The 72,089-nt window shown below is 43.5% G+C and overlaps 1 protein-coding gene across 1 annotated transcript; it reads right to left on the bottom strand.

The window, feature by feature from the left end:
* Positions 1-21,963: 21,963 nt before the first annotated feature.
* On the bottom strand, positions 21,964-35,858 carry LOC120024503 (dual specificity protein phosphatase 10-like). The gene is made up of 4 exons (XM_038968768.1): positions 35,765-35,858; positions 33,467-34,358; positions 23,671-24,057; positions 21,964-23,146 (listed from the first exon to the last, which is right to left on the bottom strand). The coding sequence occupies exons 2-4, from the start codon at positions 34,308-34,310 to the stop codon at positions 22,881-22,883; spliced, it is 1,497 nt and encodes a 498-aa protein (XP_038824696.1). The 5' UTR covers positions 34,311-34,358; positions 35,765-35,858; the 3' UTR covers positions 21,964-22,880.
* Between the last annotated feature and the right edge of the window lie 36,231 nt (positions 35,859-72,089).

Here is a 72,089-nt window from a genome sequence, read left to right as displayed (position 1 = left end):
CTCCATCCTGACCTATCCCACCACTGTGATTTGTGACTCCTGACACTTTAATTCATTGGGAAACATAAGTCAGGACCCCGGAGCTTAAGTAAGTCCATTAACACTATGCAGGAGTAATGCTCTGTAATGTGGTGCCAGGACAGCCACCCAGCTTGATCAAGAGTGGGGCTTCTAGTCAATTTTTTCATGGAGAGTTATCCACTGTGAAATAGAGGAGAGTGAATCACCATCAATATCATGGCTGATTTGATGAGAATGAACACACATTGATATTTCATGTAATGCTCATTACTGTCATTGTCTAAGTAATTTGTCTGGTCACTTCAAATGTACAAACGTATCTGTAAGGATAAGGATCGCTAATAGATTCTGATTCTTAAGCCTGAAATATACAGTGCCAGTCAAAAGTTTGGACACACCTATTCATTCAAGGGTTTTTCTTTATTTTTACTATTTTCTACATTGTAAAATAATAGTAAAGACATCAAAACTATGAAATAACACATATGGAATCATGTAGTAACCTAAAAAGTGTTTTATATTTTATATTAAGTGTTCAAATATTTAATATTTGAGATTCTTCAAAGTAGCCACCCTTTGCCTTGATGGCAGCCTTGCACACTCTTGGCATTCTCTCAACCAGCTTCATGAAGTAGTCACCTGAAATGCATTTCAATTAACAGGTGTGACTTGCTGAAAGTTAATTTGTGGAATTTCTTTCCTTCTTAGTGTGTTTAGGCCAATCAGTTGTGTTGTGACAAGGAAGATAGCCCTATTTGGTAAAAGACCAAGTCCATATTATTGCAAAAACAGCTCAAATAAGCAAAGAAAAATGACAGTCCATCATTACTTTAAGACATGTAGGTCAGTCAATGTGGACAATTTCAAGAACTTTGAAAGTTTCTTCAAGTGCAGTCACAAAAACAGTCAATCGCCATGATGACACTGACTCTCATAAGGACCACCACAGGAAAGCAGTTACCTCTGCTGCAGAGGATAAGTTCATTAGAGTTGCCAGCCTCAGAAATTGCAGCCCAAATAAATGCTTCACAGAGTTCAAGTAACAGACACATCTCAACATCAACTGTTCAGAGGAGACTAAGAAAAAACGAAAGATAGACTTGATTGGGCCAAGAAACATGACCAATGGACATTAGACCGGTGGAAATCTGCCCTTTGGTCTGATGAATCCAAATTTGAGATTTTTGGTTCCAACCACCGTATCTTTGTGAGACGCAAAGTAGGTGAACAGATGATCTCTGCATGTGTGGTTCCCACCGTGAAGCATGGAGGAGGAGGTGTGAGGGTGCTTTGCTGGTGACACTGTCTATGATTTATTTAGAATTCAAGGCGCACTTAACCAGCATGGCTACCACAGCATTCTGCAGCGATATGCCATCCCATCTGGTTTGCTCTTAGTGGGACTACCATTTGTTTTTCAACAGGACAATGATCCAAAACACACCTCCAGGCTGTGTAAGGGCTATTTGACCAAGGTGAGGGATGGAGTGCTGCCTCAGATGACCTGGCTTCCACAATCACCCGAACTCAACCCAATTGAGATGGTTTGGGATGAGTTAGACTGCAGAGTGAAGGAAAAGCAGCCAACAAGTGCTCAGCATATGTGGGAACTCCTTCAAGACTGTTGGAAAAGCATTCCTCATGAAGCTGGTTGAGAGAGTGCCAAGAGTGTGCAAAGCTGTCATCAAGGCAAAGGGTGGCTACTTTGAAGAATCTAAAATCTCAAATATATTTAGATTTGTTTAACACATTTTTGGTTACTACATGATTCCATATGTGTTATTTCATAGTTTTGATGTCTTCACTACTATTCAACAATGTATAAAATAGTAAAAAATTAAGAAAAACCCTCAGGAGACTGAAAAGATTTGGCATGGGTCCTCAGATCCTCAAAAAGTTCTATAGCTGCAGCATCGAGAGCATCCTGACTGGTTGTATCACTGCCTAGTATGGCAACTGCTCGGCCTCCAACCGCAAGGCACTACAGAGGGTAGTGCGTACGGCCCAGTACATCACAGGGGCCAAGCGTCCTGCCATCCAGGACCTCTATACCAGGCAGTGTCAGAGGAAAGCCCTAAAAATTGTCAAAGACTCCAGCCACCCTAGTCATAGACTGTTCTCTCTGCTACCGCACGGCAAGCGGTACCGAAGCGCCAAGTCTAGGTCCAAAAGTCTTCTTAATAGCTTCTACCCCCAAGTCATGACTCCTGAACAGCCACCCCCTCTTTTGCGCTGCTGCTACTTCTCTCTGTTATTATCTACGCATAGTCACATTAACTCTACCTACATGTACATATTACCTCAATTACCTCGACTAACCGGTGCCCCCGCACATTGACTCTGTACCTGTACCGCCTGTATATAGCCTCTCTACTGTTATTTTACTGCTCCTCTTTAATTATTGGTTATTTTTATTTTTTGCTTATCTATTTTTTACTTAACACTTGTTTTTCTTTAAACTGCATTGTTGGTGAAGGGCTTGTAAGTAAGCATTTCACAGTAAGGTCTACTACACCTGTTGCATTCTGCGCATGTGACAAATACCATTTGATTTGAATGAGTGTGTGTAGAAACTTTTGAGTGGTACTGTATATAGTATCTTATTTGTTTCAGATGAAATAGGAGATTCATCACGTTTCTTTTGAGCTTGTAAATGTATTGTACATTTGATATAGGCCTATTCTTGTTACAGCCTCTATCGATAGAGATTTGTTCTCCAATCAATTTCATTTTTACCCTACAACGTGTCCATTGGAACAACTGTAAATGAATCATAACGCAGCTGCCGAGGTATGGAAAATAGGGAACCGACTTCAACACGTTCGAAATGGAAAAAATATGGGGAGGGAAAGCTGCTAAAACCATTTCTCCAATGTGATACGCCGGGGTATGTCGGACAGAATTATTAATTTGGGAAGTGGGTCTGCTAAATCTATCATTCCGTTATTCTAAGAGGAATTGAAAGAACATTTGCAGCCTGCAAATCGGGAGTGAGGCCAACCTGTTGTTTTAACGGTTAAACGTAAGTTTATCATCCATTTCGAGAAGGGGAAGTGTTACTGTGTGTGTGTGTGTATAGTAGAGTGTATCTCAACTGGAACCTTTACACTGCCACCGCATGGACACTCAAATAACAACAAGCACTGTGGATTTGGGGAAAAATATTATGAGTGATTGCGTGTATTGCAATAGATCAAAACGTCATAATATCCAACTGTCCTCAGAGGAATTTGTTAAATCGTCATTTTAGATTGGAAATAATTCTGCAATAATTCTACAATATTGGCATGATGGGAGTCATAACTTGTTTCATATTTTTGTAATAACAGTTCTTAAGATGGTTTAATGTGGAAGCTATGATGAGTGTAATCCGTTCCATGTGCCCAGAGCCACACCTCAGAGTTGTGGATAATTTCAGACAGACTTTCCCAAATGGCTCTTCAATCTTCACCATGGCTCCACACAGAGTGGGCCCATTGTAGACGCTCAGTTGTAGAACTTGTCTGGAAAAGACAGTGGCAGATGCCCTTCTAGAGTCAAGAGAATAGCTCCTCTTACGGTGTCTTCCCCCTCTCTCATGCACATTGCCCCTTAGGCTTAGTGTTGCCAAACTCATGGGTGTATGTATCACACAGTGTCTGTGCTAAGAGATACCAGGCTGACTTTTTGGGAGGCAGTTTGAGTCAGGGGCTTTTTTAGATTGTCACGTCACAGATCCACAACCACCCGTTCCATTTGGCTTTGTAGAGACTGTTCAAATAAAGCTTTGGTGCGGTTCCATTCCAGACAGACTGTGAGGTCTAGTGGTCTACTCTGTGAGGTCTAGTGGTCTACTCTGTGAGGTCTAGTGGTCTACTCTGTGAGGTCTAGTGGTCTAATCTATTGGGACTAGCCAGTGGGCAGTGCCAGCAGGAGAGCGTCACAGGAGATCCAGAAGCCTTGGAGGTCCTGCTTTTTACTGCCCAGCGGTGCAGCGTGTGCTTTTTGGCCCCCGCGGCGGCGCTCCCTGCTACGACTGGAGTTTGTCACTCGCAGATTTATATTCATTTCTATTAAACCTCCTTTACAAGCCCGCCAAGGAGCGCCGAGAGGGCGAGAGAGAGAAAGAAAGAAAGAAAGACAGACTAAAGTAAGGCTTTGGCATGACTGGGCTAAAAGGTAGAAGTGTGCCCAATACCCATGCCAAACCACACAAAGCCTGCTGGTTCATAGGGTCTGGAGAGTCTGTAGCGTAAAAGCCAGTGGAGGTTATAGGATAAGAACCAGTGGTGGGACCACAACACATAAAGAAACTGTATATCTCAGGACCCTAACTCTGTCCCCATCATGTACTGCTGCATTTATACACTAGAGGGCCTCCTGCCCCCTACGCTGAGACGACATGAGGCCTGGTATTCAGTCCCTCGCCTCCCACCTACTCTCGCACTCTCTAACCTTTGCTCTCTCTTTCTCTCTCTATATATATATCTCTCTCGCTTCATCTCTCTCGCTCTCTCTCTCTCTGTCTTTCTCTCTCTTCCTCTCTCTCTTTTCCTCTTTCTCTCTCTCTCTCTGTCTCTCTCTCTCTCTGTCTGTCTGTCTGTCTCTCTCTCTTCCTCCCTTCTTCTCTCTCTCTCTCCCACTCCCTCTCTCGCTCTCTCTCTCTCTCCTCTCTCTCTGCGTGTTTAATGAATGGTGTATGGATTCAGGACACGTTGCCATCGTCCATTCCCCCGGGCCGCCTCCTTAACGGGTCGAACAGAAACAAGGTGGCCATGAGGCGCAGGCATATGGAGGAGAGGCGTCTTTTCTGTACCCTCCTCCTCCTCATTTGTCTGTCTCTTTCCCTCCCTTTTTCCTCCTGGCCACCTGCATTATGATAAAAAAATTTGCAAGGCTCTCATTTGTGAGACCTGTGTGTGTGTGCTCCCTATGAGTCACCTCGGTTTAATCGACAGGACCAGGGAGATAGTTTCTGGCTTTTACCAGCCCGTAAAACAGCATTAGAAACGTCTGGGATGTGTAGGAGCAGCATGGGGGGACACATTTCACTGGCGCACACCACAGAAATACAGTCATGTGAATCATATCAGACACCTTACACAGGCATCCTGCAGCCTGTGTCTCTGGGTCCCCGCAGTGACCGCTCCATGAATCATCTGACAGTGTTATAAATATTAATTTGGAGTGTCAGCGGGTGTGCCAACACCAGACAACATCCAGTAAAGGAGGATCTAAAGTCACAAGGAGGAGTAGAGGTAAAGGCTTCACTTTCCATTGGCCGTTTGTAGAGAGCCTAACAGGGGGGCATAGCTTAACATTGGAGCATATGGTTGTCTTGTCTCTTGTTCGCCCTTGATAAACGGTATTATACACAGTCATAAAACTGTCCCATAACCCTTGGGATATTCATGGTTCCGTCCTTGGCCTGAGTGTAAAGTTTGGGTCTCACCAGACAGCGAGATAAGTGAGAAGTCTGGTCCCAGGCCTCAACCATAACAATCACATTGTCTATCCTACACTAACACTGTGTGTTACCATGGAACGAGTTAGTCCAGACCCCCAACAGCTTCATGACACTGCTCTGTTGAAACAACACCCTGGATTGGCCAGGAAGCAATCTTAGAGCTTTATTTCTCTATTTACTGATGTCATGCTACAGAGGGGAGTCTATAATAGGCAATAGCTTATCTCAACGATATGACGTGTTTAAAACATAATGACGTTTTTAGAACATAATGACGTGTTTAAAACAGTATGACGTGTTTAGAACATAATGACGTGTTTAAAACAGTATGACGTGTTTAAAACACAATGACGTGTTTAGAACAATATGACGTGTTTAAAACACAATGACGTGTTTAGAACATTATGACGTGTTTAGAACATTATGACGTGTTTAGAACATTATGACGTGTTTGAAACACTATGACGTATTTAGAACGTTATGACGTGTTTAGAATACTATGACGTGTTTAGAACACTATGACGTGTTTAGAACACTATGACGTGTTTAGAACACTATGACGTGTTTAGAACACTATGACGTGTTTAGAACACTATGACGTGTTTAAAACACAATGACGTGTTTAGAACACTATGACGTATTTAGAACGTTATGACGTGTTTAGAATACTATGACGTGTTTAAAACACAATTACGTGTTTAGAACACTATGACGTATTTAGAACGTTATGACGTGTTTAGAATACTATGACGTGTTTAAAACACAATTACGTGTTTAGAACACTATGACGTATTTAGAACGTTATGACGTGTTTAGAATACTATGACGTGTTTAAAACACAATTACGTGTTTAGAACACTATGACGTATTTAGAACGTTATGACGTGTTTAGAATACTATGACGTGTTTAGAACACTATGACGTGTTTAGAACGGTATGACGTGTTTAGAACGGTATGACGTGTTTAGAACACTATGACGTGTTTAGAACGTTATGACGTGTTTAAAACACAATGACGTGTTTAGAACACAATGACGTGTTTAGAACATAATGACGTGTTTAGAACATAATGACGTGTTTAGAACATAATGACGTGTTTAGAACATAATGACGTGTTTAGAACATAATGACGTGTTTAGAACATAATGCCGTGTTTAGAACATAATGACGTGTTTAGAACATTATGACGTGTTTAAAACACAATGACGTGTTTAAAACACAATGACGTGTTTAGAACACAATGACGTGTTTAAAACACAATGACGTGTTTAGAACACAATGACGTGTTTAAAACACAATGACGTGTTTAAAACACAATGACGTGTTTAGAACATTATGACGTGTTTGAAACACAATTACGTGTTTAGAACACTATGACGTATTTAGAACGTTATGACGTGTTTAGAATACTATGACGTGTTTAGAACACTATGACGTGTTTAGAACGGTATGACGTGTTTAGAACGGTATGACGTGTTTAGAACACTATGACGTGTTTAGAACACTATGACGTGTTTAGAACGGTATGACGTGTTTAGAACATTATGACGTGTTTGAAACACAATTACGTGTTTAGAACACTATGACGTATTTAGAACGTTATGACGTGTTTAGAACATAATGACGTGTTTAAAACACAATGACGTGTTTAGAACAATATGACGTGTTTAAAACACAATGACGTGTTTAGAACACAATGACGTGTTTAAAACACAATGACGTGTTTAGAACACAATGACGTGTTTAGAACACAATGACGTGTTTAAAACACAATGACGTGTTTAGAACATTATGACGTGTTTGAAACACAATGACGTGTTTAGAACATTATGACGTATTTAGAACGTTATGACGTGTTTAGAACATAATGACGTGCTTAGAACGTTATGACGTGCTTAGAACGTTATGACGTGCTTAGAACGTTATGACGTGCTTAGAACACTATGACGTGTTTAGAACGTTATGACGTGTTTAGAACATAATGACGTGTTTAAAACACAATGACGTGTTTAGAACACTATGACGTATTTAGAACGTTATGACGTGTTTAGAACATAATGACGTGTTTAAAACACAATGACGTGTTTAGAACAATATGACGTGTTTAGAACGTTATGACGTGTTTAGAACGTTATGACGTGTTTAGAACGGTATGACGTGCTTAGAACGTTATGACGTGCTTAGAACACTATGACGTGTTTAGAACGTTATGACGTGTTTAGAACACTATGACGTGTTTAGAACACTATGACGTGTTTAGAACACTATGACGTGTTTAGAACACTATGACGTGTTTAGAACACTATGACGTGTTTAGAACACTATGACGTGTTTAGAACACTATGACGTGTTTAGAACACTATGACGTGTTTAGAACGTTATGATGTTTTTAGAACACTATGACGTGTTTAGAACACTATGACGTGTTTAGAACATTATGACGTGTTTAGAACACTATGACGTGTTTAGAACACTATGACGTGTTTAGAACACTATGACGTGTTTAGAACACTATGACGTGTTTAGAACGTTATGATGTTTTTAGAACACTATGACGTGTTTAGAACATTATGACGTGTTTAGAACACTATGACGTGTTTAGAACACTATGACGTGTTTAGAACACTATGACGTGTTTAGAACACTATGACGTGTTTAGAACGTTATGATGTTTTTAGAACGTTATGACGTGTTTAGAACGTTATGTCGTGTCAAAACTATGGCGTGTTTAGAACGTTATGACATGTTTAGAACACAATGACGTGTTTAGAACACTGAATTGTTTAGAACAATATGACGTCTTTAGAACTTCATGAAATGTTTACACCTTTGACGTGTTTAGAACATTTTGACGGTTTAGAACACTATGACATGTTTAGAACGTTATGACGTGTTAAGACCATTATGACGTGTTTAGAACGGTATGACATTTTTAGAACGTTATGATGTGTTTAGAACATAATGACGTGTTAAGAATACTATGACGTGTTTAGAACGTTATGACGTGTTTAGAACGTTATGACGTGTTTAGAACACAATGACGTGTTTAGAACACTATGACGTTTTAGAACCGAGGTGAAAAATGACACTTTTATTGCCCCTCGCATTGTCTCTCTCTTCGTCCTGTCCTGCCCTTCCCTGGTCTGCCCTATCCTGTCCTAACAATGTCCTTCCCAGTCTGGAGTTCACTAATGGAGAGAGAGAAAGAGAGAGACAGAGAGAGAATGGTAAGAGGTAGAACGAGAGACAACGAGAGAGAGAAAGAAGAGAGAGAAACGATAGAGGGAAAGAAGAGAGTGAGAGAGAAAGAAAGAAAGAAAGGGGAGAGAATATGTTAACAAGGGTATTTGGGATTGTTGCGGGGGCTCAGAGTTGTATTGAAATGGGTGGGTGGGGGGCTTAATCTTGACAGTTTAAATGCAGCGGGGCAGCTGTGCCTGGTAAACACACATTCATCATTTGGGGTTGGGGAGTGGGGGGGTGGGGGGCACTGACATTACCGCAGTGACAATCAAGGAGGGATGGAGGGAGGGACAAGGGGAGGGAGGGGGAGCAGAGAGGGGTGTTAAAGAACAAGATCCTTCTTGTTCTTTATTAGATATAAATGGGTGTGTATTTACAGTGGCCATGAGAGTCAGACAGAAAGACATCACAGACTAGAGTTACATATAGACCGGGTGTTAGAATTACATACAGACAGGCTGTTAGAGGTACATACAGACAGGCTGTTAGAGTTACATACAGACAGGCTGTTAGAGGTACATACAGACAGGCTGTTAGAGTTACATACAGACAGGCTGTTAGAGGTACATGAAGACAGGCTGTTAGAGGTACATACAGACAGGCTGTTAGAGTTACATACAGACAGGCTGTTAGAGTTACATACAGACAGGCTGTTAGAGTTACATACAGACAGGCTGTTAGAGTTACATACAGACAGGCTGTTAGAGGTACATACAGACAGGCTGTTAGAGTTACATACAGACAGGCTGTTAGAGGTACATACAGACAGGCTGTTAGAGTAACTTACCCTTTAGAAGACATCAGGGGCTGTATGTATCAAGTGTCTCAGAGTGGGAGTGCTGATCTAGGATCATGTCCCCCTGTCTATGTAATATTATTCATTGTGATCTAAAAAGGCAAAACAGATCCTGTCTCCTACTCTGAGAAGCTTGAAACATACGGCACCAGGTCATGTAGCATAGGCTACTTGTGCCTTTCTGACGACAGAAGGGATATGGAGTGAACAGGAGGGATATAGAATGAGCAGGAGAGATATGGAGTGACGAGAAGGGATTTGGAGTGAACAGGAGGGATATGGAATGAACAGGAGGTATATTGAATGAACATGAAGGATATGGAATGAAAAGGAGAGATATGGAGTGAACAGGAGGGATATGGAATGAACAGGAGGGATATGGAGTGAACAGGAGGGATATGGAATGAACAGGAGGTATATTGAATGAACATGAAGGATATGGAATGAAAAGGAGAGATATGGAGTGAACAGGAGGGATATGGAATGAACAGGAGGGATATGGAGTGAACAGGAGGGATATGGAATGAACAGGAGGTATATTGAATGAACATGAAGGATATGGAATGAAAAGGAGAGATATGGAGTGAACAGAAGGGATTTGGAGTGAACAGGAGGGATATGGAATGAGCAGGAGAGATATGGAGTGAACAGAAGGGATTTGGAGTGAACAGGAGGGATATGGAGTGAACAGGAGGGATATGGAGTGAACAGGAGGGATATGGAGTGAACAGGAGGGATATGGAGTAAACATGAGGGATATGGAGTGAAATTGAAGGATATGGAACAAACACATTGGAGTAGGTCAGAGGTGTAAGAGATGTAAGAGAAGGGATGAAGTATGTATGAGGGAGAGAGATTACATAGGCGACAAGCTGAGAAAATTGAAGAACGTAGCTTACTGTAGAAGACTTGCATGTGGTTGTTTTGTATCTTTCAGCAAGCCTTGTGAAATCCCCCACAAATCCCCAATCTCAAACTCAGCTCAGTGATTCAGATCTCACGCCTGAAGCCTAGACAGCGAAAATACAGCAGGTCTCGGTGTGCTGCTACTGTATGTCATACCAAGAACGCCTATGTACGTTTGAGTAGCCATTAAGACTTCTAAAAGTGAAAAACCTAGTCATGCTGTAAGGTTATGCTGTGTTGTCATTGTACCATAGACCATGGTCATGTACTATAGACCGTTGGCACATTTACTACACATAGAGGTGTGAGCGATGCAAGCCTTAAAGCAGTGTGTGACTCAACATGAATCACTCATAACAACCATATGACATTGACTGTAAGCTTATGAGATTATATAGTTGTGTATTCTTGCACTCACCCTTGAATTCACTCCCTGATGTTTCAAACACTTACTTCGTTCAGAAAACAAGGCCCTCCTTACTAAATAGTTTTATGGGCATGGTTTTGAATATTTGTATGTAATTCGTTTGCTAGTACATAATCTGTCCACCAGAGGGGAGCAACGGACTCCTTTATTTCTCTGTGGGACTGACTGTATAGCCATGCTGTAGACCAAAGCCAGGTTCCCCCAGCTACAGTAGGCTATCACCCACACTGAGAGTCACTGTATTGTTGTCACAGCCAGTGCTATTTATAAAAGCCCTGATTCAGCTCCAGCAATGTTTCCATTCTGGAAGAAAAAAAAGTGTGTAGTGCGCCAGGTAATGTGGACCTGAGGAAAAGAGGAATGTCAGGGAGAGTGTTCCATTTTTTAGGTACTAGGACTACTGGACCAGAAAAATGTTACCGTCATACAGGCCAATATACAGCAGGCTTCTATGGGGATGTAGTGATCAAATCATAATAATGTTGATGATGACGTTATGCATTATCATTATGATGATGGGATCTGTTTTCTAAAATAATAATATATGCCATTTAGCATACACTTCTATCTAAAGCAACTTAGAGTAGTGGGGCCACCCACAACCTTTTTGTGTGGGTGGCCCCAGCGAGAATCCAACCCACGATCCTTGGCGTTGCAAGTGCCATGCTATACCAACTGAGCCAAACAGGAGAGTTATGGCCATCTGAAGGTTATGTTTCACGCACTATATAGGAATAGCTGCTTTATTGTGATTGTTTCAAATGACACCCTAAAAATATGAGTTGCGTTGGGCACATGGTTACTGAGCTAAAGATGCTTGGTCCATGTATTCAAATTACATCCAGTAGCGATTTTAGCATGTAAATCTTGGTGGGGCAAACTCAAAAACATTTTTGGGGATGCATGCCAGCAAAGCTACTACACAACACTAAACAATACATTAATTGCACTATAATGGTGACAAACTGCTCACAAACTGTGCTCACAAACTGTTAGGACCCACAGAAAGCTGTCCCAACAGCAGAGCTTTCTTTTCAGCACCATGGAGTGAATCCTTACCATTGCTACACCTGGCTAACAGCAGAGCCTTGTCTGGCAGCAAAACAGTTAATTCAGCCTCATTTACTGACTTTAAAAAAAACATAGCTGATATGGCTGACCTGCTTAAACAAATGTGGTTTCTACTGACAATTGAGATGTACAAACTATGGCATAAGGGGACGACAAGCGGATAAGAGGCAATCCGTAATTTAGATAAAGACAGTGAGCGAGCTAGGACGGACGTAGTCAATATAATTATTTGTTCAGCACTTTTGAAATGTACAGCGTCAGAATTCAGAACATGGGCCGTACTAGAGTATTCTCTATAGTATTCTCCCTGTACACCAAGTCAAAACCGTAGGATAAATAAAGTGGGCATATAAGCAGACAATGAAAGCTCTTAAAATATTAGATGATTACATTTCTCAAAAACAGGCTATAGACTACATGTGCACCACCAAGTCAGAACAGCAGGCTAAGTTATCAGAGCAAAAGGGACCACATTATCAGGGTGAGGCACATGGGCTTATCAGTGGCGCGGCAGTCCTTGTGGGCAAATTTTGTCATCAAACTTTGTTATCAAAGTCTGGCATTCTCTGGATTTATGGTTCTTTCAATACAACTGGGAACTCTGAAAAAAACAAGGCTGAATCATGGAAGTCTGCGATCTTCAGGTCGGAGCTCTAGAAAGAGGCCAGAATTCCCAACTTGGAATTCCGAGTTCGATGACCATTTAAAACGTATTTTCCCAGTCGGAGCTAGTGTTTTTCTGAGTTCCCCGTTGTCTTAAACTCACTGAAGTCTGAGATTTCCCAGTTCCGAGTTTACAGTTGTTTTGAACGCGGCAGAAGTCATACTGGATTGATAGCATGGTGAATGTATTCAACCTTTTCTGGTCCATGGCATGTGAGTGTTTATCCTTTTAAGCTTGGAAAATAGACCCTTAAACACAGACTTGGACCACACACCCACTCCAATGAATAGCAGGCTAGTGATTGCTTTGCAATGCTTGCAGTTAGCCACTGATTCCTTCCAAACCACTCATTGTTAAATTTGTGATGTCCAACTTGTTGTGTAATGTTTATGTCCAATGTCCGATAAGCACTGATACGTGTTATCTATAATTTCTCTTCATATGACAAGCATTGCAAATAATTTGCCAGTTGATTGTCAATGCGATTCACGATGATGACTGCTTGTCTAGCTAGCTAAGATTTTAAAAGTCTGATGTTGATATGATCAGTCCAATCAAAGCTATGGTAGCTATAACGTGATTTTACGTTATTTTATCTGTGGCCAATGACCTTGAGGCTTCTTGGATGGACACTTCTAATGTAACTCTATGGCAGCACTCAAGGGCCTTGAATTTTTGAGCTCTCCCCGTAGATTTTACAGTAACGTAGTGTCCCCATGAGTGACAGAATGCTCGTTGTGGCGCACACCTGTCACCATCGTTACTCGCACCTGCGCATCATTAGACTCACCTGGACTCCATCACCTCCTTGATTACCTGCCCTATATATGTCACTCTCTTTGGTTCCTTTCCCAGGCGCCATTGTTTCTGTTTCATGTCTGTGCGTTGTTCGTGTTTCTTGTTTTGTATTATGTTTTCATTTATTTATTAAATGATTCACTCCCTGAACTTGCTTCCCGACTCCCAGCGCACACGTTACAGAATGACGCCTCACCAATGGAAGCATCAGGGAGTTCTTTATGTTTTCGTGTTGATGTCAGTTCCGGGTGTCAGAACCGGAGCTACCGGGAGGCCTCAGCCGGTTTGTCGGATTCCCATGCCTCGGCGGTTTCGACTGGTTCCCCTGCCTTAGCTGGCTCGACGGGTTTCCATACCTCAGCGGGCTCGATAGGCTCCCATGCCTCAGCTGGGTGAACAGGTTCCCGTGTCTCGACCGAGATAACCGGGGAGGTCTCTCGCCTCAGCCGGTTAGTCTGGTTCCCACGCATCAGCAGGGGTGACCAGTCCGTTCCTGATCCCCGGGATCGTCCCTTTGGTTGGCGTCCTGCGGCTGGAGCCAACGCGCCGGGGAGGGGTACCGTCACGTATGCTCTCTACGGCGCCCTAGGTCGCCATGCTCCCGCGTCTCAGCCGGACTGACAGGTTTCCTGCTCCTGATCCCCGGGATCTTAATTTTGGTCGGCGTACTGCGGCTGGAGTCGCGCGCCGGGGAAGTGGTACTGTCCCGTGTGATCCGTCTCTGGCTTGTAGGTCACCAGCCTGCTCATTATGGCGCACACCTGCCACCATCGTTACGCGCACCTGCGCATCATTAGACTCACCTGGACTCCATCACCTCCTTGATTACCTGCCCTATATATGTCACTCCCTTTGGTTCCTACTGTTTCTGTTTCATGGCTGTGCTTTGTTCGTGTTTCTTGTTTTGTATTATTTTTTCATTTATTTATTAAATGATTCACTCCCTGAACTTGCTTCCCGACTCCCAACATTATAAGAACATTATGCCCCACCACCACAGAAAGCACTGAGCTGGGCTGAAACACCTGCATTTTGGAGCTGCGTTACTCAAGAAAGCAAAATAAATACTGTTTGTATGCGGCTTTATTAATTCAATGACTCTTTTTTTTTTTTACATTGTTTGCAAACTAATATGTGACGCGTATTAATGCCAAAGTAACATGCAAAACAGGTGGGGCCCCCTGAATGATGTGTCACAATTTATTACATCTAAAATAATGTGAATTGTTTTCAAAGCTATGCAAGGACAGAGTTTGAATGTGGGTCCAGTTACTATGGAAAAAATATACCTTTGTCCAACAACTAAACTGGAACGTTACAACAACCTAATTCATCAACTACATCAATCCTCTCTTAAGTTATTTCAAAACCTGGGCATGAGATTTGCAGAGTTGACACTTTGCCAACCACAGCTAAGGTCAATGGCTGTAATTTCAGACACCAAAATCCAGTGTGCAGTAATAAGTAGTCTTTCGGTGGCCTATGACTCTCACCGTAGGATTATTTACTTGTGATTTTGTCCCATGATATGATTAGCTTCTTAGATTCCCCATCACAAAAATACTTGTGTCTATTTTCATCATCAAGGCATTTTTCAGGGGTGATATGTTGGCCAGTGTGATTGGGTTGCATGGGCCTAGCTTGTTAAACTCTGCAGCTGTTGTTGGTGGAAGTATCCAAGGAAACAGAAGTAATTGATAGACCTATTGGTTTACCCTGTATATGACACTGATAGGGAGGCCATTTGACTGCTTATCTCACTGTTTACATTCACAACTTTCAATTCAACTGTGTGTGTGTGTGCGTGGTTAGGTTAAGGGTCTGGTTTAAGATTAAGGTTAGGGTTAGGTTAAGGGTTAGGTTTAGGGTTTAGTGTTAGGGGTTAGGGGTTAAGAAAAATTTGATTTTGAATGGGAATACATTTTTGGTCTCCACAAGGATAATAATATAAACGTGGATGTGTGTGGGTGTTTGAGAGAGAGAGAGAGAATATATATTTTAATGACCCATTTGTGCAGACACTGAGTGGGTTAGGTTGATATAAAGGCTGGGTGGAGGATTTCCCAGGGTTGAGGTGAGCTGTAAAGGGAGGGAGGGAGGAGGGCTTTGGTCTGATAGTGGGATTAGGTGTGTGTGTGTGTGTGTGTGTGTGTGTGTGTGTGTGTGTGTGTGTGTGTGTGTGTGTGTGTGTGTGTGTGTGTGTGTGTGTGTGTGTGTGTGTGTGTGTGGCCGGGAGGGGGCCATCAGGATCAAATATGAATCGGTTCAGGACAACATCATTTTCCCCTGGCACTCTGCACCAAGATTACTTTTCCATTTGTAAAACACCATGTCACTTCACAGTCTCATCAATAAAGTTATGATTAGATAAATGTAGTTTGGACCATTGGACAGTTGTAAACACGACAGATAATCAATGAACCCATATGTTTTGAAAACTTGTCTCTTCCTCAGGTGTATGGCTCCCTGTCCTTCCCTGTCCTCCTCACTTCCACAGTGACACATTTGTGATTGACATAGACACTGTAATTTCCTTGGTTAACATGAACCTGCTCTCCTTTAATCCTTTACTCTCTCTCCTTCTCGTTCTCTCTCTTTCTCTCTCTCCTTCTCTTTCTTTCTTTCTCTCTCTCCCTCTCTCAATCCATCAATACTTTTATTACATCGACAGTTGTCACTAAGTGCTTATACAGAAACCCAGCCTAAAACCCAAAAGAGCAAGCAATGCAGATGTAGAAGCACGATGGCTAGGAAAAACTCGCTAGAAAGGAAGAAACCTGGAGAGGAACCAGGCTCTGAGGGGGGGGGCAGTCTTCTTCTGTCTGTGCTGAGTGGAGATTATAAGAGTACATAGCCAAAGGCCAGATCGTTCTTCAAGATATTAAAACGTTCATAGATGACCAGTAGGGTCAAATAATAATCACAGTGGTTGTAGAGGGTGCAACAGATCAGCACCTCAGGAATAAATGTCAGCTGGCTTTTCATAGCCGAGCATTCAGGGATCGAGACAGCAGGTGCGGTAGAGAGAGAGAGAGAGAGAGAGAGAGAGAGAGAGAGAGAGAGAGAGAGAGAGACACAATGTTTCCCTTTCCTCTCCACACACTGTCATGCTCTTTCCCCATTTCCCAGATCCTCAAAAAGTTCTACAGCTACTCATATTTGTGAAGTTTCTTGTGATTAGCCTTTTCAAGTTATTGAGTGTTTCAGTATTTGGGTAATTCATAATTCAGGGCCAAGGCTAGCCAGGCTAATACAGTAGCGTCCTAAAAAACTATACACTACATTAGACAGTACGAAATGAACAATGGTGTAGCTATTTAGTGCCTAAAATCAACCGGCTCGCATCTTATCTCATCAGGCTGTAATAGAAACATCTGGAAGCCTTCTAGTTTTTAGAGAGCATAAAGTTTAGCAAGCAACACCTTTAAAAGAGCAGTTACAGTATTTATGTTACTGTATTTTAACTAGACTTGAAGGGATAGCGTGCGAGCAGGTCGATTTCATCCCTGCTATGACACAGGAAACTGTTTTGACTGTTGCCAGTGCAGCAGGACTCAGGCTGAAACATCCTCCCTGGTTTATTTCTGTCTGGGAGGCAGCGGAGTGTACACAACCGTGTGTGTATGTGTATGCAGCTATGGTGTGTGTGTGTGTGTGTGTGTACGTGAGTGTGTGTCTGTGTGTATATGCCTGTAAGATTACAGTACACAAGTTTCCAGCATGTATATACTGTATATGTGTTTCCAAGAGATAGGACCTCATCTCGGGCCCAGAGACTTTCCTGATACCGCCGTGAAGCATAGCTGGGGCAGGGGTGGGGGCGGGGGGGGGGGGGGGGGGGGGGGCAGCATGCAGCGGCTCTAGGATCAGGGTTATTCTGGTGCCGCCGGCCTGCCCAGTGCTGATAGGAAAGGATTAATGAGGCAGGGACGCTCATCACTCGTAATTACAAACAACACTAAAAACTATTTCTGGGCCTGTTCCTATGGAGAGAACTTGACCTGCTCGGTGCTAGTCAAACCCCCCCATACCCCCTAGCCATGCGGCAGTGGATTCCTGCAGGGTCGGAGTAAATACAGGCCCCATAAGTCTTGCTGCTATGTGACAAAGGGTTCAATGGACGAGTGAAAATAATTCACAACTCTGTTTCGGTGTAGCGGCGACGTGGCTATTCACATTTCAGGAGACTGGGATAACTTGGAGAAGGGCCACTCTTTATGGACGGCGTGGCGGCGTTACACTGTGGTGAAACTGTTGTTGTTGTTGTTATTGTTGATGTTTGATCATGTACATAAAAATAAAATAGAGAGAAAATTGTGTGTGCTTACAGTCAATGCGACCAGGCAATTGAATCAAACGGAAGAAGATACAGACACATTTTTCCATACACAAAAACACACGTAACCCCAGAGTCAACTTTTAGCCTCTCTGTTTATTTCAAACATCACAAGTAGGGTAAGGGATTACAAAATGACAGTGCTTAAACCGAAACGATTTAAGAATAGAAGAGGAGAGGGTCATAGATCCTTCATAAGGGGGAATATTGAGCAGGTCATGCAAAAAGCTGTTGTCAGGGAGAAGGCCTCCGTTATAATAGCACCCTTTGTGTGAAAAAATAAAATCCAGCTGTCCATCCATAGGTCAGTGCAAAAATAGTAATAGATATATGCATAGAAAGAAAGTTGTGAATATAGTGTATGTACTTTAACTGCGGAACTATAGACAGACACAATGACTGACTGTACAGTACATACACTTGTATAGTGACCCCCTGCTCTCCCCAGAGTCTCCGAGCCCAAAGCAGAAACTCTTAAACAGGTCTAGCCATAAACAGTCCCACATCAAATATGACAGGTTTATATGATCCCCTTTCAGGGGGCTGTCACTCAAAACCGCCTTGACAAAACACAAATGTGCATTCCAAATGGCACCCTATTCCCTATTTAGTGCACTACTTTTGACAAGTCCTATCAAAATAAGTTTACAATGTAGGGAATAGGATGTCATTCGGGGCGCAACCAAAAGCATGAAATCTTGACCTCCACAGTGAGAGAGAATCATTGGACAGAGAATGGACTGGGGACACACAACAGACATGCTTTGTTTCCCAACCAGAGAAGAAGAATAATGTACAACGTTTACATTTATCAATCCAATACCATGTACTGTAATTACAAATGAAAAGCCAATATGTGCCATTAAGGACATAGGATTAAGAACCAGTGGATATAAATGGCAGTTCTATATTTTTTAGGATGTGTACTTTATTGTAGATGGTTATAATTTCATATAAATGTACAAGCTACAAATGTGTGGTAAACTGTTATAGACCTTTATCATACCCAAATAAAGTGTTTGTAGAGCACCAATATACACCAATGTACTGTACATGATCATAGCAACCATATCATAGCCAATGTACATGATCATAGCAACCATATCATAGCCAATGTACATGATCATAGCAACCATATCATAGCCAATGTACATGATCATAGCAACCATATCATAGCCAATGTACCTGATCATAGCAACCAAAGACAGGAAGTATAGGTGAGAATTCTGAAAATATAATTTCTCAACCTTATAATAGAGATCTTTTGTGGTTAAATAAATGCTTTGTATTCTCTTTACCTTTGCAAACGCTTACTTTGTAGTCTCCCTCGACGATCTCGTTCTTTCTTGAGAGGACTATATGTTTTGGGTGCAGCAGTAGCAACGGTATACAAACTATGCAAAGTAACTACGGTTCAAACCCCAAGGACACTACGAAACAAATATTATGATTGCGCGTGCAAAGGCATAACAAACAAAAAAGTACATTTTCCTAATTGATTCAGACATTACTGTACGATTCCATGTTATGTCTTTGTTTCTGGGTGGTATTCATTAGGTACTAAATGGAAGAAAATTGACCCAAACAGGGAGGGATCACTTGGACTGAGAAACGCCCTAATGAATACGACTCTGTTTTATTTTTCGTTGTCTAATATGCCAGTTGTCCCGCTAACGCTAACACTACCGCTAATGCTAGCTAGGTCCAAAACTAAGCATCAACATAATTAGCAGCTAAGTGGTTGCAAGTTGTCTTGTTTAAAACAGCATGCCTTATGCAAGGGAACATTTCAATGACTCATCTTTTGTTGATATTCAAAAGTTCCGCGTGGGATCATGCACACTCCCACAGCCACCGTAACAGAGAGTTCTGTGCGGAATAGGCCTAGCCTACACTTCACGTAGGTTCTCACTTCTCCTTTCTAATGATTCAGCACCAGATCAAAGTCACATTAGTACCCCTTTCCTGCAGTCAAATGACCAAATCATTTCTTTTTTTTCACGCTGAAAATCTGGTGTTTCTATGTCAAACAATTTTGTTATATTTCAGTCTTCTGTGCTGATTATAAAGTGTGAAATTGGGATGCAAATACATTTCTACTTCTTTTTTTAAGCCCATAACCATGTGTGAGGTGTATACCTTTGTTTTAAAGAGGATTTGTTTAAGACTACCAAGAAACAAACTGTGTTAATATCGCTTTGAACGTATCACAGAGTTGACTACTGATGCTGAAGGGTTGGTTTGTATCCGCAGGCCGCGAAGTCGACCCCAGCCTGCTCGGCTGCTTCTGTCTGCATGCGATGATGGCCTGCACTGTACAGTGGAGCAAACAGGCCCCGTGGTGAAAAGACAGGAGTTAGTTAAGGCATCAATAGAGGCACTAGTACTGCACGTGACAGCCGCGCTTGGCGTTACGCGAGGCAGCAGAACAAGAGCTGCTCGTTAGCTTAGCGGCAGAGCTGGGAGGTTTCAAAATATTAGAAAGGGGTTACAGTACCTTGCTTCTACCACAGTCTCTGGATACAATGTCCATTTGATGCCAGAGGCCCAATTCACGGACAGCTGTTACCTTGTGATGTAGTAAATCATACTAGGCAATACTCAGAGAGCAAATGTAGTAACGTACACTACAAGGGCAACTACACCAAAATATATCTAGAGAGGTTAGACACTACATTCAAATGGGACAAGTTAGAAGCGGGAAAACTATTTAAAAAGGAACAGGAGAGACTATAGCAGGCAGTGAATAGTCCTCAAATCTACTTTACAACTGAAGTAATACTTAAAACAGGATAACCACCATTTTGTTTGAGGAGCAATCTGCGTTCAGTAAACTTGTGGTACAAAGCTCTTTATGGCAGTAAATGTATTACTAAAAACAAATGGTATGGTTGATGTTGATGGGAGATGGGAGATGGAAAAACACAGTGACAAAATAAAAAACACAGACAATGTGAATGGTTTCATGTATTTTTGAAGAGTTAACATAATTAAACAAATATACACAGACAACTAAGACACACCAGTGCCAAGAATTTTACATAAAAAACATATATTTTATCAATCTAACTTGTGCCAAACGTACACTACATGACCAAAAGTATGTGGACACCTGCTCGTCGAACATCTCATTCCAAAATCATGGGCATTAATATGGAGTTGGTCCCTCCTTTGCTGCTATAACAGTCTCCACTCTTCTGAGAAGGCTTTCCACTAGATGTTGGAACATTGCTGCGGGGACTTTTTTCCATTTGGCCACAAGAGTATTAGTGAGGTCGGGCACTGATGTTTGGCGATTAAGCCTGGCTCGCAGTCTGCATTCCAATTCATCCAAAAGGTTTTCGATGGGGCTGAGGTCAGGGCTCTGTTCATGCCAGTCAAGTTCTTCCACACCGTTCTCGACAAGCCATTTCTGTATGGACCTCGCTTTGTGCACGGGGGCATAATCATGCTGAAACAGGAAAGCGCCTTCCCCAAACTGTAACCACAAAGTTGGAAGCACAGAATCGTCTAGAATGACATTGTATACTGCAGCCTTAAGATTTCCATTCACTAGAACTAAGGAGCCTAGCCCAAACCATGAAAAACAGTCCCAGATCATTATTCCTCCTCCACCAAACTTTATAGTTGGCACTATGCATTGGGGCATGTAGCGTTCTCCTGGCATCCGCCAAACGCAGATTAGTCCGTCGGACTGCCAGATGGTAAAGCATGATTCATCATACCAGAGAACGCATTTCTACTGATCCAGAGTCCAAAGGCGGCGAGCTTTACACCACTCCAGCCGACGCTAGGTATTGCGCATGGTGATCGTAGGCTTGCGTGCAGCTTCTCAGCCATGGAAACTCATTTCATGAAGTTCCCGATGAACAGTTATTGTGCGGACATTGCTTCCAGTGGCATTTTGGAACTCAAGTGTTGCATCCGAGGACAGTCTATTTCTTCGCACTACGTGGTCCCGTTCTGTGAGTTCTGTGAGCCACTTCGCGGCTGAACCGTAGTTGCTCCTAGACATTTCTACTTAAAAATAACAGCACTTTTTATTTAACTTGGCAAGTCAGTTAAGAACAAATTCTTATTTACAATGACGGACTAGGAACAGTGAGTTAACTGCCTTGTTCAGGGGCAGAACGACTGATCTTTACCTTTACCTGGGGATTCGATCTAGCAACCTTACGGTTACTGGCCCAACACTCTAACCACTAAGCTACCTGCCGCCCACAGAAATTTGAAGAACTGACTTGTTGGAAAGCTGGCATCCTATGACGGTGCCACGTTGAACGCAACTAAGCTCTTCAGTAAGGTAATTCTACTGCCAATGTTATGCTATGGAGATTCCATGGTTGTGTGGTCGATTTTATACACCTGTCAGCAACGGGTGTGGCTGAAATAGCCGAATCCAGTAATTTGAAGGGGTGTCCAAATACTTTTATATATATATAGTGTAACAGCTCAATGGTATGCGTAAAAAAAATACAGAATCGACAACAACAATTAATTAAAAAAAGGTTACTTCATGTCAAATCAGTGGCGAACTGGAAATGTTTTATCGTCATTGAATACCCATATATACAAATAAGATCAAGCTCCCAGCCGCATTCCACTCAGAAATTATTGCACAGTAAGCCACTTTGGGCTTGTCATGGTCACCCCCATAAACCCCTGTATAAAAATAGAACAAGAACATTAACACACCAAACAAGTCTTCATCTTTTCTGACAGGCACCGCCTCGGCCAGCTCGGCCCCAGCCTGCCTGCAACAATAACCATGAGCCACAGCACAGTGTGAGTCTGAAGAGTCAGTTTCTCTCACTGCTAACCTGCTAAGTCCCCACAGTACATGCTGTTTTTTTTCTTCAGAAATAGTTAATCTATTTTCCTTTCCTTACATGTTTTTGCTCCTCCATGGTCATGCACGACAGCTTCCCACTGACCGTTTTCTCTCCCCAACACTATTGTTCCTCCAGGAAGCCAGCCAGTTCGGAACAGCAGGTATTCTGGGGTGTTTCTCATCGCCGTTGACCCAGAACCTTGGCACTCCTGTGACAGTCCCAGAAGAGCATGACTAGGAGATTCTGAAATAAAGTGATTTCGCTCTCAGAATCAGCCTGTCAAGAGTAGCCCGTAGAGTGAGTGGGATGTCCTCCTAAACCAGGAATGGCAGGTGTCCTCCTAAACCATGGTCTCCACCCCGATGAGCTTTGGCGTGAGGATGCGTGGTGTGATGCCGTTGTTCAGGTCCTCCTCGAACTCCAGCAGTTGGCCCATGAAGTTGAGGTTGGGGGAGATGATGGGCCGCCGGGTCTTGACGAACTTGTAAGCGTCCGTCATGGTCATCCAGGTGTGCTTCATCAGGTAGGCAATGACGATGGTGGCCGAGCGAGACACGCCTGCCTGGCAGTGGATCAAGAGGCCCATGTCCGCTTGCCGTGCTTCCTCTGAAGAGAGAGGAGAGAGGAGCATTTTTGTCTCTTTAAAATGGGGCTCAAATTAAACATTGGAACAAAATAGACTTTAACAACAACAGAGGAGCATTTTCATCTCGTCAGAATAGAACTCGTCATGGGAACATAAAACATGACTTCAACAACATCACATTCATGTTTTAGTCATGTAACTAATGTCATATTTTTCACTGCAGTCCGCTCACTCAAAACCTACACTGTGCAATACTGTATACTAACAGTAGTGTTAACAAATCCATAATTTCTAAGGTCAGACAACCTGCACAGCCTCTGATCGATAAAAACAAGCCATTTGAATATGTATCAACCAAGCTAAATCACCGACTAACTCAATCCTAATGTGGCTTGAAAGAACATTATAAAACAGAATCGATTCAATGAGAAATGAGATCCCACCGCTGCCACCGACTGCAACCTCCGCCCCTGCCCTCCCGTATACACTTCCACTGTACATACCACCATGCAATGACTAGACTTAGCTAACTTTCCCTGCGTACCGATGAATTCAAACGCCTCCTCAAAGTACTGCCTCAAGTTCTGCTTGTTGCTGTCGGTGGCTGGCAGCCGCTTGTAGCTGAACAGGCCTGTGTCGTAGTGGTAGAGCGGCAGGTGGGTGGTGACGTTGAGCACAAAGCCGATGTTGTAGCGCTGTAGCCTGTGGGCGTCCTGCGCGTCGTGCTCGTTGCCCAGGTACAGGAAGGGCAGGATGGGCGTCAGCTCGGCGTCCTCAATGTCCGGCGTGGAGGGCAGGGACATGGAGTGAGGTAGCGCCCCCGTGTGGCCGGAGGCCCCGCTGACGCCTATGCCGGCGTCCAGGCTCTCATGGAGGTGGAGGGAGTGGTCACACAGGTTCTGGTGGTTCTGTCTGAAGCAGCTGAGGCCCCCTGGGTAAACAACAGACAACAACAGGATGAGTCAGTGGAAAACAAATACGTTTATATCCTGTGACACTTAAGTTAGCATCTGCAGGTATAATGCCTTATCCTTTATTACAATGGCAGGTCACGACTGGTAGTTGGGGAGTTTTGACTGGAACAAGTCTGCTACGTGTCTATTGGAGGAAAATATAACTGTATTGAACTATCAAACAACAAATCATGTCCATCCAAATTGTCTCTAGCTAATATTCTGTTGTTATTCCTTCTTTCTGGCTCATCTCTCCTCCTGCTTTGGAAAAAGAGGGACAATGACATTTTGCATATTAATCTGATAGGGTGGCAAAATAGGTGACCATATTATCATAGCATAGACTTTCATGGCCTGATGTCAAACACTGAGACACTCCAAGCCCCCAACTAACCATTCAAGCCATATCATTTGTTTGCCATTTGAATTTTCCGTTTGAATTGGATATCACATCAGTTTGTAGGGAGGGCTTTGCACTTCATCTGTTTCTCTGTCGGGCTAGATCACCTAAAGTCCTGTTCATCTGTTTCTGTCTGTAGGACTAGATCACCTAAAGTCCTGTTCATCTGTTTCTCTCTGTAGGACTAGATCACCTAAAGTCCTGTTCATCTGTTTCTGTCTGTAGGACTAGATCACCTAAAGTCCTGTTCATCTGTTTCTGTCTGTAGGACTAGATCACCTAAAGTCCTGTTCATCTGTTTCTGTCTGTAGGACTAGATCACCTAAAGTCCTGTTCATCTGTTTCTGTCTGTAGGACTAGATCACCTAAAGTCCTGTTCATCTGTTTCTGTCTGTAGGACTAGATCACCTAAAGTCCTGTTCATCTGTTTCTGTCTGTAGGACTAGATCACCTAAAGTCCTGTTCATCTGTTTCTGTCTGTAGGGCTAGATCACCTAAAGTCCTGTTCATCTGTTTCTGTCTGTAGGACTAGATCACCTAAAGTCCTGTTCATCTGTTTCTCTCTGTAGGACTAGATCACCTAAAGTCCTGTTCATCTGTTTCTCTCTGTAGGACTAGATCACATAAAGTCCTGTTCATCTGTTTCTCTGTAGGACTAGATCACCTAAAGTCCTGTTCATCTGTTTCTGTCTGTAGGACTAGATCACATAAAGTCCTGTTCATCTGTTTCTCTGTAGGACTAGATCACCTAAAGTCCTGTTCATCTGTTTCTCTCTGTAGGACTAGATCACCTAAAGTCCTGTTCATCTGTTTCTGTCTGTAGGACTAGATCACCTAAAGTCCTGTTCATCTGTTTCTCTCTGTAGGACTAGATCACATAAAGTCCTGTTCATCTGTTTCTCTGTAGGACTAGATCACCTAAAGTCCTGTTCATCTGTTTCTGTGTAGGACTAGATCACCTAAAGTCCTGTTCATCTGTTTCTCTCTGTAGGACTAGATCACCTAAAGTCCTGTTCATCTGTTTCTGTCTGTAGGACTAGATCACCTAAAGTCCTGTTCATCTGTTTCTGTCTGTAGGACTAGATCACCTAAAGTCCTGTTCATCTGTTTCTGTCTGTAGGACTAGATCACCTAAAGTCCTGTTCATCTGTTTCTGTCTGTAGGACTAGATCACCTAAAGTCCTGTTCATCTGTTTCTCTCTGTAGGACTAGATCACCTAAAGTCCTGTTCATCTGTTTCTGTCTGTAGGACTAGATCACCTAAAGTCCTGTTCATCTGTTTCTCTCTGTAGGACTAGATCACCTAAAGTCCTGTTCATCTGTTTCTCTCTGTAGGACTAGATCACCTAAAGTCCTGTTCATCTGTTTCTCTCTGTAGGACTAGATCACCTAAAGTCCTGTTCATCTGTTTCTCTCTGTAGGACTAGATCACCTAAAGTCCTGTTCATCTGTTTCTGTCTGTAGGACTAGATCACCTAAAGTCCTGTTCATCTGTTTCTCTCTGTAGGACTAGATCACCTAAAGTCCTGTTCATCTGTTTCTCTCTGTAGGACTAGATCACCTAAAGTCCTGTTCATCTGTTTCTCTCTGTAGGACTAGATCACCTAAAGTCCTGTTCATCTGTTTCTGTCTGTAGGACTAGATCACCTAAAGTCCTGTTCATCTGTTTCTCTCTGTAGGACTAGATCACCTAAAGTCCTGTTCATCTGTTTCTGTCTGTAGGACTAGATCACCTAAAGTCCTGTTCATCTGTTTCTCTCTGTAGGACTAGATCACCTAAAGTCCTGTTCATCTGTTTCTGTCTGTAGGACTAGATCACCTAAAGTCCTGTTCATCTGTTTCTGTCTGTAGGACTAGATCACCTAAAGTCCTGTTCATCTGTTTCTGTCTGTAGGACTAGATCACCTAAAGTCCTGTTCATCTGTTTCTCTCTGTAGGACTAGATCACCTAAAGTCCTGTTCATCTGTTTCTGTCTGTAGGACTAGATCACCTAAAGTCCTGTTCATCTGTTTCTGTCTGTAGGACTAGATCACCTAAAGTCCTGTTCATCTGTTTCTGTCTGTAGGACTAGATCACCTAAAGTCCTGTTCATCTGTTTCTGTCTGTAGGACTAGATCACCTAAAGTCCTGTTCATCTGTTTCTCTCTGTAGGGCTAGATCACCTAAAGTCCTGTTCATCTGTTTCTCTCTGTAGGACTAGATCACCTAAAGTCCTGTTCATCTGTTTCTCTCTGTAGGGCTAGATCACCTAAAGTCCTGTTCATCTGTTTCTCTCTGTAGGGCTAGATCACCTAAAGTCCTGTTCATCTGTTTCTCTCTGTGGGACTAGATCACCTAAAGTCCTGTTCATCTGTTTCTCTCTGTGGGACTAGATCACCTAAAGTCCTGTTCATCTGTTTCTGTCTGTAGGACTAGATCACCTAAAGTCCTGGAGGTAATGTCATATTTCTCATAATTTAAAGACTGAGGGAAACATTCAAAATGTCCCCAAGACAATCGACACAGCATTCCTTCTGAAAAATAGCTATCATCACTCTCCTCAGCGCCAAAGATGGCAGCCAAATAAAGATGATAAATGTTGAACATGTGTCTCGCTGGACATCTGCACTCCTTCAAATAAACCCTGTAACATAACTTTAACACACACAGGGCCTGAGAGGGAGGCAAATACTGTCAGTTACTGTCAGTTTCAGTTAGTGGGGAGGGGGGGGCTTTGCACCTGTTGTCATGACGCCATTGACACCCTGGAAGGGGTGAGGGGGGGATGCATTGGGGCCTGACATAGAGTATCAGTTCATGTATTGTTTGCATTACAAGATCTACAAGAGCTGACATCATGCCAAGTGAGGTGATCATATGGTCTCACCGGCTTTACCATGGAAACGGGGCAGTTGGGGATCTCCTATCAACTGTCGACTAGGGAGGATGTTGTAAATCATAACAGGGTCATAAAACCATTCTAACTAATAGGGCCACACTAAACAAACAAATTCAACTGCTATGTTTCTCTAAAACATCTCTCTCACACTCCCTCCAAGGGGCATGTCGTTATAATAATTAACCAACAGTAAATAATGGAATGAGAGTCCCTTCACACAAGCCCGAAAGGCGTTGAACTTTACTACAGTTGAATAAATCATAGTGACCACCACAACATAGTTATGATATTACTAAGTGTGTGTGTGTGTGTGTGTGTGTGTGTGTGTGTGTGTGTGTGTGTGTGTGTGTGTGTGTGTGTGTGTGTGTGTGTGTGTGTGTGTGTGTGTGTGTGTGTGTGTGTGTGTGTGTGTGTGCACATGCATGTGCTTGTGAGGCAAGATTTAACTAATCATGCATTAAATATCTTTCTCTTTTTAAGATTTTTCAACAAACGAACAGATTTGAGTGTTCACCAAAATACAGCTCATCTTTGAAAAAATCTAAATGGTCTTCTATTGCACATATTCAAGCGATGCCTTTCTTGTGATGCACTCAATTGGTAAATGGCTTCTTTTGAAAGGCGAGAGTGAGAACGAAAGGCAGAAGAATCTTCCGGCACATTGTGGAGAGAGATGAGATCTGTGAAGTGTGACCGGCTGTCATTATCTTTCGACTATCTCACAGAGGAAAGCACCTTTAAGTGTCTCTTTCACTTTTAGAAGCCGCCAGCACTGTTCCTCACTCATAAATGACCACTTCCCGGAAGCGGTGAAGGCTTTTCATACTCCGTTTCCACTTTCTAATGCTATCCGTCAACCGTCCACAGTCTTATATCAATAATGATGTTTGCTTATGACATGTTTGTCAGCTACAGTATATAACGAATTCCTACATCCAGGTCTGGGTCACTGGGAAAAAGGCCAGTCAGAACTAGAAATGTCTGCTTCTGGAGAAAGCCCATGTTTAACCGATAGAATAAAACAGTCTTCCACATGTCCTTAATGTATATGTCACGCCCTGACCTTAGAGATCCTTTTTATGTCTCTATTTTGGTTTGGTCAGGGCGTGAGTTGGGGTGGGCATTCTATGTTTTGTGTTCTATGTTTTGTATTTCTTTGTTGTTTGGCCAGGTGTGGTTCTCAATCAGAGGCAGCTGTCTATCGTTGTCTCTGATTGAGAACCATACTTAGGTAGCTCTTGCCCACATGGGTTTTGTGGGTAGTTGTTTTCTGTTTTGTGTCTGCACCAGACAGAACTGTTTCGCTTTCGTTCTCCTGTTTGTTGTTTTTGTTCGATTTGTTTTTTGGGATTAAATCATGAATGAACACTTTAAACGCTGTACCTTGGTCCACTCTTCCTTCAGCCCACGAGAACCGTTACAGAACTACCCACCACCAAAGGACCAAGCAGCGGGGTAAGGAGGACTGGACATGGGAGGACATCCTGGACGGCAAAGGATCCTACACGTGGGAGGAGATCCTGGCCAGAAAAGATCACCTGCCATGGGAGCAGGTCGAAGCAGGAAGGAAGGCGGAGGCAGCTAGAAGAAGGGCCAAGGATTACACGGGGACAAGGCTGGCACTAAAGACCGGGAGGCCACTCCCCCCCCAAAATTGGGGGGGGCACACGGGGAGATTGGCTGAGCCAGGTTGGAGACCTGAGCCAACTCCCCGTGCTTACCGTGGCGGGCGTCGTACTGGTCAGGCACCGTGTTATGCGGTGGAGCGCACGGTGTCTCCAGTACGTGTTCTTAGCCCGGTGAGCTATATCCCAGTTCCTCGCATCGGCCGGGCTAGAGTGGGCATCGAGCCAGGACGGAGTGTGCCAGCCCTGCTCTCCAGACCTCCAGGACGTCTCTACGGCCCAGGATATTTCCTGAGCCGGCTCTGCGCACTGTGTCTCCAGTGCGTCTGCACAGCCCAGTGTGTCCTGTGCCTGCGCCCCGTACGTGCCGGGCCAAAGTCACCATCCAGCCAGGACAGGTTGTGCAGGCTCTTAGCTCGAGACCTCCAGTGCAGCCTCCACGGCCCAGTGTATCCGGTGCCTCGGCCAAGGAAGAGGCCTCCTGCATGTCTCCCCAGCCTGGTGAGTCCTGTGCCTGTGCTAAGCCCTAACCCTCCTGCATGTCTCCCCAGCCTGGTGAGTCCTGTGCCTTCTCCCAGAGCCAGGCCTCCTGTGTGTCTCTCCACTCCAGTGATGATCCATGGCACGAAGCCTCCAGTGATGATCCATGGCACGAAGCCTCCAGTGATGATCCATGGCAAGAAGCCTCCAGTGATGATCCATGGCACGAAGCCTCCAGTGATGATCCATGGTAAGAAGCCTCCAGTGATGATCCATGGCACGAAGGCTCCAGTGATGATCCATGGCAAGAAGCCTCCAGTGATGATCCATGGCACATCATCGACTGCCGGCCCTTCATGGACTACAACAAGAGCCACATCCAGGGTGCGGTGCACATCAACTGTTCGGACAAGATCAGCCGGCGACGACTGCAGCAGGGCAAGATCACCGTGCTGGACCTGCTCTCTTGCCGTGGCACGATCCATGGCACGATCCATGGCGGCTCCTATCCGGAGCCGCCAGAGTCTCCCTCCTGTCCGGAGCCGCCAGAATCTCCCTCCTGTCCGGAGCCGCCAGAGTCGCCCTCCTGTCCGGAGCCGCCAGAGTCGCCCTCCTGTCCGGAGCCCGCGGCGACCGTCCCCAGTACGGGGTCGGCAGGTCCACGTCCCGCACCAGAGCCGCCACCGCGGATAGATGCCCACCCAGACCCTCCCCTATAGTTGTAGGTTTTGCGGCCGGAGTCCGCACCTTTGGGGGGGGGGGGGGGGGGGGGTACTGTCACGCCCTGACCTTAGAGATCCTTTTTATGTCTCTATTTTGGTTTGGTCAGGGCGTGAGTTGGGGTGGGCATTCTATGTTTTGTGTTCTATGTTTTGTATTTCTTTGTTGTTTGGCCAGGTGTGGTTCTCAATCAGAGGCAGCTGTCTATCGTTGTCTCTGATTGAGAACCATACTTAGGTAGCTCTTGCCCACATGGGTTTTGTGGGTAGTTGTTTTCTGTTTTGTGTCTGCACCAGACAGAACTGTTTCGCTTTCGTTCTCCTGTTTGTTGTTTTTGTTCGATTTGTTTTTTTGGGATTAAATCATGAACACTTTAAACGCTGCACCTTGGTCCACTCTTCCTTCAGCCCACGAGAACCGTTACAGTATAAGTACATGTTAACTAACATTTGGTATCCCTCCTTAATGGGAATATTAAATACCATTTGTACATTTCACAAACAATTCTTATGAAATCAAAATAGTACTGTAAGCCAAAAAAAATCTATCACATATGTTTCATGGTCTGTGTATTTCTGGCTTTGTGATCAAGTTAATTTTGGTTGAAGGGTCATAACTGATTAAAGATGTCCACAAATTCATGATCCAACGAAACATGAATAAAGTACAAAGTATAAAAAAATACATTTTAAAGAAGAAGATGATGAATAAAACATCTTCTATTTATTTTTCTAAACCTCTTCAAAGAGACCAGGCCTGTGTTCCAAACGGCACCCTTTCCCCTTTCAGTGTACTAGTTTTGAGCAGGGTCCATAGCAAGTGCAGTATCCTCCATGATCAATAGTAGAATGAATCATGTCTGGTTATAAATTACACTGATGCTGGGAAACCCATATGACGATTGTTCCACCACACACACACACACACACACACACACACACACACACACACACACACACACACACACACACACACACACACACACACACACGCACACACGCACGCACGCACGCACGCACGCACACACGCACGCACACACGCACACAAACACTCGCATACACTCACGCACATACGCACACACACACACACAGTGTTCTCTGCTGTACGGTGCCAGCGGTTGAGACCAGGTCGTGGGGCTGAGGGCTCAGGGCTCAGGGTTAAGGGTTCAGGGCTCATGGCTGAGTCGTTTGATTCCTGCAGCAGCAGATGCCTGGATTTCATGAGAATTAAATCAGAAAAAAAGACCAAGACATTCTGTTCTGCTATGCTGTAGCCCGCTCTCTGTTTCCTCACCGCAGCAGACAGAGATGGACGCAGAGGGAAGGGGAAGTAGGAAGGGAGGGGGAAGGAGGGAGGAAGGGAGGGGAAAGGAGGAGGGGAGAGGGAAGGAGGAAGGAAGGGGGTTAGGAGGAAGGGAGGGGGAAGGAGGAGGGGAGAGGGAAGGAGGAAGGGGGGGAAAGGAGGAAGGAAGGGGGAAGGAGGAAGGGAGGGGGAAGGAGGAAGGGAGGAGGAAGGAGGAAGGAAGGGGAAGGAAGGGGGAAGGGAGCGGGAAGGAAGGGAGGGGGAAGGAGGAAGGGAGGAAGCTCCTCTGGAGAGGAGAAGAGAAGAGAAGAGAAGAGGAGAGGAGAGGAGAGGAGAGGAGAGGAGAGGAGAGGAGAGGAGAGGAGAGGAGAGGAGAGGAGAGGAGAGGAGAAGAGGATGGGATGGCATCAAGGTGCTACAGTATGACCTCCCTGAAAGACCGCGTCTGCGAGGCAGACGGCAGACACACAGGAGCTGCTGCCTCAACAGGGCTCCGTATTTACTAAGAGCTGCCTCCCAGCCTCTGCAAAACAGCCAAAGCATGTTACATACCCTGACAGGACTGAAGCTGCCCAACAAATTCTGTCTGTCTGTGTGTGTGTGTGTGTGTGTGTGTGTGTGTGTGTGTGTGTGTGTGTGTGTGTGTGTGTGTGTGTGTGTGTGTGTGTGTGTGTGTGTGTGTGTGTGTGTGTGTGTGTGTGTGTGTGTGTGTGTGTGTGTGTGTGTCTGGGTGGTGTATGCGTGCGTGCAAATCAAGCAGAGTGTGAAGGATAAGGGTCAGCTGATACTGTTGGAATCAGACTTACATACAGTATATACTGTAGTTTATAGATGGGTAGTACACAGTAAATGACAGTATGAGTTACTAAGTGAGTAGCTTACACACAATGGAGGCAAGACAAAAAGGCCTTACATTTACTTTACACCTAACATGAGCATATTCCTCAGGGACATACATATATTCAATAGCAAATATCACCATTGCACCTCTACCAACCTCATTGCCTATTGCCACCTAACTCTTCACAACATAAGTATACAGACAGGCTAGTCTCTGAAAAATGAATTAGACAGACCAACTTACAGCTACATAAACCAATCTCTCTCATCCTCTCAGAGACAAACCAGAGCTCTAAAAAAAAATGTGCTCTTTAATCAAAACAGTCCTGTGGCTTTCTATATTAGAGACCTCATCTTCCCTCATCCATCAACCATTCCAGATAAAGACCTCATCCTCTTCCCTAATCCTTCAACCATTCCAGATAACATCCCAGGTGTTTCTCCTTTGACTCGTTGAAGCTTAAACACAACCTCCAGAGAACCTCAAGAGAACCCCCCTGTTATGGTCTAAAAGGCCAAACTGATCCTAAATCAGCACTGCTACACTACCTACTCTGAGATCTTGAAAAGTTGGGATCTTTTAATGTTGACTGTACTATACCGACTGTGTTTTACCAATCTTTTATTAAGAGTAATTTTACTTTTTGTGTTGTTTGCTGGTTTGGCAATGCCACTGTCAGCCAGAAAAGTATGCTTACAGGGATTATCACCACAGCAAGCAAGGTACTTGGAGTCAAACAGACAGTCTTGGATGAGATCTTTAAGGTCCGGGCCCTCAGCAAGGCTCACAAAATCATTTTAGACCCAAAACACCACCTGTACCCAGACTTTGAACTACTCCCCTCTTGGTGCAGGTTTAGGGCACCCCCCGGCAGGAATAACAGAACTAGACAATAACTTGTGCCAGGTGTGATATCCCTCCTAAACAGCTCGGGCTAATGTTCCTATCGACCCAGTAAGGCCAGCAGGTTATTTTTATTAGTATGTAACTGTTATGGATTTTGCATTGTCAATTTGTTTTCTACTGTATTTAAACGCCACTTTAAACGTGTACATGATACTGCAACAAAATTTCCCCATGAGGACAATAAAGTCAGATAAGTAAAGATGCTGTGAATACGAGCCCAGAACTTCGCCCTACCTTTGAGAACGATGGGGTCCTTTCCCTCCCTCTTCAGCGAATCCAGGACCACATGAAGGGGCTGTGAGGAGGTCACCCTCTGGGGATCCATTGTACTCTCGTCGTACACCACAATCTCTTTGGAGAAGATGCCCTTAAAGGAGTCCTTGCCGGAGGACTCACGGCACGAGAGCAGGTCCAGCACGGTGATCTTGCCCTGCTGCAGTCGTCGCCGGCTGATCTTGTCCGAACAGTTGATGTGCACCGCACCCTGGATGTGGCTCTTGTTGTAGTCCATGAAGGGCCGGCAGTCGATGATGACCGGCACCGGCCCGACCGGGTGGCCCATGGGGCACCTGGCCATCCGCTTGGCCAGCTCATTGGGGTGGATGACCCGGACAGTGGACCCTAGAGCCTTGGTTGGGCCAGAGGTGAGACTAGGGTCGCTGAAGGCCTCATGGTGTATCATGCCCATGCCCGTGACTATGGGGTTGGAGGAGGCGGGTCCAGCATAGCTGAGGTTGGGGCTGCTGGCGCTCACCTGGCTGACGTGGCTCTGCTGCTGGCGCTGGTTCTGTTGGCTGTCCTTCTCGTAGGTGGTGACCGAGCAGCAGCTGGCACTGGTGCATCCACACGACAGGGAGCGCGTGGAGCCGTTAGATGAGGGCATATAAGTGAGGTTGGTCGCCCGGATCTTCACCACCGTTGTGCTGATGACGGTCGTCTTGCTGACGGGGCTGGTGACAGTAGTGTCCAGGTAGCTGGTGTCCAGGTAGCTGGTATCCAGGCGCAGTCGGAGTTCCTGAGGTCGGATCGGCCTTGGCAGCGCCACCACAATTCTGTCGTCAAGGGGAGATGGAGGCATGTGGAGGCTGAGGGTCGGGACGTCTACGGAGAACTACAGGAAGCCAGTCTGGAGAAATATGGAAAGAACAGATCAGGGGCCATATGTATTAAGTGTCTCAGAGTAGGAGTGCTGATCTAGGATCTGGTCCCCCCTGTCCATGTAATCTTATTCATCGTGATCTAAAAGGCTAAACTGATCCTAAATCAGTGCTCCTACTCTGAGATGCTTTATGAATACGGGCCCAGATCAGGATTGTGAATGGACTCAGTGGAAAAAAGCATCTGTATAGACTCAATAATAAGCACAGTATGTAATGCATAGCATGGCGGTTTGTTGATGACCAATGTCATTGACTCTCTCAGGGGACAATGAATGAGATAGGCTACAGGTACTTATCTATTTAATCAAACATGTATAGTACTAAACGGCTACACAGTAACCAAATACAGTATCTATCTACTTAAAGGTCTGTAAGGCAACTGCCACAGTTGGTGGGAATAACCAGGTAAACGAGAGAGACTACTGCCCATTTAGTAAGGGTGGGTATTAACCATAGAATGTATTATATAAACTCAGAAAACGTGGAGTGTCCCATGAAAATGCATGACCAAATAATATAATCATCACACATATGTGCAGGTAACAGCCCAAATGTCTGGGCTTCGCAGCTAGGCTACTGTCAATTTCACAGTGCAGTACAATAAGCCTTTGAATTTCGTGTGACAAAAAGACTGATGAATACTGCATCATCGTGTAGGGCTACACCGCAGTTTGGTCTCTCTCTCCAAATCACATCTGGAACAGTCATGGGGTGCGGGAAAAGCTGCTTAAATTTAATCAAACGTTGCAATAAAGATGTAATAAACCATGTCCTCACATCAAAAGACGCCCATGGTGGCGTCCTCTGACCCGCACATTCAGTATCCAGCTGTTTCAACTAGCTGGTAAGGTAAAAAGAAATCACAGGGTGTACATACATTCATTGAGACCGGCATAAGGACGTGCTGAGAATAAAGTATCGAGGGTTTCGGCAGTACAGACACGGTTTGTAAATGTCATTCCACTTCAAAGACGCCGCGGTTGCATAAACGTATATCTCACATAGTAAAACATTGTATAATTTGTAGTGTAAATCTAGTCTTGATAATTTTGGCAACAGCCGGTTACAGGTATATTTGTTCACAGTGATATTGAAGAGCCAACAGTTTATCATCTGTCAGAGGTTGACATGAACGAAATTAGTTCATGCAACGATCTGAAGGCTTCATGATATCGAATATATAATTTCATGTGAAATTCCCATAATCTGACATCGTTCATATTTCGCACTGTTATGACGTGAAATGTCTGAGTATGGCATGTTCATGTTGATTAACGTCAGCGCTGTGACCGTTTCATTTCTATACAACTTGTAAACTATAGTATAGACTTTGAAGTGTCGCCTATTAAAGGATTTTTAAAAGTGTACTTACATTTTTGTAAAACAATATTTTGTGCGCTCCGGGTGAATGTAGAATGATTTTATTTGCGCTCAACGTTGACTCCATTCAGCCTGTCCCAGTGCCGAGGATCCGCAACATTTTTACTTTTAGCCTGGTCCTCAGTAATAATATACAAGGGGTCCGCCAACCTAGTGAAGTAGCACTTTGGGATTGACACGGGTATGAGCCAATACACGAGTTCATTAATATTAAATGCATTCGTTTTGTACAGTGAGAGCGCAGCAAGAGCCAACCCCGTAGTGGGTGGGAGTTCAGATCCGGGTGTTAAATCAGCTCTTTGAGGATAGGGCTGTCGAATGAACAATGCTTACAGTCCCATGTATTAGGGTAGGGTGATGTCACTGGCAACCAATCAAAAGGCCGATACTAGGCAGAGCGAAGCAAGCGTAGACTGAATACTCCATGCTCTGATGAGAAGTTCGTTCATCCTTGGTTTGGTGCCCCGCGCCGTCTTTAATGCGTTATTCTCCGCCTATTGATGCAGAAAATGCAGTCGTAATGACGGTAGTAGTTGCATGCAATGAATTGTTTAATAATGGTGCATGGTATTGTTATATCAGAGGGGAAACTGATGTATAGTGATTAATATGATATTACAATTGTATAATGCATGATATTACAATATTATATGAGGTTAACCACAGGGGCCTTCAATCAGCCCATTGGTGACACATTCTCATTGGAATTGACAAATTGCTCATTGAGGGGTGTATCATGGATAATTATAGTCATTTTAGGTCCTGCTCCAGAATAGCCATGCCTGGGTTCTCACCAATGATTTATATATACACTAGATGACTGATAAGGGCTGCTGTGTTGAAGCCTCTGTGCCTCCATCTTGGCACTCCCCCACGTTGGTAAAACAATATTTTGGAAGCTATAGAAATGCATTTATTAATGTCTACATTCGCTTTTGCCACATGTATTCTATAACAGACACCTTAATGCATACTTTACAATTATATTATGTGACCTAAAAATAAAATATATACTTATATACATGTAATTTTGATCCTTGAAACATTTATTTGAAATACTGTAGAATTCCATTCATTCCTATGGAGGACTGCTCCTGGTGGGGAGTGCAAATATGGCCGACCGGGGGCTTCAAAGCCTTTCAATGGCCAATATACACTACTGTTCAAAAGTTTGGGGTCACTTAGAAATGTCCTTGTTTTTGAAAGAAAAGCTATTTTTTTGTCCATTAAAATAACATCAAATTGATCAGAAATACAGTGTAGACGTTGTAAATGACTATTGTAGCTGGAAACGGCAATTTTTTTATGGAATATCTACATAGGCGTACAGAGGCCCATTATCAGCAACCATCACTCATGTGTTCCAATGGCACGTTGTGTTAGCTAATCCAAGTTTATCATTTTAAAAGGCTAATTGATCATTAGAAAACCCTTTTGCAATTATGTTAGCACAGCTGAAAACTCTTGCCTTGATTAAAGAAGCAATAAAACTGGCCTTCTTTAGACTAGTTGAGTATCTAGAGCATCAGCATTTGTGGGTTCGGTTACAGGCTCAAAAATGGCCAGAAACAAAGAACTCTCTTCTGAAACTCGTCAGTCTATTCTTGTTCTGAGAAATGAAGGTTATTCCATGTGAGAAATTGACAAGAAACTGAAGATTTGGTACAACGCTGTGTACTACTCCCTTCACAGAACAGAGCAAACTGGCTCTAACCAGAATAGAAAGAGGAGTGGGAGGCCCCGGTGCACAACTGAGCAAGAGGACAAGTACATTAGAGAGTCTAGTTTGAGAAACAGACGCCTCACAAGTTCTCAACTGGCAGCTTCATTAAATAGTACCCGCAAAACACCAGTCTCAACGTCAACAGTGAAGAGGCGACTCCAGGATGCTGGCCTTTTCGGCAGAGTTCCTCTGTCCACACTGGACTGTGTTCTTTTGCCCATCTTAATCTTATCTTTTTATTGGCCAGTCTGAGATATGGCTTTTTCTTTGCAACTCTGCCTAGAAGGCCAGCATCTCGGAGTCGCCTCTTTACTGTTGGCGATTAAGTTAAGTTTGTTCTTAACTTACTTGCCTCGTTAAATAAAGGTTAAATAAAAAATATAAAACATTTAAATGATGCTGCCACCACCATGCTTCACTGTAGGGATGGTGCCAGGTTTCCTGCAGACGTGACGCTTCGCATTCAGGCCAAAGAGTTGAATCTTGGTTTCATCAGACCGGAGAATCTTGTTTCTCATGGTCTGAGAGTCTTTAAGTGCCTTTTGGAAAACTCCATGCAGGCTGTCATGTGCCTTTTACTGAGGGGTGGCTTCTGTCTGGCCACTTTCAAAGCAAAGGGTCTGAATACTTATGCAAATAAGGTATTTCTGTTTTTTTTTAATTGAAATATGCAAAATTTTCTGGAAAAAAATTCTGTTTGCCATTATGGGGTATGCTGTTATGTTTTATTCATTTAATCCATTTTAGAATAATGCTGTAAAGTAACAAAATGTGAAAAAAGTTAAGGGGTCTGAATACTTTCTGAAAGCACTGTATATAGTCATATGAAAAAGTGAGTACACCACCTGGAAAGTTTTTATTTTATTTTTATTTTTACATATTTGGACACATGGATATTAGAGCTAAATTCCAACCACATTCATTGATAAAGGTAACCCAATTAACAAATCATACAGAAAATGTCATGCAATTAAAATGAAAGTCCTTATGCAGAAAAATGTAGTGGGCTCCTACCTTTACCATCACATAAAATGGCTCAAATTACAATCAGATGCACCAAAATAGAAAATCATTAGAGAGTAACTTGGGAGGATCCAGCCTTTCATCAAGATTAGAAACTTTGTCTGGTTTGGTCTTCACTATATGGGTGTGTGGTAACACATCATGCCAAGACCAAAAGACCTCCGAGGCCCTCAGAAGAAAGATAATTGATGCCCGTGAGTCTGGGAGGGGTTACAAATCAATTTCCAAGCAATTCGAAGTACATCATTCCATTGTCCGACGGATCATCTACAAACTGAGAAAATTCCAGACCACTGGCAATCTACCTAGGACAGGTTGTCCCACCAAATTCAACCCAAGAGCTGACCGAAAGATGCTCATAGAAGTCTCTAAGAACCCCAGTGTAACATCAAGGGATCTACAGGTCTCTCTTACCACAATCAATGACAGTCAACTGTCAGAAAGAGACTGCACAAACTTAGCCCACATAGGAGGTCAAGAAGGAAGAAGCTTCTGCTCTCAAAAAAGAATATCAAGACACGACTCACGTTTGCCAAAACTACTGGAACAATGTGCTCTGGAGAGATGAGTCAAAGGTGGAGTTGTCTGGCCACAATGCCAGACGGCATGTTTGGCGAAAACGAAACCCTGCCTTTGAACAGAACAACCTCATACCAACCGTAAAGCATGCAGGTGGTGGCATTATGGTTTGGGGCTGCTTTGCTGCCTCTGGGCCTGACCAACGTGCCATTATTGAGTCAACCATGAATTCCATATTGTACCAGAGAATTCTTGAGGAGAATGTGAGGCCATCTGTCAAAAAGGTGAAGCTGAACCAAACATGGATCTTGCAACAGGACAATGATCCAAAATACACAAGCAAAGCTAAAACAGAATGTCTCAAAAATAAGAAATGGAGGGTTATGGAATGGCTGAGTCAAAGCCAAGATCTCAATCCTGTCGAAATGCTGTTGGGGGACTTGAAGCGGGCCGTGCATGCAAGAAAGCCCTTGAACATGACACAGTTGAAGCAGTACTGTACAAATTACTCCCAGTCGATGCAAGAGACTGATAGATAGTCACAAGAAATGGCTACATTAAGTTATTTCAGCCAAACGGGCAACACCAGCTGTTGAAACTAGGTGTGTACTTGTTTCATGGAATTGCCTTTCTGTAGATTTTTTATGGATAAATGATTGCAAAGTATAATCTTTCAGTGTCATTTGTTAAATTAGGTTACCTTTCTCTGTCAATAGTGTTGAAGTGAAGATTACATATCTGTCCAAATATTTCCAAATATGACTGTATGTACATTCAACAATCAATTAACCCATGTATCATAACAGTAAATTCCAATCTAGGACAACAGTTGAGCCTTTAAACAGCCGGTCATCCATCATTTGATACAAGTCTATTACTGTACTATATCGTTATGAAATTAGTTTGGATTAACTACACAAAGCTGGCTGCTAGCAGGTCAACAATGCAAAGACTTTTAAAGGTTGTCCAAGTCAAGAGGTTATAGTGCTGCTTGTTCACATGCACACACGCCCACACAACAACAACAGTGACCCTGAAGCCTGTGAACAATGTGAGGTAATATTGGTGGGGTACTATTGTGGGGTAATATTGGTGGGGTAATATTGTGAGGTAATATTGGTGGGGTAATATTGTGAGGTAATATTGTGAGATAATATTGGTGGGGTAATATTGTGAGGTAATATTGTGAGATAATATTGGTGGGGTAATATTGTGAGGTAATATTGGTGGGGTAAGCGAGTGTTGCTCATTGGCTGTGGCCGCATTGGAAAAGGTGTCAAGTTGGCTGAGAGCACACGCTCCCATACGACAGGACACATGTTGTTAAAATGTCCAACTTCAGTCAGCTGATTCTGGCCATCTTTTATGGTTAGTTCTAGTCGGGCAGCTTAGTTTTCCATTCAGAGGACCCCCACTTTTGTTCATGTCTTATTGGTCAAGGTCACGCCAAATAATTATCACCAGATCTCCTTCAGCCTATCTTTGGCCTTGATTCCCGGGACTTCAGGTTCAGTTAGTCTATGACCCCAGCATGCTGTGTGGTCAGAAACATGCTTTCCCCATCCTGATGAGCACTTCCACAGTTTACCTTCCTCCTAAACTTTTCCTCCTGTGGACTAAATCCCTGTATGTCTGATGTTTAATTGTGCATGCATCTAAATGACCACATAGTTAATGTCAGTTCTCACTGGACATGATTCTCAGTTATCTGAACCATGAGTGGTCAGATGTGTGTGTGAATGTGGACATCTTCTTCCATTAAACTCCCCTTAACCTGGACATCCGCCTTATCTTTGCTCTGACATGACATTCTGTAGTGGTTGCTATCGGCTTTAAGCCAGCACCTAAGGTTTCTTATTACATTCATGGTCCTTCGATTCTCTACAACCCTACCCCTATTTTTCACATGTCGTGGGGAGAGGGTCTCACCGCTATCAAAGTCCAAACAACATCTGAGCTCTCTATTTATACCTGTCAGCAGCCTTGAACAATGCAGGACTTTTATTATGGCTGCTATTCTTAGCAGCTGCACAGAGGGGCATTTAGAAATGTGTGACTGGAGCTGATCAAAGCCCTATCCAAATTGAATTCTCAGAGACTCTGGTATCATTTGTTGAGGAAGGGTACAGGGACAGGGACCCTTGCCCATAATTGAGGATTACCTTGGCCACAAAGAATTGTTCACCCCGCAAAACCGTGCTTTAATCGGATCAATGTCCATGATAAATGGTTTGGTATTATGGCTCGATAGAGTGTTTGATGTTGTTGACATTATGTTATGTTGTTCCCATAAACTATTATGTTCAAAGTGTAAAGGAGGTAAGCTACTCCTGGAGTTTTTGTTTTTGTTGCTGTTGCTGAATGTGGTAAAAATGAACACAGTTGTAGATCCAGGAAAAGCAACACGTTGAGATTTACATAACATTCAAATTAATACTAACAGTCAATGCTGAAATAGCATCGGCAGTTGGTGATGGTGGTGTGATCACAGCCAAGTTGTGTTGTTATGAATATGTGTCACTGTTAATGTCCATGAAAAACACTTACAGTAAATGTGCAAGGTTGAAAAAACAACACAAGAAATCAACAACCATGTGTCATTAGTTGTATTAGGCCACTATCAGACCATTGTTGATCATGATCTCCCATTGTTTTCTGTGGTAGGAGAAAGGATTCGTTTTTTTATCAATTTCAATTTATTTGAGAAGAAATAGAGAATTGTTTAAGAAAAGTGCATTTGTGCCAATATATTTGGGTGCAACTGTAGCACTATGGTGTGTGGATCTTTTATCAGACAAAGGATATGTAGCATCTTTGTCAAAAGCTAGTGAAAGCCACAACTGAAGTTCCCTTTGGTAAAAATTCAGTTATTCGATTCTAAAGCCTTTTCCAAAATACACAATGTACTCCTTACCATAGCAGGTTCATCAGCTTTTCCCATTGAGACCCATGCAAACGCTGACAGTGTGGCTGATGTGCTTACGCAAACTAAACCGGTTTAGTGTGGTCACAAACCATGGAATAAAAGTATAGGTCAACATCAGGATTATGTCACTATGCTAGTGAGGTCTTTTGAAGGCTAGTTTGTTCTATAGTAGAGTTAATCTGATGCATGTAGGTTCTATGTTTGGCAAGCTTAGAAGTAGCTCAGAAATACTGCATGAATACAGTGCAACCTAGCGTTTCTGGTCTTGTCACTTTCCATGATGAACCACTGTCTTCTGACTTAACAAGACATTGAAAGATCACTAAATTATTTGTTACCAATGCATTTCATTGTAGCATGTCATTCAGTATGCAGCCTGTGTTCTGCTGGTAAAAAATATATACATGTGTCTCACTGGTCACATTACCTAGTGTCAAATTGAAAAATGACATTCAAACCAAGATGGCATAAGTCAGACAAATTCAAGGGATTTAATTTTCAGTTTGAAAGCCTTCTCGTCAAATAATGCGTTGTTGGAAGGAACCAAAGGGGAACATCATACCCAATACACATCTACACTGAACAAATATATTAACACAACATGTAAAGTGTTGGTCCCATGTTTCATGAGCTGAAATAAAAGATCCCAGAAATGTTATATGCTCAAAAAGCTTATTTCTTTAAAATGTTGTGCACAAATGTGTTTACATCCCTGTTAGTGAGCATTTCTCCTTCGCCAAGATAATCCATCCACCTGACAGGTGTGGCATATCAAGAAGCTGATTAAACAGCATTATCATTACAAAGGTGCACCTTGTGCTGGGGACAATAAAAGGCCACTCTAAAATGTGCAACACAATGCCACAGACGTCTCAAGTTTTGAGGGAGCGTGCAATTGGCATGCTGACTGCAGGAATGTCCACCAGAGCTGTTGCCAGAGAATTGAATGCTAATTTCTATACATTAAGCCGCCTCCAGTGTCGTTTCAGAAAATTTGGCAGTGCATCCAACCGGTCTCACAACCACATACCATGTGTATGGTGTCATTGTGGGCGAGTGGTTTGCTGATGTCAACGTTATGAACAGAGTACCCCATGGTGGCGGTGGGGTTATGTTATGGGCAGGCATTAGCTACAGACAACGAACACAATTGCATTTTATTGATGGCAATTTGAAAGCACAAAAATACAGTGACGAGATCCTGAGGCCCATTGTTTTTTGGGGTACTTGTACCTTTTTTTCGTGATATCCAAATGGTAGGCCTTGTCCCATCGCTGAAACTCCCCTAAAGACTCAGGTCGAGAACCATGCGTCCTCCAAAACACGACCTTGCCAAGCCGCACTGCTTCTTGACACACAGCTCGCTTAACCCGGAAGCCAGCCACACCAATGTGTAGGAGGAAACACTGCCCAGCTGGTGACCAAGGTCAGCTTGCAGGCGCCCGGCCCGCCACAAGGAGTCCCTAGAGCACGATGGGACAAGGAAATCCCAGCCAGGCCAAACCCTCCCCTAAGCTGGAAAACGCTGGGCCAATTGTGCACCACCTCATGCGTCTCCCGGTCACGGCTGGCTGTGACACAGCCTGGGATCGAACCCAGGTCTGTAGTGATGCCTCAAGCACTGAGATGCAGTGCCTTAGACCACTGCCCACCCAGGAGGCCCCCTGAGGCCCATTGTAAGGCCAATTTATTTTTAAGGTATCTGTGACCAACAGATGCATATCTGTATTCCCGGTCATGTGAAATCCATAGATTAGGGCCTAATACATTTATTTGAATTGACTGATTTCCTCATATGAACTGTAACTCAGTAAAATCTAAGACATTTTTGCATGTTGTGTTTATATTTTTTCTCAGTATATTTCTATGACCATACCTACAGTGTCTTCAGAAAGTATTCACATCCTTTGACTTTATCCAGATCTTTGTGTTAGAGCCTGAATTGTAAATTGATTAAATTTAGATTTTTTGTCACTGACCTATACACAATACCCCATAATGTCAAAGTGGAATTATGTTTTTAGACATTTTTACAAATGTCTTGAGTCAATAAGTATTCAACCCCTTTGTTATGGCAAGCCTAAATAAGTTCAGGAGTAAAAATGTGCTTAATGAGTCACATAAGTTGCATGGAATAGTGTTTAACATGATTTTTGTATGACTACCTCATCTCTGTATCCCACACATACAATTATCTGTAAGGTTGCTCAGTCCAGCAGTGAACTTCAAACACAAATTCAACCACAAAGACCAGAGAGGTTTTCCAATGCCTTGAAAAGACATTGACTAACACTTGAGCAAATGTATTAATTACACTTTAGATGGTCTATCAATGCACCCAGTCACTACAAACATACATGCGTCCTTCCTAACTCAGTTGCCTCACTCAGTTGCCGGAGAGGAAGGAAACCGCTCAGGGATTTCACCATGAGGCCAATGGTGACTTTAGAGGCAAATACAACACAACACTGAGTACCACTCTTCATATTTCAAGCATGGAGGTGGCTGCATCATGTTATGTGTATGCTTGTCATCGACAAAAACTAGAGTTTTAATGCATAAAAATCGACAGAAAAGAGCTAAGCAGAGGAAAAATCCGAAAGGAAAACCTGGCTCAGTCAGTTTTCCTACAGACACTGGGAGACAATTTAATCTTTCAGCAGGACAATAACCTAAAACACAGTTGCTTACCAAGAAGATATTAAATCTTCCTGAGTGGCCTAGTTACAGTTATTATTTAAATTGACTTACAAATCTAGGGCAAGACTTGAAAATGGCTTTCTAACAATGATCAATTTCACAGAGCTTGAAGAATTTTAATAATGTACAAACGATGTACAATCCAGGTGTGCAAAGCTCTTAGAGGCTTACCCAGAAAGACTAACAACTGTAATCTCTGCCAAAGGTGCTTCTGCAAAGTATTGACTCAGGGGTGTGAATACTTATGTTAATTAGATATTTATGTATTTAATTTCAATAAATTTGCTAAGATTTCTACAAACATGTTTTCCTTTTGTCATTATGGGGTATTGTGTCTATTGAATCCATTTTGAATTCAGGCTGTAACACAACAAAATGTGGAATAAGTCAAGTGGTATGAATACTTTCTGGAAGCACTGTTGTCACGCTCGTCGTATGAATCGGACCAAGGCGCAGCGTGGTATGCGTACATTCTTTATTATAATAAGAATGAACACTGAACAAACTAACCAAAATAACAAAACGACACATGAAGCTATGCAAAACGAGTGCTGACAGGCAACTACACATAGACAAGAACCCACGAACATCAAAGGGAAAATGGCTACCTAAATATGATCCCCAATCAGAGACAACGATAAACAGCTGCCTCTGATTGGGAACCATATCAGGCCACCATAGACATACAAATCACCTAGACCTACAAAAACCCTAGACATACAAAAAACCCTAGACAATTCAAAAACTAACATACCCACCCTAGTCACACCCTGACCTAACCAAAATATAAAGAAAACAGAGATATCTCAGGTCAGGGCGTGACAACTGTATACGTACAGAAATGTAAATGAAATGTGGGAAACCCCTTGATATGTTAACATGCAATTTTTCCCGTTTCGTTTTTGAACTTGTTTATCTTGAGAATTTCACGCCACCTGTCATTCCAAAGTTGCACTGTAAGGCAGAATTAAATGTACCTTGGTTCTGTAAATAATAGCGCTTACGTGATAGGAATTGTATATTTACATAATATCATAATGGAGGCTTATTGTTTTTTAAATAGCAGCACTATGGCATATATCTTTAGGAAGTGATCTTGCAAGTCATTAGCTTTTAGGGGTGCTCACATTATTTGATTTCTATTTAAGTGTATTTACCAATCTTCATGTGTCCTCAACAAAGAGGATCCGTGATTTGGAACAGCAGCACTAGGGAAAAGCCCACGTTCCATATGGAGACACAAGGTCCCCATTTATGAGAAGAATGTTCATGTATCTTGTATCTTCTATTTTTCAGGCTTAAGTCACATTTTGCTGCAGATATAGTTCAGTCTGTGTCTTACTTCAATGGCAGCTTTCTTAATGTCAAGGTTTGGAAAGCATGACACAATTTAGTCACAGGTTTCCGTCGTCGACCGATTGCATGCATAATACCGGATCATGTCAAAAGTTTGATGCTAAACAGGGTAATGTGGGTTTGTTCGTGTTTCTCGCTCTGTGTATGGAAAATCTGACAGCTATCTCACTGTGTGGTATTTGCTGGCTCTGAAGTACAGGAAGAAGCTAAACCACTTCCTGCGTTCACTTAAAGAGCAGCCTGAGAAATGAGGGCAGTCACAACTCGGTGAGTTGTAACCTTGTAACCTTAGAAACAGGTTGTCATACATATATATTTTTTTTAGCTAACCCTAGAAACAGGTTTTCATGTATACCCTCCTTATGTTCGCCTAGACCAGTATATGGTGTTACGTGAGCTGTATTTAAAGCCAATAATCAATAAAAAAACAATATACATATTTTCTTTGGGCCCATCTGGCCATGAAATGCCAACTTATACCATTTCATCTGCGAGGCTAAGGATTTAAGAGATGCTTTTGGGTTTCTGGGAGAAAATGGCACAGATGGGCATACTGCAGAATCGACAGCTTGAAAAGCAACATGTCCAAATCGATCAAATCAAATCAAATTGTATTTGTCACACGCTTCGTTAACAACAGGTGTGGACCATCAGTGAAATGCTTACTTACGGGTCCTTTTCCAACAATGCAGAGTGAAGGATATATTTTTTTATTAAATGAAATAGTGACACGAGGAATAATACACAGTGAATAACCAATAAAAATAATGAGTAAAAATAACATGGCTATATACAGGGGGTATCAGTGCCGAGTGATGGGAGAGAGAGACAGTGCCAAAGATTGAACAGTCTGTAGACCCATAACTCTCTGCATATTCATCCGATTGGACTTAATTTACATAGCACAGCATTCTTGTAAAGAGGGGGATTATGGACTTGGAAAGAGAAAGGAAGGGTGTCGGATGTTATCCTTTTTATCATTGTTTTAAATCCATTTCAAAAGCTATATGAGAAAATCACAGACACTCAAACAATTCACTTACAGGTCCTCGTCCATTTCAACGTCAGATATTTTATTGCCTTAATGACTAGGTTTAATTATTATATACAAATGTCCTTTATTCAGCACTGACTCCCTCCTATTTTTTTTATTTAACCTTTATTTAACTAGGCATGTCAGTTAACCTTTCTAGGACACACGTTCCGCTAGCGGAACCCCTCGACAACATTCCGCTGAAAAGGCAGCGCGGGAAATTCAAAAATAGTTTTTCGAAATTGTAACGTTCGTCTTGTGGTGATTGAACGGACCAAGGCGCAGCGGGTGATGAATACATACTGAATTTATTTAACAGACGAAACACTGACAAAACACTAGAACAAACTACAAAACAATAAACGAAGGCAACAGACCTGAAACAAACGAACTTACATATAGACGAAGAACGCACGAACAGGAACAGACTACCTAAAATGAACGAACAAACGAAACAGTCCCATGTGGTATACACAGACACAGGAACAATCACCCGCAAACAAACAGTGAGAACAACCTACCTTAATATGGCTCTCAATCAGAGGAAACGACACACACCTGCCTCTAATTGAGAACCATACCAGGCAAACCATTAACCCAACATAGAAAACACATAACATAGACTACCCACCCCAACTCACGCCCTGACCAATTAAACACATACAAAACAACAGAAAACAGGTCAGGAACGTGACAGAACCCCCCCTCAAGGTGCGAACTCCGGGCGCACCCCTAAAACTCAAGGGGAGGGTCTGGGTGGGCATCTGTCCGCGGTGGCGGCTCCGGCGGTGGACGAGGACACCACTCCACTACTGTCTTTGTCCCCCTCCTTAGCGTCCTTTGAGTGGCGACCCTCGCCCCCGACCATGGTCCAGGAACCTTCACCAACGCCCCTCTAAAATAGAGGAGACAACTCAGGACAGAGAGGTAGCTCAGGACAAAGAGGTAGCGCAGGACAAAGAGGTAGCTCAGGACAAAGAGGTAGCGCAGGACAAAGAGGTAGCTCAGGACAGAGGGACAACTCAGGACGAATGGCAGCTCCGGACTGAATGGCAGCTCCGGACTGAATGGCAGCTCCGGACTGAATGGCAGCTCCGGACTGAATGGCAGCTCCGGACTGAGTGGCAGCTCCGGACTGAGTGGCAGCTCCGGACTAGGTGGCAGCTCCGGACTGAATGACCGCTCCGGACTGAATGGCAGCTCATGACTGGAGGGCAGCTCATGACTGTAGGGCAGCTCATGACTGTAGGGCAGCTCATGACTGTAGGGCAGCTCATGACTGGAGGGCAGCTCATGACTGGAGGGCAGCTCATGACTGGAGGGCAGCTCATGACTGTAGGGCAGCTCATGACTGGAGGGCAGCTCATGACTGGAGGGCAGCTCATGACTGTAGGGCAGCTCATGACTGTAGGGCAGCTCTGGCAGCTCCTGACTGGCTGGCGGCTCTGGCAGCTCCTGACTGGCTGGCGGCTCTGGCAGCTCCTAACTGGCTGGCGTCTCTGGCAGCTCCTGACTGGCTGGCGTCTCTGGCAGCTCCTGACTGGCTGGCGTCTCTGGCAGCTCCTGACTGGCTGGCGGCTCTGGCAGCTCCTGACTGGCTGGCGGCTCTGGCGGCTCCTGACTGACGGACGGCTCTAGCGGCTCCTGACTGACGGGCGGCTCTAATGGCTCGTGGCAGACGGATGACTCAGATGGCGCTGGGCAGACAGATGGCTCAGACGGCGCTGGGCAGACGGATGGCTCAGATGGCGCTGGGCAGACGGATGGCTCAGACGGCGCTGGGCAGACGGATGGCTCAGACGGCGCTGGGCAGACGGATGGCTCAGACGGCGCTGGGCAGACGGATGGCTCAGACGGCGCTGGGCAGACGAGCAGTGCAGGCGGCGTTGAGCAGACGAGCAGCGCAGGCAGTTCAGACGGCGCTGGGCAGGCAGGCAGCTCAGACGGCGCTGGACAGACGAGCAGTGCAGGCGGCGTTGAGCAGACGAGCAGTGCAGGCAGTTCAGACGGCACTGGGCAGGCAGGCAGCTCAGACGGCGCTGGACAGACGAGCAGTGCAGGCGGCGTTGGGCAGACGGACGACTCTGACCCGCTGAGGCGCACAGTAGGCCTGGTGCGTGGTGCCGGAACTGGTGGTACCGGACTGGAGACACGCACCTCAAGGCTAGTGCGGGGAGCAGGAACAGGGCACACTGGACTCTCGATGCGCACTATAGGCCTGGTGCGTGGTACCGGCACTGGTGGTACCGGGCTGAGGGCACGCACCTCAGGGCGAGTGCGTGGAGGAGGAACAGGGCTCTGGAGACGCACTGGAAGCCTGGTGCGTGGTGTCGGAACTGGAGGCACTGGGCTGGAGACACGCACCACAGGGAGAGTGCGTGGAGGAGGAACAGGGCTCTGGAGACGCACTGGAAGCCTGGTGCGTGGTGTAGGCACTGGTGGTACTGGGCTGGGGCCACGCACCATAAGGCGAGTGCGGGGTGCTGGAACTGGAGGTACTGGGCTGGGGCGGGAAGGTGGCGCCGGATATACCGGACCGTGCAGGCGTACTGGCTCCCTTGAGCACTGAGCCTGCCCAACCTTACCTGGTTGAATGCTCCCCGTAGCCCGTCCAGTGCGGGGAGGTGGAATAACCCGCACTGGGCTGTGTTGGCGAACCGGGGACACCATGCGTAAGGCTGGTGCCATGTACACCGGCCCGAGGAGACGTACTGGAGGCCAGATATGTAGAGCCGGCTTCATGGCACTTGGCTCAATGCTCAATCTAGCCCGGCTAGTACGGGGAGGTGGAATAACCCGCACCGGGCTATGAACACGTACAGGAGACACCATGCGCTCTACTGCGTAACACGGTGTCTGCCCGTACTCTCGCTCTCCACGGTAAGCATGGGAAGTGGGCGCAGTTTTCCTACCTGCCCTCGCCACACTACCCTTTAGCCCCCCCCCCCCCCCAATAAATTTTTGGGTGAGCCTCTCGGGCTTCCAGCCGCTCTGCCTTGCTAGCGCCTCATAATGCGGCCTCTCCGCTTTAGATGCCTCCAGCTCCGCTTTTGGGCGGCGACACTCCTCTGGCTCTGCCCAGGGTCCTTCTCCGTCCAGAATCTCCTCCCATGTCCATTCCTCCTTGAACCACTGCTGCTGTCGCTGTTGCCCGTTAACCCGCTGCTTGATCCGGGTTTGGTGGGTGATTCTGTAACGTTCGTTCGTCTTGTGGTGATTGAACGGACCAAGGCGCAGCGGGTGATGAATACATACTGAATTTATTTAACAGACGAAACACTGACAAAACACTAGAACAAACTACAAAACAATAAACGAAGGCAACAGACCTGAAACAAACGAACTTACATATAGACGAAGAACGCACGAACAGGAACAGACTACCTAAAATGAACGAACAAACGAAACAGTCCCATGTGGTATACACAGACACAGGAACAATCACCCACAAACAAACAGTGAGAACAACCTACCTTAATATGGCTCTCAATCAGAGGAAACGACACACACCTGCCTCTAATTGAGAACCATACCAGGCAAACCATTAACCCAACATAGAAAACACATAACATAGACTACCCACCCCAACTCACGCCCTGACCAATTAAACACATACAAAACAACAGAAAACAGGTCAGGAACGTGACAGAAATATGTAACTTTCACACATTAACAAGTCCAATACAGCAAATGAAAGATAAACATCTTGTTAATCTACCCATCGTGTCCGATTTAAAAAATGCTTTAGAGCGAAAACACAACATATGATTATGTTAGATCACCGCCAAGTCCAAAAAACACACAGCCATTTTCCCAGCCAAAGATAGGAGTCACAAAAAGCAGAAATAGAGATAAAATGAATCACTACCCTTTGATGATCTTCATCAGATGACACTCATAGGACATAATGTTACACAATACATGTATGTTTTGTTCGATAATGTGCATATTTATATCCAAAAATCTCAGTTTACATTGGCGCCATGTTCAGAAATGCCTCCAAAATATCCGTAGAAATTGCAGAGAGCCACATCAAATAACAGAAATACTCATCATAAACTTTGATGAAAGATACATGTTTTACATAGAATTAAAGATACACGTGTTCTTAATGCAACCGCTGTGTCAGATTTCAAAAAAACGTTACGGAAAAAGCAAAGCATGCAATAATCTGAGACGGCGCTCAGAAAAGAAGAAAAAAATTCTCCGCCATGTTGGAGTCAACAGAAATCAGAAATTACACTATCAATACTCCCTAACCTATGATGATCTTCATCAGAATGCACTCCCAGGAAACCTAGTTCCACAATAAATTGTTGTTTTGTTTGATAATGTCCATTATTTATATCCAAGTAGCTACTTTTGTTAGCACGTTTAGTACACATATCCAAACGCTCGTGCAGGTCCAGGCGAACGTTGGACGAAAACTTCAAAAAGTTATATTCCAGGTCGAATAAACTTGTCAAACTAAGTATAGAATCAATATTTAGAATGCTGTTATCATAAATATTCAATAACATTCCAACCGGAGAATTCCTTTGTGTCTATAGAAGTAATGGAACGCAAGTCGATATCATGTGGACTGCGCGTGACCAGGACCTGGCTCTCTGCCAGACCACTGACTCAAACAGCTCCCATCCCGCTCAACATCACAGTAGAAGCTTCATTCAATGTTCTACAGACTGTTGACATCTAGTGGAAGCCGTAGGAAGTGCAAACAGATCCATATCCCACTGGGATTTCAATAGGCGATGAGTTGAAAATCGACCAGCCTCAGAATTCCCACTTCCTGTTTGGATTTTTTCTCAGGTTTTTGCCTGCTATATGAGTTCTGTTATACTCACAGACATCATTCAAACAGTTTTAGAAACTTCAGGGTGTTTTCTATCCAATAGTAATAATAATATGCATATATTATCATCTGGGACAGAGTAGGAGGCAGTTCACTCTGGGCACGCTATTCATCCAAAGTGAAAATGTTGCCCCCTATCCCTAAAAAGTAAAAATGACAGCCTACCCTGGACGACGCTAGGCCAATTGTGCACCGCTCTATGGGACTCCCAATCATGGCCGGATGTGATACAGCCTGGATTCGAACCAGGGACTGAGATGCAGTGCCTTAGACCGTTGCGCCACTCTGGAGCCCTAATATCGCTCTCTCTCTCTCTCTCTCTCTCTCTCTCTCTCTCTCTCTCTCTCTCTCTCTCTCTCTCTCTCTCTCTCTCTCTCTCTCTCTCTCTCTCTCTCTCTCTCTCTCTCTCTGTGTATATAACTACAGTAAGATGGATGTACAGTATTTTGTAAAGTTCAGGCCTTATAACAAGGGTCAACCAATCATGAGCCATAACTACCAAACTCTAACAGATCACCAACAATGAGAGCAGAGAAGAAGGTGGTATGGGCAGCTCCCAAAATTGTGGCTGAGCCTTCTTGTTTTAAACAAAACTTGATTAATTATTTGCTATTGTTGAAGGATAAAATGTCTCCCCGGAGCTTCACTGTCAAGCTGTCTGTGAGCAGAGGCCAACGTCTGCGACAGTCTCCAGAGAAAAGGCATAGTTTACTTTTAGCCAAAGAAGCTCCATCACTGTATTCATAACAACCCTATTTTCACCGAGTTGGCGCAGTCTTCTCAATATTATTCATTCAAGCTGGCATGTCCTTTAGCCCGAAGTGGGGGTGAATCATCCTCACAGTCACTTAGCAACTGCCAAATATTGTTTGGCTAATAATAAAAAAAACACAAACATACTCACTCTCTCACTCACGCACACTCACTCTCTCACACACACGCGCACTTTCGCATGCTTGCATGAAGCCCATGATGTAATGGCCCTAAAATGGACCCTTGATGTAGGGATGGATATATACCATGACATCTGGGTGTGCAATATTGTTTTAGCTCATGCCCTGTTGAAATACAAGACATAAATCTTAAGAATAGCAAATATTGTCGTTCGGCCTACAATAAAAAACGCATTTTAATGGTGACCTGATCCCAGAATGGAAGCATATCTTACACATGGATCCATTGACAGTCCTTATATTACATGAGGAACTTGTTAGTTATGCTCATCACTACCAATGGAAAGCTACATTTAACATGAATTAGATATTAGTATTTACTTTTAGTTCAAACTAGTATGGCAAACACAACAACCGCCGTAAGGAGCAAAGTAGTTGAAATCCAGATTCCCCCTTCAACCTCTGTGATGGAGTCTGAAACAAACACGGGGATATTGGCTCTGCAGCAGAACTGTAACTCTGCACATTATAAATAACAATGACTCTCTTTCCGCGCACTGCCGTCGCTAATGCTAATCACGTAAAAACAGCAACTGTTTCTAGGACAGGGGGTCACCTGCTGCAGGCCTGGAAGGGAACCACGGGCCGTTTGAGAGACAAGGCAGCCGTGTTGGCGTATGCATGCTGTGTGGACCGGAACACATTCTCCAAGCAGCAGATCAAGTGCAACTGGACTGCAGGGATGGAGAGAAGTGTGTGGTCTGTCACCACAAACTTAATAGGCCTATATATATATTTGGTAATTACACATCACACATGTACAAAATACTGAAACTATATTGGGAAAAATGTGCCATGTGTAATAGCTGTTCTTTCATGAAAATAAACATTCAAATGTTGTGTCAGGTTTCGTCAGTGATGTAGTCCCAGTTATTGTGCATGTGTCGTGAAAGGCCTGCAGGCCAGGGTCAACTGTGTAGAGAAACGGCCTCATAGGCCTACATACCGGATCCAGTACACAGGAATGAGGAGTGTCCGCTCTCACCACTTAACTGTCATTCTTGTGAGGGTGGAGATCAGCTCTGCAAAACACCATCAATGTATTTTAGTTTGAGTGTTTCTTTAGACGGATGTCATTACAACATGGAATAGTTCAGTTATGACACAGAGCAAAACCAATGTACAGTACCAGTCAAAGGTTTAGACACATCTACTCATTCCAGGGCGTGTCTTTATTTTTACTATTTTCTACATTGTAGAATAATAGTGAAGACATCAAAACTATGAAATAACACATATGGAATCATGTAGTAACCAAAAAAGTGTTAAACAAATCAAAATATTTTTGCGACTGCACTTGAAGAAACTTTCAAAGTTCTTGAAATTTTCCAGATTGACTGACCTTCATATCTTAAAGTAATGATGGACTGTCATTTTTCTTTTCTTATTTGAGCTGTTCTTGCCATATTATGGACTTGGTCTTTTACCAAATAAGGCTATCTTCTGTATACCACCCCCACCTTGTCACAACACAACTGATTGTCTCAAACGCATTAATTAAGAAAGAAAGAAATTCCACAAATTAACTTTTAACAAGGCACACCTGTTAATTGAAATGCATTCCAGGTGACTACCTCATGAAACTGGTTGAAGAATGCGAAGAGTGTGCAAAGCTGTCATCATGGCAAATGGTGGCTACTTTGAAGAATCTCAAATATAAAATATATTTTGATTTGTTTAACATTTTACTGGTTGCTACATGATTCCATATGTATTATTTCATAGTTTTGATGTCTTCACTATTATTCTACGATGTAGAAAATAGTACAAATAAAGAAAAACCCTTGAATGAATAGGTTTGTCCAAACTTTTGACTAGTACTATATTTGCTTACATACTGGACCTGCATGATGTTAAATGGACAGTTCAGCTATGTGAAATCGATTAACTATCCCTTTAATGCACAGTTATTTGTCTACTTACTGAAACTGCTGTTAGTTAGGAAATGGGGCTGTATAAATATGATACAACTTTCCACTTACAAGTAATTGCCCATGTTGCCCTGATTCCTACTGAGGATTTTTTGCTATTTCAACAATGTCCCACCAAGAATGCCAACAATAGAGTATATGCTGTCACACACCAGCAACCAACCACATGACTCAAAACTGTTTGTTCTCATGTTTGCACTCCCTTTATCTAGATTCTAAGCAATGACATGACTTAACTCTGTTTGCCTACTGACTAACTAGGTGATGTCACTCCATTATATCGTTCTATTCTTTGCCGTTTAACAAACTAACAAAGTGGTACTATGGAGGTGGTGGTGGACAGGGATAGCCTGGGGGTGGGGGGGGGGGGAGGGTGCAGTGGTGACAGAGGATGACATCACCCAGCCAGCAGCCTGTCAGACAGGTTGTAAAAGGGCTTAGTCCCACTGTCCCATTGTCCCCTGGTTAATGCTGTTATTCAGCCCAGGAGCAGGGCTACCATTCATTAATCTGACCTAACACACAGTTGAACAGGACAAACAAGCCACACAAACAGCAAGTTTACAGGACAGAAGTGAAAGGAAAGTTATAACCAGACTTTAATACAGAAGCTTCGTGAAAAAAGAAAAGACACACAACATAACTGTTATTATTCAATTATTCAAAAGACAATGACAAAACAATTACGGATTTAGCAGAGGGCAGAGCAGGTACTGACCGTGAAATGTGTAAGGACACAATGTGTTGGAGTTATTGTTTCCTATTGCTACATCACACATTAACTTTGTTGTTTTATTTAAAGGGCAAGTCACTTTTCAACCTCCTATTCATAATCTCCAGCACCAAACCAGTCTATATATATGTGTGTTTCTATGACCGATGGTTAAAAAGATAAGAAAAAGCCAGTCTCCATTGGCACTTTGAAGTCAACCCAGGTTGGGCTGGCCTTGGAGGGCTAACTCCAATTGCATTTCCACTGCCTCCAGAAATGAATGAAAAATGATGTAATGTTGCTAGGTAGCCAATATGTGACAGCAGCTGCCTTCGCTAATGTTTCTAGCTAACTAGCAAGATGTTGAAGAATTTAATTCACCCTCACCATGCTGTAACTTACGTTACCCCGTACTCCTGCCAGTGCCAGCCAGATTCAGAGCCATGTATTTAGCTTGCTGACATTAACTAGCTAGCGTAACAGTTAGTGTCATCGCTAGCATAGCAAGCTAGCTAGCTTAATTCCTACCTTGCTTGCCATGGCATTGACTATTAGATAGCTAGCTAACCAAGAAAACCAGATGACAGGATTGATATGATGTAGCTAGCTATTTAGCTTTCGATACAACCTGGCCAGCTAAAATTCCTGCTAGTTCACCGTTAGCTAGCTAGCCAGCTTGTTTCAACTCTAATTTGATAGCTAATGTTTGGTAGCTAGCATTCAAGGGCTGACTGTTCTGATAAAAGTTTATTGTGTAGTGCAAAAATGAATGAAGGATTCAGCTATAGTGGTTATTTGTTTAGTGTCTGACTACTGCAGTACTGCTTGTCTATGTGCTAACAAACAGCAACAAGCCCAGACGAGCTAGCTAAATGTTGTGTCAGCATTCAGCAGTGATCAACCCGGGTTTCCCTCGACCCAGCTCGGTTTTGAGAATTCCATTCAAGCATCTCTAGTTTGGCCCTAATTTTAAGTGCCAGTGGAAACGGGGCTTAAATGTCCTACAAAAATACTTCTCTGTGACATCACAATGTAGGATTAAAAGACTGATTTTCAAAACCTGCAATGAGTTTCTAGCCCAGGGGAGGGTATTTTCTTGCTCCCCATGTCACCGCGAATCTCATAGTGTTTGAAAATCACTGTTTTTAAAATGGGTATAACTTTTTAACTTCAATATTTAATCATTTTTTAAACAAAATTTAAAGATGCGCCGTTTTTACATAATGTTGACACTGGTATTGTGCTGGAGATAATGAAAATGAGGTTGAAAAGTGAGGGAGTTGACCTTTAAACAGACAAATAAAAGGCCTGAATCTAAGGTTTTAGATGTCTACTGTGTTATCTTTGATATAAATGACAAAAAAGGCACACATCTAAAAAAAAAAATGTTTAGACAGAGAGACGAATAGATCATATCCATTTAACAAATGGGTGGATACTCTCCAACGCCCACATTGATTCACACCGATTCAGCGTTGCGCTCTGACAGCAGTGTTTTCCGACCACACAACCAGCCATCTCCATGTACTCTCTAGGCCCCACAAAGTTGCTCATTGTAGTCACTTAGCATTACAGATAGTGAAAATTAGTCAATTGAGCTCACCATGTATGCCTGTGAGTATACATGAGTCATCTGGTTGATTACTGGCACTACATAAACAGTGGATGTGTCCCAAGTGGCACCCTATTCCCTATATAGGCACCTAACTGGGCTCTGCTCAGAAGTAGTGCATGATAAAAGGGTGCTATTCGGGATGCAACCAGTAGGTTCGTTGATGGGAAAGCGACCAGTAGGTTGGTAGATGGGAAAACATTATCGCACCGGTGGTTCAAAATGTCACATAATGAAATTAGTTTAATTACCCTGAATAATAACTGTGAGTGTAAAATGTACCTAATTTGCAGACTGCAGGTATGATAGTTGAATGTGTGTGTGTGTGTGTGTGCGCGTGTGTGTTTGTGTGTAGGAGGATGGATGGTTGATAACACATTGACTACATTACAGGGGTGTAAATCTTTCCCTTCCCACTCTCAAATTTTAAAAATATCCCTTGTTTTCCTTTCACAGGAGGAAAGCGGAAGAGTGGAGTGAGAGAGGAAGTGAGAAGAAGCTGGTAGAATAACAATTAGCTGTCAGTGCCTGCGCACGCTCAAAATAGAATAATTATACTCGACAAAAAGGTCAATGTCTCATGATATGAAACCAGTCTCAGAACATAAGAATCAAAACGATTAAAACGTTGCTTCACAAAACACAAAATAGCACCAAGCATCATTCCACTTCAAAGCTAGTCTACGCTCATATATTTATGCCAACATTTTCTGTTGCTTGGCATGAGCTTTTTCTGTGAAGAGATGGGATGGAAACAAACATGGAGGCTCATTTTTAGGTGTTCCGTTGCCTCACTAAGTATAGAACACCCCTTATGTGATATTTTAGTATATCTTAACACCAGTGGAGGCTGCAGAGGGGAGAACGGCTCATAATAATGGCCGGAATGGAGCCAATGGAATGGCATCAAACACCTGGAAACCATGTTTTTGATATATTTGATATCATTCCACTGATTCTGCTCCAGTCATTACCACAAGCCCATTCTCCCCAATTAAGGTCCCACCAACCTCCTGTGCTGAGCCACTAGGTGAGGACTCCAACATCAGTACTGTCACAGGGATCTTCTCATAGCTCATCAGCGTAGCAGGTAGCTTGAGTGCCCTCTGCAGGAGAGGAATGGTAACAGTGGCAATTGGGCAACATTATGCAGTTATCACTGATGAACATGGGATTCAGGCCATGGATATTTGGTGTAAAATCCCATTTCAGTTTTCAATAACCTATGGTGAAAGATCATAGAAAAGGACACAAAGCAGTTATTTCACTGTTGAACATGGGATTCGGATCTAAAATGGTATGTTATTTTACAGATATTCCATGCAAATCTCAATTTCAGTCTTGAGCATCTTTAACAACCTATGGTGTAAAGAAGGCAGAAGAGGATGTCATGGTATGCTGTTGAGCTGATTCCCTTTTAAGCCAGTCCGTACTATGCGCCTGTCTCGCTTGTCATGATAATTGATGTCTGGCTTGGAAATTCGTTTCTTTCCCCATCTTGATAATCCTCTCAAACTTTCACTCTTTTCTTGGTGCATTGACTGGACTTGACAAGATTCAATGTAACACCGTGATTGCCACTTATCACAAAGCAAGAAATTAAACTTCACATCCTCACGTGAACGTTCCGTTGGCTGAGCCACTTACAATTCTGTGTCATTACGTCCCTGTTACACACAGTCTATCGCCCCATTCGCCTGCGCTAGGTTTTAAAGAGCCAATGGCAGCCCTCTCCCTCACTGATTTCCTGGAATGACTCAATCCTCTGTGGCCGTGTGCACCTTGTGTGTTACGGTAAGAATCTGTTCAGACAGTATGGTGTGATTGAGAGAATTAAGCAATAAGGTCCGAGGGGGTGTGGTATATGGTCAATATACCACGGCTAAGGGTTGTTCTTATGCACGAAGCAACGCAGAGTGCCTGGATACAGCCCTTAGCCGTGGTATATTGGCCATATACCACAAACCCCCGAGGTGCCTTATTGCTATTATAAATTGGTTACCAACTTAGTTAGATTAGTAAAAACATATGTTTTGTCATACCCATGGTAAATGGTCTGATATACCACGGCTGTCAGCCAATCAGCATTCAGGGCTCGAATCACAAAGTTTATAAAAACAGTTATAGTAGGCTAAGCCATAGAGATATCTGTCTAAAGTGGTTTGTTCGAGGCCTTCGTTAAGGTGAATTTGTGGATGAGTGATGGTCGTTGGTCATTATGGGCCCAATCTCACATCAGCATACGTCATATCACCATTACAAAGTATGTCAAATCTTCACAATTATAAATGTTGACAAATGTGACAAACCTATCTGATGCGTTTCTGTCTGTAAGTGACATACTATTTGAAGATTACCTTGCCGTGATAGAACTGACTTGTGTCACAGTCAGAGAAAAATATAAAAAATAACAATTAAAAAACCTCTCCACCATTAGTTTTTCTCTTCAGAATTGAGAATGAATGCAGAAACAGATCCTTCCTGCCCTTGGTGTACATAGAGCCAAGAACCCTCTCCCCAGATATCAGCTCCTGGTTGCTATTCACCTAATACATTATTGAAAGCTATTTTTGCAGCCGCGCTCTGAGAACAAAGGTATTGCAGTTGTCACTTTCGACATCACAGAGAGAGGGGAGGGAATTTTGGGATTCATCCTTGCCCCTTTTTTCTCTCCTCGTCCTGAAGTTGCACAAGTGTTTGACTCCCCTCTAGCATTTTTGTTTCAACATCTGCTTTAGTCTCGGGTGAGCCAGAAGAACACAGGCCTACTGGTTTTATCATAATGTTGATGTCAGCGTTAGTATACAACGAGCACACGGAAATCATGTCACAGCAGTAAACATGTATATACCATAGTGAGGTACAGGACCACAGAGACACAGCTATACATGTGCAATATATCTATGTCAGTGCTTGACTGGGACTGAAATAGGTGGTGGTTCTCATTTTGGGTGCCGGGACTGTTTATATTTAGGTATAGGAGCTCCACAATACTTTTGAGCGAATATTCTATAAGAGGAACAGGAGCTCAAACAGTAGAACATTTGATGTGCCGGTACTCAGCTCCAGTGAGCTCCTGCCCCAGTCAAACACTGATCTATGTATTGAATAGTATTGTGCAGGATCATATGTGTACCTTTGAAGGAACACCATTGTTCTTCGAGGAATAGAAATCAACCCTAATCGCACCTAATCGCATTAGTTTTGAGTGTATACGAAGGTGCTTTCTAGAACCTAAAAGGATTCTTCAACTGTCCTCATAGGAGAGCCCTTCGAAGAACCTTTTTTGATTGCAGGTAGAAACCTGTTGCTTCCAGGTATAACCCTTTTGGGTTCCACATAGAACCATTTCCACAAAGGGTTCTACACAGAACCAAAAGGAGTTCTACCTGGACCAAAAATGTTTCTCTGATGGGGACAGCCAAAGAACCCTTTTAGAACCCTTTATTTCTAAGAGTGTGGCTAGCTTGTGATTCAAACTCCACTAAGAGTCTTGTCATTTATGAGTTGGAGTTCTATTTTCATCATCATTTTGTTCTTCCCTCTTGTAACAGAGAGTATTCTGCAGCTGTAGCCTGCAGTCATTCTCTGTTATCTCCTCTCTGCTTGTAGTGCCAAGCAGCACTGGCGAACATATCAAAATGTTAAGCCCGACTAGCATAGCAGAAATATCACTCTCCTTCCCTCCCTGTCTCGCTCCTTCCCTCCATCCCCCCACCTTTCTCGCTCTCTCCCTCTCTCTAGCCATACCATACTGAATTTAAATATATTGCAGCTCTACCAAGATGTCACTCTGTAAATCTGGATTTTAGCTTAGATTACAAATCCTCTGAGACTTGCAGACTAACTCAAGCGAGACCTCTGAGTCACTCTCGCTGCAGTCTGTGTTTGTGTGTGTGTGAGTGCATGCGCACTTGTGTGTGAATGCCTACGTGCATGCATGTGTATGCAGGGCCGGCTCCAGCCTTTTGAGGGCCCTAAGCGAGATTTGGTTGATACGTTTTAAAGTGAATTTCCTGAAAGTCTACAAATTTTTGCCGTGGGGCAGAGCGAAATTTGTTCAATTTAATGACGCATTTCCTTGAATTCTACCCATTTTTCCATAGGGTGGAGATAAATGTTTTCAGTTTTAAAGCTAATTTCCTGCAATTCTACACATTTTGCCATGACTCATGCTATGTTAAAGATGTCTTAGTGTGAGTGACTAAAAAAATCAATGGGGGCCCCCTAGAAGTCAGGGCCTCTGGACACGTTCCCTGCATGACTGGTCAGTAAATGGCCATGTTTACTGCAAGTTTAGATAGCTGGCTAGACCATTTTACCTATCTCAAAATGTTTTGTTGACATGGCTAGTGACTGTCAGTGAATGACATGACAAGATACTCATTTATTTATTTTATTTATTTAACCTTTATTTAACCAGGTAGGCCAGTTGAGAACAAGTTCTCATTTACAACTACGACCTGGCCAAGATAAAGCAAAGCAGTGCGACAAAAACAACAACACAGAGTTACACATAAACAAACGTACAGCCAATAAAACAATAGAAAAATCTATGTACAGTGTGTGCAAATGTAGAAGATTAGGGAGGTAAGGCAATAAATAGGCCACAGTGGTGAAATAATTACAATTTAGCATTAACACTGGAGTGATAGATGTGCAGATGATGATGTTTAAGTAGAGATACTGGGGTGCAAAAGAGCAAAAAGATAAATAACAATATGGGGATGAGGTAGTTGTGTGTGCTATTTACAAATTGGCTGTGTATAGGTACAGTGATTGATCGGTAAGTTGCTCTGACAGCTGATGCTTAAAGTTAGAGAGGGAGATATGTCTCCAGCTTCAGTGATTTATGCAATTCGTTACAGTCATTGGCAGCAGAGAATTGGAAGGAAAGGCGGCCAAAGGAGGTGTTGGCTTTGGGGATGACCAGTGAAATTTATTTGCTGGAGCGCGTGCTACAGGTGGGTGTTGCTATGGTGACCAGTGAGCTGAGTTAAGGCGGGGCTTTACCTAGCAAAGACTTATAGATGACCTAGATCAAGTGGGTTTGGCGACGAATATGTAGCAAGGGCCAGCCAACGAGAGCATACAGGTCGCAGTGGTGGGTAGTATATGGCGCTTTGGTGACAAAACGGAGGGCACTGTGATAGACTACATCCAGTTTGCTGAGTAGAGTGTTGGGGGCTATTTTGTAAATGACATTGCCAAAGTCAAGGATCAGTAGGATAGTCAGTTTTACGAGAATATGTTTGGCAGCATGAGTGAAGGAGGCTTTGTTGCGAAATAGGAAGCCGATTCTAGATTTAATTTTGGATTGGAGATGCTTAGTGTGAAACTGAAAGGAGAGTTTACTGTCTAGCCAGACACCTAGGTATTCATAGTTGTCCACATATTCTAAGTCAGAACCGTCCAGAGTAGTGACGCTAGTCGGGCAGACGGGTGCGGGCAGCAATCGGTTGAAGAGCATGCACTTAGTTTTACTAGCATTTAAAAGCAGTTGGAGGCCATAGAAGGAGTGTTGTATGGCATTGAAGCTTGTTTGGAGGTTTGTTAACCCAGTGTCCAAAGAAGGGCCAGACGTATACAGAATTGCTGATGCGTAACCCAATTCCGAACTTGCACCTTGTGTAGCCTAATATTCTAACTCTCAACCACAGGAGGTTGGTGGCACCTTAATTGTGGAGAACGGGCTCGTGGTAATGACTGTAGTGGAATTAGTGGAATGGTATCAAATACATCAACACATGGTTTCCAGGTGTTTGATGCCATTCTATTTACTCCGTTCCAGCAATTACTATGATCTGTTCTCCCCTCAGCAGCCTCCTGCGCTGTCAACAGTAAGTTGAGACCCCGACTGAGTTCCCGCTAGGGGGTTGGGGTTTCACTAGCAGCTTGGGGCCCTAAGTAACCTCTAATGCCATTTATGTCTGGGGCCAGCCCTGTGTGTATGTGTGTGAGCACAAATGAAAGAGGGAGCAAGAGAGAAATAGTGAGGGACGAGAAAAGACATTTTATGTCAGGCATAAAATTAAAGCATATTTTTTCTCCCTTTCTCTCTCTCTTTCTCTCTCTCTCTAGACTCAGTCTGCTGCGAGTAACAATGATTAATTAGATAAACAATTGTGACGCACGTCTACCTGTGGTCTCGCTTGCTATTCTCAGAGGCACTGTGACAAAGACATCAGTAAATTTCAGGCCCTGTCGAAGCTAGAATGGCTTTAACAGGACCGATAGCCCCATGGAGACCCTGCTAAAAGGAGAAGCCTTTTTTAAGGGCCATTGCTTTCACTTGATAGATTTCACATATGTTGGTGGTAATGCACATTAGATGTCCAGGCATCACTACTACAACATTTAAGTTTACCATTCCCATCTTGATTTCTTATTCAGGGACATTTTTGAGGATGCCCGTTGCAATACTATATAGTTATATGATATGGTAGTAGAACAAGCTATAGTTAGAAGGTATGCAGTACATACATAACAATAGCCAAAGGCCAAGATGTCAACCATTGTAAAGGATGAAATGGAATAACTGATTCAAAAAAATTGTGGGCACATATCAATGTTTTCTATATTTGATTAGAAATACAAAATGTAAAGGTCAGAGTGAAAGGCTTCTCCACCTTTTTGCATATCATACAGAGAGAGAGAGACTGAGGACTAAGCAGGTGGCATAGTCAAAGGCACAACAAACTGAACTTCCCCACTTCATTCCCAACCATTGTTCTTAAAAGCATCTGTAGATCACTGAACATCAATGAAGCCGCATGATAGAGAAAAATAATATTTGTCAGTCAGACACAAATGGATTCACCATGGATCTTCATATGATACAGAAAGGGTCCCAGGGTGACTAAAATAATAATAATAGCCATTTAGCAGACACTGTTATCCAAAGCGGCTTACAGTCATGCGTGCATACATTTTACATATACAGTGCACTTGGAAAGCATTCATACCCCTTCACTTTTTCCACATTTTGTTACATTACATCCTTATTCTAAAATGGATTAAATAAAAATAAAATCCTCACCAATCTCCACACAACACCCCAAAAAAACAAAACGAAAACAGTTTCTTAAAAATGTTTACAAATGTATTAAAAATAAAAAACTGAAATAACTTAGTATTCAGACCCTTTGCTATGAGACTCAGGAGAGAATTCCAGGACCACAGAGCTGAGTAACTAAAACTATTTCTACCATGACCTGTTCTAATTCTTGGTACTGTTAAAAGCAAGTGAGAATGGGACCGTAATCGATATTTATTTACTAATCAGATTAAAAAAGAACAGAGATAAAGTGCCATTTTACCCAATATGTACTTAAAATTCAATTAATTGGACATGATTTGGAAAGGCACACACCTGTCTAAATAAGGTCCCACAGTTGACAGTGCATGCCAGAGAAAAAACCAAGCCATGAGGTCGAAGGAATTGTCCTTAGAGCTCTGAGACAGGATTGTGTCGAGGCACAGATCCGGGGAAGGGTACCAAAAAATGTCTGCAGCATTAAAGGTCCCCAAGAAAACAGTGGCCTCCATCATTCTTAAATAGAAGACATTTGGGACCACCAAGACTCTTCCTAGCTTTGGCACATGACAGCCCTCTTGGAGTTTGCCAAAAGGCACCTAAAGACTCTCAGACCATGAGAAACAAGATTCTCTGGTCTGATGAAACCAAGATTGAACTCTTTGGCCTGAATGCCAAACGTCACGTCTGGAGGAAACCTGGCCCGATCCCTACGGTAAAGCACGGTGGTGGCAACATCATGCTGAGGGGATGTTTTTCAGCGGCAGGGACTGGGAGACTAGTCAGGATTGAGGGAAAGATGAACGGAGCAAAGTACAGAGATCCTTGATGAAAACCTGCTCCAGAGCGCTCAAGACCTCACACTTGGGTGAAGGTTTACCTTCCAACAGGCCAACGACCCTAAGCACACAGCAAAGACAACACAGGAGTGGCTTTGGGACAAGTCTGTGAATGTGCTTGAGTGACCCAGCCAGAGCCCGGACATGAACCTGATCGAACATCTCTGGAGAGACCTGTAAACAGCTGTGCAGTGGCACTTCCCATCCAACCTGACAGAGCTTGAGAGGATCTGCAGAGAAGAATGGGAGAAACACCCCAAATACAGGTGTGCCAAGCCTGTAGTGTCAGGCTTGGCACACAAGAGTCTGAATACTTATGCAAATTTGATGTTTCATTTTTTTTTTTACATTTGCTAAAATTCTATAAACCTGTTTTTGATTTGTCATTATGGGGTATTGTGTGTAGATTGATGAGAACAAAATACAATTGAATACATTTTAGAATAAGGCTGTAACGTAACAAAATGTGGAAAAAGTCATGGGGTTTGAAAACTTTCCGAATGTACTGTGTATATATACACTGCTCCAAAAAATAAAGGGAACACTTAAACAACACAATGTAACTCCAAGTCAATCACACTTCTGTGAAATCAAACTGTCCACTTAGGAAGCAACACTGATTGACAATAAATTTCACATGCTGTTGTGCAAATGGAATAGACAAAAGGTGGAAATTATAGGCAATTAGCAAGACACCCCCAATAAAGGAGTGGTTCTGCAGGTGGTGACCACAGACCACTTCTCAGTTCCTATGCTTCCTGGCTGATGTTTTGGTCACTTTTGAATGCTGGCGGTGCTTTCACTCTAGTGGTCGCATGAGACGGAGTCTACAACCCACACAAGTGGCTCAGGTAGTGCAGCTCATCCAGGATGGCACATCAATGCGAGCTGTGGCAAGAAGGTTTGCTGTGTCTGTCAGCGTAGTGTCCAGAGCATGGAGGCGCTACCAGGAGACAGGCCAGTACATCAGGAGACGTGGAGGAGGCCGCAGGAGGGCAACAACCCAGCAGCAGGACCGCTACCTCCGCCTTTGTGCAAGGAGGAGCACTGCCAGAGCCCTGCAAAATGACCTCCAGCAGGCCACAAATGTGCATTACAACCACTCCTTTATTGGGGGTGTCTTGCTAATTGCCTATAATTTCCACCTTTTGTATATTCCATTTGCACAACAGCATGTGAAATTTATTGTCAATCAGTGTTGCTTCCTAAGTGGACAGTTTGATTTCACAGAAGTGTGATTGACTTGGATTTACATTGTGTTGTTTAAGTGTTCCTTTTATTTTTTGGAGCAGTGTATATATATGTATGGGTGGGTGGCCCCAGGAATCGAAACCATAACCCTGGCTGTGCAAGTGCCATGCTCTAGCAACTGAGCCATACAGAACTAATGTTTGACTGATGTGTTCTGAACAGATGTGGCGAAGCATCAACCATTAAGTATAGTCTACTAACTACAACAGCCCAGCATGGTTGGACCTGATGTCCCCCTGAAGACACACGGGAGGTTGGTGGCACCTTAATTGGGGAGGACAGACTCGTGGTAATGGCTGGAGCGGAATTGTTGGAATGGTATCAAATACATCAAACACGTGGTTTCCACATGGTATTCCACTCCAGTCATTACCGCGAGACTGTCCTCCCCAATTAAGGTGCCACCAACCTCCCGTGTGAGACACGTCTTCAGGGGGACATCAGGTCCAACCATGCTGGGCTGTTGTAGTTAGTAGACTATACTTAATGGTTGATGCTTCGCCACATCTGTTCAGAACACATCAGTCAAACATTAGTTCTGTATGGCTCAGTTAAGGTGCCACCAACCTCCTGTGCAGTATATGTACAGTATGTCTCATGTGAGAGCATGGAAATCTGAGCAGGTCAAATCCAGCAGCTGATGGAAAGGTCAATGAGTTCCCTCTTTAGGCCACATGTTCAAAGGAAGGAACATATGGCTGTAGCATGTATAAATACACATACAGGACATGTTCACACTGAGATCAGAGCCATGAATGTATTTCTGTCTGTGTTTAAGAATGTCTGTGTTTCTCAGAGCCGGTACCTAGACTTGACCTCAGGGAGAAAACATTTGAGATTTCATACTTAGACTTCAAACTCAGAGTTACTCATCATCGAGGGGTCAGCAAAAGGAACATTAGAGACCATGACTACAGTGAGGGAGAGAGATAGTTATGGAGAGAGGGATACAGAGAGTGAGTGAGTGAGTGAGTGAGTGAGTGAGTGAGTGAGTGAGTGAGTGAGTGAGTGAGTGAGTGAGTGAGTGAGTGAGTGAGTGAGTGAGTGAGTGAGTGAGTGAGTGAGTGAGTGAGTGAGTGAGTGAGTGAGTGAGTGAGTGAGTGAGTGAGTGAGTGAGTGAGTGAGTGAGTGAGGGAGTGAATGAGTGGGTGACTGAGTGAGGGAGTGAATGAGTGGGTGACTGACTGAGGGAGTGAATGAGTGGGTGACTGAGCGAGGGAGTGAGAGAAACAGAGAAAAAGGGAAAGAGAGAGAGAAAGTGAATAGAGGGCCAATGTAATGAATTCTGCACCAGTTACACCCAGAGACCAGCAGTCAGCTGTTTAAAAGAGGAGGTTGATGTGCTCACTGATGTGTTCACTCTTATGAACCAGGCCAGACCTTATGAATGCCCCACTGTGTATGTGTCTCGCACACACACACACAGTGTCACGTGCACACACACACACACACACACACACACACACACACACACACACACACACACACACACACACACACACACACACACACACACACACACACACACACACACACACACATACATCCCCTGAGGGGCTGAGACTTTTGCCCACAGTTGACCGTTTGCTCCACTTCCTTAATGCATTTGGTCATGTGTACCGGGCACTCATTTTGGCATTTGAGCTGCAGAAAATCATCAAGCACAGACAAGATGAAGACTGAAGATTTTAGGTGGAGTTCATATGTCCCCTCAGCTTTACAGTGCCTTCCCAGATACAATTTTGCTAGTAGGTTACTGAAAATTAATTTACAAGGTGCATGTATGAGCTGTAGATGACTGATGATCCCTAGGGAGCCAAAGGGTTTAAATCAAATTAGTCTTGTATGCTTGTCCCTCAATAACTCTGAGAGATAGCAGGCCATAATTAGAGTTGTAGGGACATGTAAATAGTGTGGGTTTGGTGCCCCATTTCCCTCAATGTGACACTCATAATTACCTCTCCTCACACAGACAGGTGTTAGTGCTCTCTCTCTCTCTCCTCTTCTCTTCTCTTCTCTTGGTCTCTCTCTCTCTCTCGACCACAGATGCTGTTGAGGTTAGAGGTCAAAGGTCAGCATGTGGAAAAGTTCAGGAGGGACTAAGATGGATATAGATCCCCAACAACCAGAACGACCACCAGGGACCAATCAGAAGCCAAAACAGTGTTGTGGTGTAAGCACTGAGGATGTCACCATCCATATCTTATGACCATTGGGTTAGATCCTTGGGATGTCCCTACCCCATTGAAGTTGACATTTAAAATGGTCATGGTAAGGGTTATGGTTAAGGTTAAGAGTTAATGTTATGGTAAGGACCTCCCAAGGATCCCAGATAGTACTAACCCATTGGGCTAGACTAGAGAAATGGTGCCTAGTTGACCTGTTGCTGTAACCTAGTTATATAATAATGTTATGTTATTATAGTTTATACTATGTATGCTACTCTAGTTATATAATAATGGAGAGGTTTTCTACAAAAATATTTTACTTTGGATTTAAGTGACAAGCTCTCAAAACGATAGATTTCTTCTTTTAAATTTTTTATCTTCGGTTTGTGATGACATTCTATTTCTTAATTTCACCAAATGCCATGGGAGATTGGGAAAGACAAGACGGTGTCTGACAAAGCCAGTATTATACAAGTATCACACACACAGCAGTAGCAGTCACCAGAGCAAAGGTTTGTTATGCCAATGGTTTGATGAGGCAATGGCTGAATATAATACCTCTCTCCCTCTCTGTTTTCCAAATAGAGAGAGAAGAACAAGCATCTGGTGGCTTGAGTTAGGACAGTCCTTAAGAGCTATTGCGTGTGGTTTTCCACGATCAATCATAAGCGATTATCATCACCTCTAAGAAGGGCCACTGTGCCAGTTGTCAGACATGAGAATGCAACATTTAGATACAGCTTAATTACCTGACTACAGCCAGGGACAAAACAGAAACCATACAGACCAGGTCTTGATTCAAGAGAAGTGTTTACCCTTAGACTTTGTAGTTAGTCAAAGGGAGGTAGTTGTACAAAAGAGTACCGTGTGCATCATCCAGCAGTAGCAGTGCTTGTGTGGCATTGTCAACAGTCTACAGGCAATCTGATTCTCAATACATTGATTTGTTTTTGTTTTAATCATTGATTTCCTTGCTGGTGGATTTTTACAGGCACTATAGTCTATCACTCTAGGCCTGAGGTCAGTGTAGTCATTGACACATGGATACATGTGGCACAATTCTAATGGCTGTCAACCATATCAATCAACCGTCCCACGCCATATCAGTGTGACCTATAGTGAGCCATGCAATGTGCAACACAATTCTTTGTCTTCAGTGTTGCTGCCTGACCCCTGGATAAGGAGCCATGAAGAGGCTCATACACATTCAAACTGATGTTGTCACTTTTTATGATAAAAATACAAGATATATCTTATCTATCAACATAGACATGGCTCTAACTCCTCTAGCTCCACAATGAGATAGCCAGCCTGCCAGCTTAGTGGAGTCTGCCACTAGCACAGTCAGTGTAGTCAGCTCAGCTATCCCCATTGAGACGGTGTCTGTGCCTCGATCTAGGTTGAGCAAAACTAAACATGGCGGTATTCGCCTTAGCAATCTCACTGGAATAAAGACCTCCTCCATTCCTGTCATTGTTGAAAGAGATTGTGATATCTCACATCTCAAAACAGGGCTACTTAATGTTAGTTCCCTCACTTCCAAGCCAGTCATAGTCAATTAACTAATCACTGATCATAATCTTGATGTGACTGGCCTGACTGAAACATGGCTCAAGCATGATGAATTGACTGTGTTAAATGAGGCCTCTCCTCCTGGTTACACTAGTGACCATATCCCCCGAGCATCCCCTAACAGTGGGGATGCTCAGCTTCTAGTCATGAAATCTACGCAGCCTACTCAATCACTTTTTATAGCTACTGTTTACAGGCCTCCTGGGCCATATACAGCGATCCTCACGGAGTTTCCTGAATTCCTATCGGACCTTGTAGTCATGGCAGATAATATTCAAATTTTTGGTCACTTAAATATTCACATGGAAAAGTCCACAGACCCACTCCAAAAGGTTTTCGGAGCTATCATCGACTCAGTTGGTTTTGTCCAACATGTCTCCGGACTTACTCATTGCCACAGTCATACCCTTAATCTAGTTTTGTCCCGTGGAATAAATATTGTGGATCTAAATGTTTTTCCTCCTAATCCTGGACTATCGGACCTCCATCTTATTATGTTTGCAATATTCTGCTCATACCCCAACCAAGGATCATCAAAAGCCGTGCTATAAATTCTAACAAAACAAAGATTAATTGAAGCCCTTCCAGACTCTCTCCACCTACCCATGGACTTCGGAGTACAAAAATCGGTTAACCAACTAACTGAGGAACTAAATTTAACCTTGCGTAATACCCTAGATACAGTCGCACCCCTAAAAACATAAAACATTTGTCACAAGAAATTTGTTACGATATACAGAAAATACCTGGCCTGATGACCCTTGGCTGTCCCCAGTCCACCTGGTCAGGCTGCTGCACCAGTTTCAACTGTCTTGCCTGCAGCTATGGAACCCTGACCTGTTCACCGGACGTACTTTCTTGTCCCGGACCTGCTGTTTTGACTCTCTCTCTTTCTCTCTACCTCACCTGCTGTCTCGACCTCCGAATGACCCTGCTGGTCATCTATGAAAGTTTAAACATGTTGAAGAACAATCTGGCCTTAATTGCCATGTACTATCTCCATCTGGCACAGCCGAAGAGGACTCGGCACCCCTCAGAGCCTGGTTCCTCTCTAGGTTTCTTCCTAGGTTCCTGCCTTTCTAGAGAGTTTGTCCTATCCACCGTGCTTCTACATCTGCATTGCCTGCTGGTTGGGGTTTTAGGCTGGGTTTCTGTATTATAAATAAATTTGAATGAAATACACAGAGAATTAATCTTCAACAGTGCAATACACAGAACAAAATATATTTAAATTTTTTATTTTTATGTTTATCTCACATAATATAATTTGAAAGTATGAATTAAGGTGTCTAATAGAATAAATGTGCCGAAAACGAGTGTAGAAATTAAATGCATTTTTATAGCTTTCAAAATATATTTTACAATGGTGGGGGAGTGTCAAGATGGAGGCACGGTGGCGTCAAAACATCACCCCCTTTCAGTCATCTAGTGTATGTATAAATCACTGGTCCCTTTCCTAATTGCTCCCTGTGAGGTTGAATTCTCAGACAATGTGTTCCTCCTCTGATGCACTCCCCTCTCTCTGCCTTCTCTCCCCAGACCAGCTGCACTGTGGTTTGGCTAACTAGCCTAGCCTAGCGCTTTGTGCTCTGGTTATGTAATGACTGCAGAGCAGATAGACGCATAGAGCCACATCCCCTGGTCAACTGAGGCACTGACTGCATCCCAAATGGCACCCTATTCCCTATGGTGCACTCCCAAAACTAGTGCAATACATAGGGAATAGGGTGCAATTTCGGATGCAACAACTGACTGCATGCATGGCCAACGTTAAGGCGAGCTCCTACAACAGAATCATTACAAGCACTTATGTTTATTGAATTGGCATGGGGCCCAACCTGGAGCAAGCCCCTGAGACGTTAGACCATGAGAATGACGGAGTAGAGCATGTGTAGGGAAGCGTCCTTTAACACCCACGAAAGAGAATGACATAGTGACAGAAAAATGAATTCCCATTGAATAAAAGTACATTATTCAAGTAGCCTTAATAAAATACCAGACATAGGAGGAGTGAGGTGTGGCGGGGGGCTTTGGACGTCCCAGAGAGCATTTTTACAAAACAAACTCTCCTCTCTGCACAGACCATACAAACGCTTCACACCGCGTGGCCG

Source organism: Salvelinus namaycush, chromosome 29 (genome assembly GCF_016432855.1).
Source record: "Salvelinus namaycush isolate Seneca chromosome 29, SaNama_1.0, whole genome shotgun sequence".
NCBI lineage: Eukaryota > Metazoa > Chordata > Actinopteri > Salmoniformes > Salmonidae > Salvelinus > Salvelinus namaycush.
The sequence above is the reverse complement of the archived record's forward strand: the minus strand, read 5'-3'. Positions and strand labels throughout refer to the sequence as shown.

Excerpts from the sequence above, each read along its gene's own strand:
- LOC120024503 (XM_038968768.1), bottom strand. The coding sequence starts at position 34,310 with ATGCCTCCATCTCCCCTTGACGACAGAATTGTGGTGGCGCTGCCAAGG. Across the intron at positions 24,058-33,466 it reads GGACCCCATCGTTCTCAAAG|GGGGCCTCAGCTGCTTCAGA; the intron begins GTAGGGCGAAGT and ends TTGTTTACCCAG. Across the intron at positions 23,147-23,670 it reads GGAGGCGTTTGAATTCATCG|AGGAAGCACGGCAAGCGGAC; the intron begins GTACGCAGGGAA and ends CTCTCTCTTCAG.